The sequence below is a fragment of the Pygocentrus nattereri genome, chromosome 4 (assembly GCF_015220715.1).
Source record: "Pygocentrus nattereri isolate fPygNat1 chromosome 4, fPygNat1.pri, whole genome shotgun sequence".
Classification (NCBI taxonomy): Eukaryota; Metazoa; Chordata; class Actinopteri; order Characiformes; family Serrasalmidae; genus Pygocentrus; species Pygocentrus nattereri.
In genome coordinates this window covers 11583596-11655684 of record NC_051214.1, presented here as the reverse complement: position 1 = coordinate 11655684, position 72089 = coordinate 11583596, and the positions used below count along the sequence as shown (strand labels likewise).

The following is a 72089-nucleotide window of genomic DNA, read 5'->3' as shown; positions in this document are numbered from 1 at the left end:
TACCAGAATAGAGTACCATAATAGACTGTGACCTGAAGGTCGCCAGTTCGATCCCCAGTGCCGACAGTCCATGACTGAGGTGTCCTTGAACAAGACACCTAACCCCCAGTTGCTCCCTGGGCGCTGTGGACAGGGCTGCCCACTGCTCCGGGCAAGTGTGCTCACTCGCCCCCTAGTGTGTGTGTATTCACTAGTGTGTATGTGGTGTTTCACTTAACGGATGGGTTAAATGCAGAGGTGGAATTTCCCTGTTTGTGGGATAAAAAAAAAAAAAGTATAACTTAATAGCATATCATATAAGAGTACCAGAATAGAGAACCATAATAGAGTATAAAACACCATCATACAGTCCCACAATAGAACACCATAATAGACTATCACAGAGTACCATAACAGAATCATGATAGAGTACCACAATAAGATTAGAGTAGATCACCATAATAGATCATAATAGAGTATTTTAAGGGTGTGCCAAAATGGAGTCATAATAAACCATATTAGAAACCATAACTGAAACATAGAGCACAACAATAAAGTACTATAATGGAACCATAATGGAATCATAATAGGCTATAAAAGAGTACCATAATAGAGGGCCATGACTGAATAATAATAGATCATGATACAGTATTATCATAGAACACAATAGAATACCATTACATAAACTTAATATTCTATAAGGGTGTGCTATAACATATTATATAACAAAATTATAATAGATTATAATATAGAACTATAATGGAGTACCAAAGTAGATTCATAATAATATCATATTAAAGTACCACAATAGAGTACTACAACAGAATAATAATAAATCATAATAGAATCATGAGAGACCATAACAGAGTCACAAAAAGACTATTATAGAGTACCATAACTCACTAACAATAGACCATAACAAAGTGCCATAATAAAGTGGCTATTAAAACAATAATAGACCCTAATAGTGTACCATAATACTTTACCATAAAAGAACATAGAGTGCCCTAATAGAGTATCATAGTAGAATATCATAATAGACCAAAATAAAGTGCCATAATAGAATTAACATCTTAATATTATCATTTTATACATGTATCTGCAAATAATAACTGATAGCAATTGGTTTTATACTATTGAACAGTGTTTATCAAGACAGAAGGGGGCTACTTAGACAAATCTACAATATAACATAGTATGAAATGCAGTGAATGATTCCATGTGTGTGGTTATAGTTCACCTTTATAGTAAAAATAAGGAAAAATGCACGCTGCTCACTTGTTAGGTCTCCATCCATGTTTGAACAGGTGTAAATATCTAATGCAATGCTCACTCCGTTAATGCTTTGGTTTATCTTTCACTTGTTCACGAGCAATAAAGACACACACACACACACACACACACACACATTAGCCTGTGGAGAAGCCACTAGGTGGCAGAAGACAGACAACTGCCAGCTTCACAAGTCGTTCACTGTAAAATCATAACTGTTATCTCCCCATATGTCATCCCACATACGAATATTTCATTACCGTCACCAGTGCTGTAGATACATCTATTTCTGAGTGCTTTCAGGCTGTTGTCACGGCAACCCCAACGGAAAGCTGGCATTGGTCAGGTTCTCCAAGTGAAGGGATGGAGTGTGTGATCAGGGATAGATGTACACACACTATAATGTCTGTATCATAAAATCTATACATTTTCAAGCTCGCTATATGCAGAACTTTTACTTCTTAAACCCTCCTGTAGACCACAGAGCCATATATATTGTTGGAACAAAACCTTATATCTCCAAAATGATAACTTTACAGGACAAGGGAAAAAAAACAACTGTACTTCTAATGTAAGTCAATGTGTGTGTGTAATTCAATATGATGTTAAAATTCTGTTTGTTTCAAATAATATAAGGTAACATAAGAGATGTTTGATGATGAAGAGCTGTAGATAATTCCATAATAATTAAGAAAGCTGTATAACTTCAAAAATGAGCTAATAATGAAATTACTATCCAGCGTGCTTCGTACTCGAAAAGCAACCAAATCTCACTGATAGCTATTCATAGTAATTTCATGACTAGAAATTACTTCAAAACATAAAATTGTATATTATTTAAAAACATTTACTATTAACTATTTAACTTCATTCCCAAAATACTTTATATTGTGAACAAACTATCAGTTTATGTATTGTGTCCAGTGTATAAACATTGTAATATACATTGTATTGCATAACTATTTGTAAATAATGATCATTGATATGACAAGTATATATACATATATATATATATATATATATATATATATATATATATATATATACACACATCAGGTGCTGCTGATGGAATTCAACAAATCCAAGTAACTGGAGCGCAGCAAGTCAAAGGAACCAAAGCTTTGCTCTAATAACTTTACTAAAAAAGTTAATCTTGTATGATTTTATATATATATATATTGATATTTATCCTAATGTTTTATGGTGTTTTCACTGCTGCTGATATAAAAAGCTTAAAAAAAACTAACAATTACATTCTTGTTGATTTTGTACAATGAATTGAACTGAATTCAACATATTTGGGGGAAAAAATAAACATAAAATGTAGGCTGTGCAGATATTATGGCATATTTTACATTACATTTTATCACTGACCAAAGCAAAACAAATATCCAAAATAATATCTTTTTTAGGGAAAGGAAAAAAACTCTCTTATCTTTCATTGCAAGTTTGTATAAAGAGATTTTATTCCAAGTGATTTTAGAGACTTTTGATTGAGCCATTCATCATGAATTTTACAGACAGCGTAAAGGACAGATTTACATGTTGAAATGATGTAGAAAAATAAAAATGGAGATCCATGGTTTTCTTTGGACAGCAATGATATGGTTTTTTTTCCAACATATTATCAAATAAATAGAATTTGTACACTAAAATGTGCAGAAAATGTCATGATTCAGTTCTGTGTATTGTAGGTGTTCACTTATTTACACTTAGAAAATGAACAAAACATGTAATGTGACTAGGGTGTTCACACATTTGCGTACAATTGTATAGATGTTCATGTACATGCCATATAACATATCGTTGCTGTGTTTTTTCTGTAATTTGAAAATTCCAGTTGTCCTTTACATTGGGTGAAAATTCCTGAAAATTCATGATAACAAAATGCCTTTGAATATGATGTTACACCAAAATGAAGAACTTTTTTCCTTCTGCCACACTGGAGGTTTTGTCTCAACAGTGACAAAACAAACCATGAAAAAACGATTTAGTCCAATGTTCACGTTTCACTTTTCTCAAGCATGAACATCACTACTTTGTGGCTAAAGAGAGGGTTAAAACCTAAAAAGAAGATGATTTTGAATTTTGTATTCTTATTTCTTACAATATTGGGGTCTCTGAGACTCCGAACTATGAGGAAGTAAAGCCCATCTCACCTAAACATGACGTTTATGAACAAGTTTCATGTAACTACTTTAATAGTCTACACATAAAAGTCCACAGTTTGGAGAAAATGCTAGATGGGCTCACAAAGATTCAGATGCACCTGACTAGAACAGTGATTAATAGAGAAATAGAGAGGAGAGAGAGAGAGAGAGAGCATGGATATGACAGAACAATTGAACAAACCTGTGGCTTTAGGAAGGATAAAAGAAGGGGGAGCATGACTGAGAGAGAGAGAGAGAGAGAAAGAGAGCTGGGGGTAGAGAGGGATTTACATGGGAGAGGAGGGGGCAGTGACACAGTCCGTTACAAAGTGGCACACGCACGCTCAGATGCTCACAGTCTGACACACACTTGCTCCTACACACACTCTCTTTCTCACACACACACACACACACACACACACACACACATACTCACACACACACTCACACACACACACATACACACACACACTCATGCACACACACTCATGCACACACACTCATGCACACACAGCGGGCATCGTTCAGCCAGTCCGGCCAGTAAAGAGGGATGAAACAGATCAGAGGAAACCCTACAAGTCTCGCTTCGTATGACCCACGGTAAGAGAAAAGTCAAATTCTTGTCTTTTTACCCTCTTAACCTCTAGGCTTTTTCTTCAATTATTAAACCTCATTATTCAGTAATTGATATGAATTATTTTGTGACTGCTGAAAGTTAATAATAAGTTCATGGACTGTGAGTGAGGAACTGAAGTGTGGGCCCACATACAGGCTTTTAGGGTTTAAAGGGATACTCATTCTAATCTCAATCTACACATTACAGTGAGAATAAAATTTAGCATCTCCAAATGAACAAGTAACCTCCAATGTATGTTAATGTGACAAGAGTTTATCATGGTTTTGGACCATATCTATTGGTCCATTCACTGTAAATTGTTTGTGCAATATAAGTGAGAGCTGGCATTTCCAAACAAGTCATATGCTGCAATATTATGTGACAACATGGTGACAAACATTTCAAAGAATAGTAAACAACAATAACTGAAAAAACAGGGGGCATCTGCTCATTGACTTCCATTAGAAGTCTATTTCGAGTTTACTTTTTTGGTGCATTTACTAACTACAGTCAAACATGTCAAAATAATGATCTGTGGTAATCAACACAAGGCAGATAGAGATTAGCTTTAAAAATGCTTAAGTGGTCCTTTAACAGTTTAACCCTGTGAGCCCTTAACATCTCCCAGGACCATCTCTTTCAACTTTTTTTTGTTGTCTTTCCTGATTTTGGCTTTAAATCTGCATTTCTCTCTCTCCCTTTGAGGCTGGCTAGCTTTTAGGCCTTTTCTTTAGGCCTGTGAAGGCCTGTCCACTGAAACACTTCGGTTTTTAGGCAACAGGAGGCTATTAATTCACTGAGCAGTGATCTGGAATGATGCCTTCAATGTTGGCCACAAAGGCTACAGTAGAACAGTTTGATGACTTTACTGAACCCTGACCCGTGAAATGTACCATGCGCTGATGGCAAATCCTTTGCAAATGAGGCTTGAAATTCACGAGAGGCCAGAACCATTTTCATATCTTGTTTGACGGATTGTTTTTCACCTAGGGCTGCGTCCAATTATGGAATTTACAACAGAGTAATGAGGATTTGTGTACGGGGCTCATAAACAATGCAGATTCCATTATTGTGCAGCTCAGGATCATAAAACTGCGAGGTGAATTTCTTTATTGAGATCAAATTGTTATGGATTGGAAAAGCTCCTTACTACTTACATTATAGTTTCATTATGATAATAGGAAAAGATCAAGGAGGCAATGAAGCCTTGGGGCATCATATATTTGTACAATAACAAATTTTGGAATTAGATATTTGGATCTGTTTCTTAGGGAAGAATGAAAACCAGAGGAAAGCATGATTCTGTGTGCAGGATGTTGGGGCAGTTTTGTGAACTCTACCATTCCTCTTGATGTTCATATTTATTTATGCGTTACCACAGAGGTGGGTCCATATGGCAAAAAATGCAGCACGATACATTTTCCTGATACATAATATAAAGCACAATATTTCATTTTCCTGAGGTTTGAATGCACCACTAGCATGAGACTATAAACTATAGTATAAAACTATAAAACTATAAATCCACTATTTTTTATTCAATATTTCACATATGGTGCAGCACTAAATTAAGTTAAACTAGACTAATTATGCTCCTTTTTAAACATCCTTGCAAAAAACATACTTAAGTTCATCAGTGGCATACTAAAAAAGTATACTTTTTATGTTGCGTTTTATTGAAATACACCAAAAATATACTTTTCTGCTTTTTTTTAATAGCACATTTTAAATTATATTTTAGTATGCTGTGGGGAAATACACTTAACAAGTGTAAAGGATAAATACATAAATGTATTCTTTTAAACCATGCTTTAGTACTTTTTACATGCATTGTAACTCAAACTTGCCTAATTCCTAGCTATTCCCAATGATATATTTAAATGTATACTTAATTATCTTTTACAAAAGCACCCTTCAATACATGTTTTATGTGATGAATGTTGAATTCTTTTAGTTAAAGTGAAATATAGCTTAACGTGCATTTAAGTGCATTGTAGTTACAGCATAACTCAATCCTGAACGTGTGTTTAACAGTTATGTCTACTTGTCAGATACTTAAGTTTACTTAAGTCATTCAAAAAACAAACACTCAAAAGCACTAAATGCTTTTTATATATACTTATTCATAGCTTAATTACACACTTAAGTTGCCACTTAAGTTGTCATATGTGTGTGCCAAAAAGTATCCATGCATTCAATATGCATTAAAACGGGTTACAAGTGCAAACATTAAAAGTATAAACTTTTCACATTAAATACACGTTTGAAAAGTGGATGAACTATAAACTATAACAACTATATAGCTATAAATACAATGTTTTTGTTCAATATTTATATTTTTAATAATGTCCACAATGTACTCCGAAAAGCACACTGTGAAGTAATATGATGTAATTTATCCCAATAGCAATAACATCATCATACTGCCCACCCCTGCTTTACCGCCAGAGCATGTTATATCAGCATATTCATATGATGTTATTCTGAATTCTGACATTTTTTCCACTTTGTCTCAGAGTGAGCGGTGTCTGGATTAAGATTATAGCTGGTCCCTGGGATTGGACTTAAACCTTTCCTCCCAGTAATCTGAATCAGATTTGTCGGCCCACTTTATTCCTTCTGACATGGATAGGAATAGCAGCTGATATTGTAATTGGCTTATAGTTAGGCACAGTCATGTTGAGTTTCATGTTAAATATATCTGCAGGCTCCAGCATTCCTCAGTGTGAACCTTCCTTTGCTGAGCACATGCCATCACACTGTTATTCCACGGCTGCTCACTTAAACTTTCTGCTTTAAACTTTATGGCAGGTGAAGCTATATGACTCTACAAAACATTTGCAGCCATTGACATACCTCACATGAGTGCCACAAACATTATTTTGATACGTTTTCAACTACTGTCTCTTGAAAAGCCATTGACATTAGACATTTAAATGTAGTATTATACGACTCACACTTTAATACGTGAAGCAAAAACAGTGATTCATCTGCAGAATTAATTATTTAGTGCTGAGTAAAAGGTCCTTATACATTCTCAACCCCTACATTTCTAACCCACAGCATATCACCGTTTGTGCTACTTTTGGTCCAATCTTACATCATTTAGCATTAGCATGATTAGCATGTCGCAAATGAGTTCATCATTTAGTGCATTACCCCGTGCCGTGCCATTCTCCTTTGGTTAAAAGGGGGTTTAGAATGAATAGAGCACCTGGCGCAGTGTGCCTATGCAGGGGATGGGCCGTCACTCTCATGCTGTTTTTGACCTCTCAACCCTGGGCTCAGTGATGTTATCTTGACTTCAGTTCCTGCTAGGCCAATCCCAGTCATATTCCTGCAATAACATTAGAAGGACGTTACAACAGCTTTCAGAGAAAACATTGTCTGGTTTGAGACAACAGCTAGAGCGTGCTTTTCAGCAGTTTGCAGAATAGAAACTTCAGTAAGAAAAAGTTACTTAGTTTAAACTTCCCAGGATAGAACTAGGATGTCCCTGGTCAGATTATCAACACAAGTAGGTACACATGCTTGAAAATGCAGTCATTTAAAAAATGGGTCAAAATCCATAATGTTATACAAGCATTACTTTACAACAACCAATTTGATGAGCTTGGTACTCTTTTATTCATACTACTACTACTGCAACTGCTATCTTACAACTACAACTGCAACGCGTAGATTTACAAATTTACATGGGGTTGTTTTTCTCTAAAAATACTGCAGACCCTGCTAGTTACTGAAATATTTTGTACAATCCTTCTTTCTTCCCACTCAACCTCAAACTATTTGCAGATTATCTCATCTGTACCATTTCTATTTCTGTCTGTTTTTTTCTCTGGCAGGATCAGGAGGTAACACAAAAAGTCCTCCGTACAAAGAAGCGCTGGACACAGAGACACACTGTTAAAGGTTTTGGCCAATCAGGGATATCATCGATCCTGTCCAATCAGGGCACTGGGGTGGCAAACCGTGTCTCCTTGCAAAGAGTGAAGCCCATCTCTGTGCGCTTGCAGGGTCAAGAGAGTAGCAGCTCAAGGGTCCTTCTCTCCTACACCTTAGGAACCCGCTGATCTGTTACTCTCCAGGTTCTCCAAACGGTGGCTATGTCGTCGCCCTCCCTTCCTCTCCCCTCGCTGCCCCCCAGCCCCCTAGCCATGGAGTACCTCAATGATTTTGACTTGCTCAAGTTTGAGGTGAAGCCTGACACTCCCCCACCTCCTCAGCAACCATGTTCCTACTCCAAAGTAGGCCTCCAGCAGCAGCGGGACACCTCTGGCTCCCCCTATGTGGTGCGCCCCCCTCCAGACTCCAGCCTCAGCTCCAGCCCCTACACTTCCCTGCCACCTTCCCCGACTCTTAGTGATGCCCATCCACCTCCGTCGGCCTCATCCTCCTCCTCCTCTTCGCTCTCCTTCCCCCTCTCAGTGTCCACTGGCTATGTCTCTGGACTCAGTCAGGCCTCTCAGGGCAATCAGGATGGCAGCCCTGCCCCAAGTGCTCTGCCACAGTGCCCCAATCCTGCCTCTTTGGAAGACCTCATCTGGTTGGCCGCTCTGCAGCAACAGTTTGGGGGAGAGGCAGGAGGTGCTGCTTCTCTCTTGGGGGCCCTTGGGGGGGCACCAGAGAGAGGGGACAGGGATAGGGGTCCCATCGGGGGGTTCCTGGGATGTGAAGATGCCGTGGAGGCGCTGCTCAACTCAGCTGCTGCGGCTGTAAGTTCACAGGTACTATACGTAAATCTATTTGTTAGCATAATGGTTTCCTAACACTGGCCCTGGGGTACCCTTGCCCTGCACATTTTAATAGTTTCCCTGCTCTACTACACCTTACCCAACTAATCCACTAATTAACAAGCCCTTCCTTAGTTTAATTGGGTATGTTAGAGCAGGAATAACACTAAAATATACAGGGAAGGGGTAATCAGTGACTGGGAACTGTATTAACAAGTACCAGTAGGTTTGTGTAAAAGCCAACTGTTCTAAGAGTGAGGCAACTATCTACATCCTAAAACAGTAGTTTCCAATCCCTGGAGTGTCTACTGTCTCCCCTGTTCTATGATACCTGCTTGAGCTCAGAAAGAAGTTGTCGACCACTTGAATGGCTAGGATGTACCAGTGGGTCCAAACTTTTATTGCACCCTTGTACAACTCTGTAATGTAATAAACCTGTGATTTTAAGAGGCTGATTAACTAATCAAGTATGTTAAAGTAGGCATTCTCAACTCCATTCCTGGGGTCCCCATGCCCTACAAAGCTTCAGGTACTCCCTGCCCAATCACACCCAAACCAAATTATCGACTAATTATAAAGACCTTCAGTAGTTGGATCAGGCATGATTAGGGCAGGGAATATTTGAAACTTTGCAGGGTAGAGAGCCTCCAAGATTGGAGTTAAGAACCACTATGCCAGAGCACTAAAAACAAAATGCAGGGTGCCCAAGGTTGGAAACCACTGGTTAAGAATCAGCAAATGTCTATGTATAAGGGTGTATGTTTGGTGTTGAACTCTAGCTTGCACCAAAATCTCAAACTTTCTTGTTACATTTCTGCATTTTGATGTATCTCTCCCTCTTTTAGTTTCCTGTCCTGTCACAGAGCTCTGGAAGCAGTAACTTGGGAGATTCCAGTAGCGAGAGTGGAGGTGATGTAGCCGTCAGCAAAGCCTCAGAGCTGTGTCACCGTCCTCTCCTTTTCGTCTCCTCCGCCCCTCCCTCTCTCCACAGCGCAAACCCAACCACTGCCCCGTACCCCCAGCCCCCCAGCCCACAGGGCCGTCTTCATCACTCGCAGCACCACCATCATCACCCCCATCATCCCATGCATGGCAATCACAGTCACCATCATCACCATCAGCTCCAAGTTAGTCAGGTAAAGAGGAAGATGGGCTGCAGTACTATGATGAACTCTAAGCAACTACATGGACTTCACTGCAAACTGGTGGAGCCATTCTTAGAGTACAAAACATTGGGCCTGCTAGTGAGCCTGGCCATTTAACAGGTTGAAAGCCTTTTATTTCCTGATTGTTTAGAGGAAGAGGATACTGTCAAAAGTCAAGATCCACCACACAGAGCTATAACATCTGTGAGCAGAGCAATGGTTCACAAACATGGTCCTGAAGTACACAGTGCCCTGCACATTTTGATGTTTCCTCCGCTCCCAACACACCTAGACCATGTATTGGAAGCCAAGAAGTATTAAAATGTGCAGGACAGTCGGTACTCCAGGACCAGGGGAGGGAACCAGTGGTTTAGAGGATTGTACAAGTATCTCACATCACTGGAGGGAATTGGGTTACTGCATTGAAACCTGAGGAATGAACACTAGTCTGAGTAAATTGTGTTAATCCCTGTTACAAAACCAATTGGATCCCATTACACTCAAGCCAATACCGAGGCTGCATGATTCCATATTTTGCTGTTGAGCACAGAATGACTAGAATCCAGACACTGGATGCAGACACTGGAAGATCATGGAAGCAATGTTCAGCTGTGAAAGTAACTTTATGCACACTGAATTTAACATCTTTTACAACCCGTTCACATACTGGTAGAACAGTATTTTTGTCTGGAGGTTGATGCCACTTGCCACATTTTTCGCTTGCAGTAATGGCACAGTTTGATGGGTTTTGTTTCAGTTTGATGGCAGTGCGTATCAGGACACCAGCTGGAAAACTATGGGGTTGAATGTGGAACAGGTCTATGAGATTAGCATAATATCTGCTATTATTGTTGTGTAATCCCGATCACTGTCACTCACACTCAGTCAGATTACACTATAGATTATGAACATGTGCAGCCGAAATGTGCAGCCCATCACACACACACACAAGCATACACAAGCAATGCTGATCACAATCATCATAGTCATGCACAAGCCACATACACGTGCATGCATCATAAACAATCACATTCTAATTTGTCACCAAAGACCTACCATCTTTATCATCAGTCACCACCACCTTCCTCATAATCTCTCCGTGCAGGTCTGTATTCAACAAAATGAATAAGTGAAATTCAATTCAGTTTAATTCAGGATGTTTTATTATCATGAGTGCATTTAGTAACTGTGTTGAAAGAATTGAAATAAAATAGATTTAGATATTTTAGAAGTCTTTGTTTTCATTACAGAAATGTTAAGTTTTAAATGACCAAAAACATACAATTGCATGTAAGTGTTCTCTCCCCGGTCAAATAAGGTTTTAATTTAACTTCATACATCCTCTACAGAAAAAAACACTTCTGCACAATTTCCCATATTAAATAATATTTAATATGCCATATTGTGTTCTTTCTTAAGCTTATTAAATTATATTTTGTCTAGAGCATGTGTTAACTTTTTTCACGTAGAAAATCATCAATTCATTTGACTTTTCAAACCATATTTAGAGAATGGAGTTGCCTACATAAATATATTTACAAACAGAGAAATCGAAGGAATTGGAAAATTGAAAGGAAAAATCAGCCCACCCTCAGTTTTTCCAAGGTTCCTCCCACCTTCAAGATAATAATCATAATGGGGATTTCCTACTCTTTAAAATTTTACTCTCTAGACTGTTGTGGCACCACTGTGGAATGAATAAGCATGCTGCTGTCTTATTACACAATCTAAATGAATAATTCACTGCAATTTGACTGCTAACTATGCTACTGTCTACCTCCTGTGGTCATGTTTTGCGATGTGCTCGATGAATTCTGAAATAACCTCTTTCTTTCTGTTATCTCTCTCTACTTCTCTCTGTCTCTCTCTCTCACTTCATCAGTGCGCAGTGGATGAGCGTTTCTCGGACGAGCAGCTGGTCAGTCTGTCTGTGCGGGAACTGAACAGGCACTTGCGTGGTGTGAGTAAGGATGAAGTGGTTCGCCTGAAGCAGAAACGCCGGACACTGAAGAACCGTGGCTATGCCCAGTCCTGCCGGTACAAACGGCTGCAGCATCGGCACGCACTTGAGTCTGAGAAACACCTCCTCACGCAGCAGGTACACAACACACAAAGCAATGAACCCTTCAACTCTAATTTACAGTTATCAGATTACGTCATTAAGAACACCCCACTGCCATTTTGGTAGGTGAGCTGAAGCTCTGACTGTGCTCTGGTAGAGCTCGTCTCATCACCATTGTTGCAGCTACAACCCTTTAGGTGGATGTACACGAAAAACATGAAAAGATGTGTCAACACTTTAGATATAGTCTCTAGTAAATGCTTCAAGCTGAATATCTGCCAGATTGATGAACTGCATGCATATAGCCTACATATGTCTAGAATTCAGAAAAGTACAAAGTATGACATTTTACAAAAGCTAGTAAAAGTTACATACATATAAAGCTGAAGTTGGCTTCTTATTCGCCAGCTTTTTCCTCAAATTTTCCATTCCAAAGAAAAAACTGCCGAACACAAAGCTAAAAGTGTGCTAACCTCAATAGATGGATTAATTAGATTAGATTAATTAGATTAAGAGACCCTTATTAGTCCCACAACGGGGAAATTTCACCTCCACTGTTAACCCATCCGTGAAGTGACACACAACATACACACTAGTGAGCACACACACTATTGGGCAGTGAGCACACTGGCCCAGAGTGGTGGGCAGCCCTATCTGCAGTGCCCGGAGAGCAGTTGGGGGTTAGGTGTCTCAAGGACACCTCAGTCACGTACTGGCAGCTCTGGGGGTCAAACCTTCTGGTCACAAGGCCGGTTCCCTAACCTCCTGCCCATGACTGCCCAAAACACAAGGACGAGCCAGCCAGGAGTAGAACTTAGAATCTTCTGATCCATAGTCAGAAGCGTTATCCATTAACCTCAACTAATGGATCCTGAATCAACAAATACTTTAAACGTTTGCTTGGAAGTGTTTAATGAGCAGCTAACACACTGCAGGGCTCTAATCAGCCACTGGAGTTTCTGGACTGTTGACCGCATCTTACTGGCATCCTAAAGCATACAGTTCTATACTTCACATGCCATATTAATGACTGCACTTTGGCACATGTGCTATTATGTGTCTAGTGTGGTAGTATGCATTTTGGGATGTGTCAATGCAATAGCATGTAATAAAGGTGCCACCTTGAAGATACCATAGAACAGTGGTTACCAACCTTTGTCTTTGAGACCTACTTTCCTGTGGACTGTAGTTCAAGTCACAATCTGCCACACCTGCTACAGCTAATTGACCTCTTTTGAAATCCTTGATTGGCTGGATCAGATGCATTAGTGTTAGGTAAGGTGAGGACAGCATGTTAGAATCAGGTTGAAACTAAACACTGCAGGAAAGTAAATCTCCATTAGATTTATGACACTGCCATAATAGAACCATTTTTGGTTACCTAAAGGACCTTTTGGTGGATGTTTTTTTTTGTTAGTAAATGAGTGTGAATGGGAAGAACCTGTTAAAACTTCAAAGATCCTCCACATAAAGTCTGGGTCTGTAGAATGTCTAAAAAATTTTTATTTTATTGAGGCTTTAAAATTTCTGTACAAGATCTGTACCCCACGACCCGAACCCTGGAGAAGCGGAAATTGATGGAAGGATCTTATATAAGATATACTATCTCCAACAGAATTCGGTCATCTGCCTTCACACGCATATGAACTTGAGTGACATCCCATTCTTAATCCATAGGGTTTAATATGATGTTGGACCGACCTTTGCAGCTATAAAAGCTTCATCTCCTGGGAAGGCTTTCCATAAGGTTTAGGAGCGTGTCTAAGGGAATTTTTGACCATTCTTCCAGAAGCACATTTGTGAGGTTAGACATTGATGTTGGATGAGAAAGCCTGGCTCACAGTTTCCGCTCTGATTTATCTCAGAGATGTTCTATCGGGTTGAGGTCAGGACTCTGTGCAAGCCAGTCAAGTTCTTACACACCCAACTCGCTCATCCATGTCTTTATGGACCTTGTTTTGTGCACTGGTACGCAGTCATGTTGGAACAGGAAGGGGCCCAGACTTGTCCATCGGATTGCCAGATGGAGAAGCATGATTGGTCACTCTAGAGAACACATCTCCACTGCTCTAGAGTCCAGTTGCGGCACTTTACACCACTGCATTTGATGCTTTGCATTGCGCTTTGTGATGTAAGGCTTGGATGCAGCTGCTTGGCCATTGAAACCCATTCCATGAAGCTCTCTATGCTGTTCTTGAGCTAATCTGAAGGCCACATGAAGTTTGGAGGTCTGTAGCGATTGACTCTGCAGAAAGTTGGCGACCTCTGCGCACTATGCACCTCAGCATGCGCTAACCCCGCTCTGTCATTTTATGTGGCCTGAGTTGCTGTCGTTCCCAATTGCTTCCACTTTGTTATAATACCACTGACAGTTGACTGTGGAACATTTTTGTAGTGAGGAAATGTCACGACTGGACTTGTACACGGGGCATCCTATCGCGGTACCACGCTGGAATTGACTGAGCTCCTGAGAGCAACTCATTCTTTCACAAATGTTTGTAGAAGCAGTCTGCATGCCTATGTGCTTGGTTTTGTACACCTGAGGCCACGGAAGTGATTGGAACACCTGAATTCAATCATTTGGATAATCCCTGTTGTCAGAACAAAACCTTGTATTTCCAAAAGCTAAAACCTTTTAATGTAAGTCAATGGAACCACACTTTTTTCCAAGTCATTCTGGGCCATTTCTTTTGGTCAATTCATCACGAATCTTACACACAACTTAAAGGCAAGTTATGTCAAAAATTGAAAACTATATATATTAATAGTCAGCTTTCAATGACACGCAAAGCCATGAAGCGCTCCATATTTTATGGGGGGCAGTCGTGGCCTGAAGGTTAACGAACCAGACTTGCAACCAGAAGGTTGCCGGTTTGATCCCCTGAGTTTGACAATATGTGACTAAGCTTCCCTTGAGCAAGACACCTAACCCCCAAATGCTTCCTGGGCGCTTTGGATAGGGTTCCCCCCCTAGTGTAGTGTATACTTACTAGTGCGTATGTGGTGTTTCACTTCATGGATGAGTGAGATTGCAGAGGTCAAATTTCCCCATTGTGGACTAATAAGGATATCTGAGTTGTTTAATAAAACAATGTCTCAGTAGTAGAGTGACCATGTAATAACTTTGTGATTTAGCTCTTAGGCCACTTCAAACGTCTGGTTCACATCACCACCATCATTCAGAATTCTGACTCTGTCTGATTCTCTAGAACACTAGAGCAGCTTGCACCAAACCACTCTGTGAGACCTGGTTTCCTTCTTAATGACTTAATTATGCAGAAATTTAGAAAGAAATCAGTGGGATTCCATTTTAGGCATCAGCAAGCATGCATCAAAGCCAAGAACCACAAATAGAAGTGGGAAGGTACTGTCAGAGAGGAGGCAGGATTCTTCTCATTTGATACCAATATTGAAACCTTGATTGTCCAGTATCCAGCATTTTTGACTGATATCAGCCCAATGAGGACACCGTTTGACACTGATATGCCATCTGTAACCACAAGTCATTTTTTAAGGGTCTGCTTATTGAGTAATAAGTTCAAGGGGTTAAATCATTCCCCAAGCCACAAACTCAAACACAACAAAAGCATAACCTCATACATGTTACACACTGAAGCACACTACGTTGATTTGAGGAAGGATGAAGTGTGTTTTGAGTGTTTTCAGTACATGGGGAGGAGACACTCAGTGTCAGTGACGTTTCTATTGAGCATGCAAATCTGTATGCAGTGAAACATAATGCGTCTTTATTAGAGTGCAGCTGGCAGCTGAAGACGCTTGAGAACGCCAAGAATTTCACTATTACATAAGAATTACACATGAACTCTTTACCATCGCTCTTATTTCTCTCACTCACTGCATCCTCTCTCTCCTCTGTCTGTCTCTCTCACTCTATCCTATCTCTCTGTGTCTCTCACTCACATCTTTCTCTCTTTGTCTTTCACTCCCATGTTTTCTATCTCCTTATCTTTCACTGTCCCCCTGTCCTTTAATCCCCCACCTCTCTTCTTTCCTTTCTCCTACCTCTCTGTCTCTCCTCTTTCTTTCTCTTTCACTCACTCCATACTATCTTTTTCTCTCTCTCTCTCTCTCTCTCTCTCTCTCTCTCTGTCTCTCTCTCTCTCTTCGTGTTTTTCCATTGTTTCCTCACTTAATCCCTTCATTCTCTTTCTCTCTCTCTCCAGCTGGAGCAGCTGCAGTGTGAGCTGTCCCGTGTGTTGAGGGAGCGGGACGCCTACAAAGCTCGTTACGAGAAACTCGTTAATTCTGGTGAAGCCCCACCCACTCAAGCCAACAACCCGCCTTCCCCGCCCCCAGACTACTTCCTATGATGCTCTTTGCGGAAAGGAAAGGACTGGAGAGCAGTGAGATGACAGAAGAAGCAAACTGCCCCATCCCAGCGAGCTAGCCAGTCTCTCAGATGATGTTGCGGGAGGTGAGAGGGGAGCAGGAGGGGGGGCCTCAACAGTGAAATAAGCTACTTAACCAAAGCGGGTTCAATTTGACTGTCAAATTTGGGCTCAACCTGAAGCCCTAGAATCCAACTCCATAAAGACTGTGCTCTCTGCTGCTGGCCAACGTTTCACTGTGAGGTTTTGTAGTAGCACAATAAAAAAAAGGCTTTTCTACTTTTGAATGCATTCTCATCTTTTCAGCACACATGCCCTGTCCATGTTGAAAGAGACTGACCACAGAAAGGACAATTAGAGAGAGCCGTCTGGTAACACCAGACATCAGAGTGCTAGCAAGGCTCTCACGTAGAGCCGTCGGACTTCACATACTCCTTGTGCTCTCATAGGATGGTTTTCACCATGTGCCACAGCTCCAAACTGACCTGTTGGATCAGGACGTTGTCAAAGATGAGTCTAACTGCTGCTCTATAACCTTTTGATCAAGACTGTATGAATCATAAGGTTAATCTTTTTTGTGTTTGAGTGATCAGATTCCCAAAGGTCAATGCAAATCTCACATTATATAAAGCATATAGGTCTGAAAGGGGAACCTTGAGTTCATGTAAAATTGTAAACGGCAAGTGTTTCTTTTAATCAGAGACGCTGAGGTTGAATACATTAAAAAGCAAGCTCTACAAGCTTTCAAGGACATTGCTGTGTAGTGTTGCATTCTGACACCTCATTCGTTCCGGAGGAGAAGACAGTACAATTTAGCATAACACACATTATTGCAATAAATATGCTGGTTTTGAAAGACTTGCTGGTTTGGGAATGGACATATGCACTCAACAGGAGAATGTGTTGAGCTTTTTGCAAGTGATTGGAATGCAAGGCATCCTGTGTTGTGGCTTTAGGATGGGCCTACGATTAGCATGGCTGAGTGAATTAAATGGTTTTGAGTGATTGTGTCTTTCACTATGTCTTAATATGTAGTGAGCTGTTTATGTAGGCAACATTTTAGGTCATCGAATGCACCTCCTCGACGTGGAGGCTGTCTCAAGGCAGTGAACAGAAGATGTGGCGAGTGATGACTTTGCTAAATTGTTCTCTAGCTAGGTCTGTTGCCTTCGGCTATTGTTTCAATAATCAACAAGCTTTTGCTTACCTAGCTAGCAAGGTTGTTACAATCTTGTTGAAAGTTGTCAGAAAGGTGACATTAGCAATTGGGAATAATTTGTGATGTATAGCCTAAATACTGTATGTTGCCTACTAATCTGATTTTAGTCAAAATCTAAGGCACTCACGTATCCTAAATGGATAAGGCAACCTCACAGTGCAATCCAACAAGTTTTAATTCATGATGAGGCTAATTTTAAAATGTAAGCCTTTTTCAACCCCTTTATGGAGAATTTGAGGACTAGTCTCGACACATTTATAGACACTAGCTAGTTCTGTTGCCTCAAGCTGTTGTTTCAAATAGCCAACTAGCTAGTAAACTTTAGATTAGCTAGCTAGTGCTGGGTCGTTACAATCTTGTTGAAAGTTGTCAGCTACGTAACTTTAACAATTGGGAATAATTAGTGATGTATATGCTAAATACGTTGCCTACCTATCTGATTGTAGTCAAAATCTAAGGCAGTGTCTCATGTATCCTATATGGTTAAGGCAACCTCACAGTGCAATGCGACAACATGTTTTCTTAAAATGAATTAATTCAAGGTGGCAGGTAGTGGCTAATTTTCCAACGTAAGCCTTTTTCAATCACTTTAAGGAGAATTTGTACTTATTGTCCACACATTTAAAGACACTTGCTAGCTCTGTTGCCTCAAGCCATTGTTTCAAATACCAAACTAGCTAGCTAATTTTTGCTAGCTAGCTGTCATCTAGGTGACATTAGCATTCGAGATATCTGATTAAATTTTATGCGAGTATCTTAAATATACTTAACGAATAAAGCAATACTACAGTGCAAAAACTCGGTTAGGCCTAATTGCAATTGTCAGTTTTTACCATCAAATATATGGACAATTTTTCGGTTATTCTCCAAACATTTAGATATGATAGATAGCTGTGTTGACTAAGGCTATGGTTTCAAATCGCTAACTTGATAAGTAACTTTGCATAGCTAGCTAGGATTTTGCAAAGTTGTCAGCTATGTTACATTAGCCATTGGGAACGATTGGTGATATCTAGGTTCCCTTTTGGTTAAAATGCTGCCTATTTAGACAGCTCGCTAAATACTGAGACACACCTATTGAAGCAAACTGAGAAAAAAACAAAAGGATTTGTTACAGAGTGACACTCATGAACCAGTTTCAAAGAGACTAACAACCGATTCACCTCCAAATTCACAGAGCTGGACACTGTGGGTTATTGTTATTATTCTTTTTTAATGCCTGAGTGAAATGCAGGGACATATAGTGAGATTTCATTAGTACATTTCCAATTATTCCTTATGCATCGCTACTACAGGGTCACCCGAGTAGCTTAGAACTTTTTTCTCTTTTTTCTTTCTTTCTTTTTTTAGCTGACCGTAGGTCTGTGGATAAGGCTTGTCTGTTTAATTTATTTCCCTTATTTATTTACAGTATTTATTTATTGTTTGTTTATGTAATGATCATTTTCATTTGATCATTTGCTGGTTTACTGTTTTATTGACATGCTTAGTGTGTATTTTATTTATTTTGTAGCTTGATTACATATTTTGCCAGGATTACGATGATACTGACCGTGACTCTAATCGCTATTACCATCGTTTTTTGGGTTATGCTCTATTGTAGTGGTTTCCTATGAAATAAAGATATTTTTATCATTCGTTGATCATTATTCTTCATAACCTCACCATGTAGCTGGTTAGAGAGAAAGGTTCATTTGAGGACATTTAGGCCTTTGTGTTGACTGCCTGGCTTAATCACAAGTCATTTACTTGTTTCAATTCGATTCGAGTGTGTTTCAGTTCCTGCAGGTCGGCTCGGTTGCTGCCTCTTTCTTTAACAGTTCACGTTTTCCTAACATCCCCTCTGCCCCCCTTTCTCTCTCTCATTCTCTGTATCCCTCGCTCTCGCTATAGAAAGACAGTGACCCTGGCTAAGAGCTGTTTAGGATGACCTCACCCTTGCCCCTCCCTCCCTCTCTCTGTCTCTCGCTCTCTCTCTCCCGGGCCTGGTACAATGGGCTGGGGATTAGGGGGATAATAGGCCTGGGCCAGCTCACTGCCGGAGCGCTTTGGAAAAGGCAGGAGGCCATTGTCGACAGGACGTACACAGAGTTACATGCACGCTCACCCCGCTTCTATGCCACGCTGATGCTTCGCGCACACACACACACACACACACACACACACACACACACCCCAATTGTAGTAGGAAGCATGGACAGATTCATGTTCTAACTCTTTTGCAATGAGCTCATGTGTAACACTGGAACACATGGCTATAAATAACATCACAGCACATGTAATATTACACATAGTGTCTATAAGATGTCTATAAGAAGATCTGTCATTGTCCATCCCTGAAACATGAACACACAAACACACAGAAGTTTGTATATCTGTCTTTTTGAAGTACTTCCATTGACGTTTGTGTTACTGTGGCTAATTACAGCTCTGTATATACATAAACCCTAAACTCTACAAATAATTCCACCATTTCTTTCAAAATTTCTGAATAATTCAGTCTTTGAGACGTGAACAGGGTCAATCAGAGTGGTTTGATGTGACGTGCTTCCCTGTAAAACAACTTACTAATTGAGTTCTTTACACTGGTGGTGATAGGAACCAAGGGTTGCCATGTCTACAACACAAATATGGCCATTTTATTTACTTTCCAAAATCACCAGTCAACGTACATGGGCCTTCTGATTTTTATGTGTAATATTGATGATGGAAAAATGATGGACTATTTTAGCTTACAAAGCCCTGCATGTACTCCTCCGCAATGAATGGATTACGATGCATATATTATAATACATTTTAAGTCTGAACTTTATCACCAAACTATCATAAAACCAATGTGTCAGACATCATTTCATGTAAAAGATTTCAATGAGGGAGCTTTCAGAGGCATTCAACTCTTCAGATGTCTGGTTCCCATCACCACCACTGTAACACCACAATTCTCACTCGACAAGCTTCTCTAGAACCAACCATTTCACACCAAACCGGTCAGAATGACTGTTTCTTAACTGTTTCATTTTGGTACATTTTTGAAAAATTGGTGCAGTTTTCCTTTTAACCTTAGTAAGCAAATTTACTTTTTCAAATAAAAACTGCATTTTAAAATCTAAAAAAGTGTTTTTAACTTATGGAGAGCAGTGAAATGTCTAAACAATCTGCCACTCATCCTTTGGGTATCAGGTCACCACACACACACACACAAGTTTGTATTCTAGTCTTTTTGGGATATTTCTATTGCCTCTTGTAAAACTGCGGCTAAACCTAAACTGCTAACCAGGTCCGTTTCTGAATTGTAGCCCTAAGTGTCCCCCCTCCACACATACACACATTTTCTTTTCTTGTAAATAAAAATCAAAAAATGTATGAAGATCTCTGGACTCAATGCTTAATGTTTTTATATTTTTTTTAATAAATAATAAAACATACACACTCATGGCCCCAAAAGTTGCAAATTGTGGTATAACTACACTCGAGCCAATGTCCCCACAACTTTTTCAAATAAAAATGGATTCTATTTGATGTCCACATTTTCCTTGCCTAGAGACATTTTGTCCCCACAAACACGGGAACGCTAATGTGTGTTTGTGGGGACAAAATGTCTCTAGGCAAGGAAAATGTGGACATCAAATAGAATCCATTTTTGTTTCCATCGCCACCTGTAATATTGTAACCAAAACCAGTCCTGCTACACCTAATCCATCTCTGACTTCAACCTCATCAACCAAAAGCAAATCTCTTGGCACCTTTTTCTTTTTCTTGTACACTTTCGTGTAAAAATTCTTTTTTTGTCCTAGCGATGACCAGTCAAATATCCCTGCAATGTCATAGAATCCACAATTTCCTAGCCTGAATTGTTTGGTTCCCAAAAACAGCTCAACACACAAATTTGTGTTCGTATTCCTATCTTCATGGGTATTGCCATTGCCATCTGTAATATTAGAGCCAAATGCTACCATGCCACACCTAATCCATCTCTAACTATAACTCAATCAACCCAATGAGAAATAGCCAAATGTCCCCACTGTCCATAATCAAAATGTCCCCAACAAACAATTAAATACACAAACCCAATTATATGTAATCCCAAATTTTTGGTATTTCTATCATTGTCACATGTGGCTAAATGTTACCACAAATTCTGCAATGCTTATTCAGTCCTGACTTCAATCTCATGAACCAAAAGCAAATGTTGTTCTTTTTCTTTAAAAGAATATAATTCATTCAGTGAGGGCCAACCAAAAAGTCCCCACAAGCAGCTAAATACACACCCGTCCATATACACAGAAGATAATACACATGGCTTTTGCTTTTACTTTAGCTCAGGCCCGCCTAAAAGTTATTTAGCCCTCTGTTTTCTTAAGAGAATCATCTACAGTTGATTCTCATTCACAGTATACTGTAACAGCAGGCCTGTGGAAGACGCTGCTGCTCTAATGCAGCGCTGCCTCTGCTGGACTGCCAGACACTGACTAAGGGAACGATTGGCCAATCATATCAGACCACATATTCTATAGGCCAATCATATCAGACCACATATTCTGTAGGCCAATCATATCAGACCACATATTCTGTAGGCCAATCATATCAGACCACATATTCTGTAGGCCAATCATATCAGACCTCATATTCTGTAGGCCAATCATATCAGACCACATATTCTGTAGGCCAATCATATCAGACCTCATATTCTGTAGGCCAATCATATCAGACCTCATATTCTGTAGGCCAATCATATCAGACCACATATTCTGTAGGCCAATCATATCAGACCACATATTCTGTAGGCCAATCATATCAGACCTCATATTCTGTAGGCCAATCTTATCAGACCACATATTCTGTAGGCCAATCATTTCAGACCTCATATTCTGTAGGCCAATCATATCAGACCACATATTCTGTAGGCCAATCATATCAGACCTTATATTTTGTAAGCCAATCATATTAGACCTGAAGGAGGGGCTCTGGTTATACACCGCAATGCAATAAGCAGAAGGATGTATTTCCTTTTTTTCTACAGCAAACGGGTTTTGGGCAGCAGGAGGCGGACTTTACTGCTAGAGCGTGATGATTGATCGGCAAGCGGAGCAGCTCATTGGCTGTTCTCGCTCACTGACGTTATGGACGTACATGAGGTGCCCTTTTAAACTCCTATAGCTCGAGTTTAAAAGTTCTTTAAAATATAACAGCGGTGTTAAAGTGTTTTGTGCTGTTCTGTGAATTTATTCATTATATTAAAAATGTTTAAGCATTTATAAACCTATGATTTTGCTCAAGTGATCCATATCAACCCACTCATTTTGGACTCGCTCGGGAGCGCCCTCTAGCGTTTGAGAAACCGAGGAGACAGTGCAGTGGTAATTCTCCTCTCTACAAGTTATCTGGTAGCCTAATATGTAACCAAAGACAGGATTTTGGCTAAAAGCTCACTAATATAAACGTTAGACATTACTTAAAATCTCTAATGTAGAGTCAAGCAGAGTGAATGTATCCACAGTGTGGATTTGTGGCAATTTATGGCCAGTATAGTTGGATATCTGTTTTTACTTGGTTGTTTGTGAACTCTCCCGCGACCCTGAGGGAGAAGCGGCTTAGAAAATGGATGGATGGATGGATGTTTGTGAACTCTAGCTAGCCTAGCTAACGCTAACTTTCGTTAAGTTTGGGTTTGAGTGAGGTGGTTAGCTTAGTTAGCTTAGCTTAGGTTAGTTAAAGAAAATAGGCTAGGCTAACATTAACAGTAGCTAACTTGCTGACAAGCGAACTAGTTTAACCCACAGAGTCTCTGGTTTAATCTCACTTCACAGTGAGTCCGAGAGTCTCTTCTTTTTTCTCGTATTTGTGGACAACGACACCATATTTTCCATATATTGTTGTAAGCTCATGTCGGTGGAAAGGCCGAGGCTGAAGTCGTTTCCTGTTCGCAGGATTCTTGTTGAATGTCCGCTGCGAGGCGCCAGAACGAAACTGCTGCAGCATTTGAGGAGGAAAATTCAAACGAGAAGTTTGACCAAATGAATTTATTACTCAACACAGGAACAGAGGGAGAGAAAGATGAAGCTGACAGGACTGAAGGAGCAGAGCTGATGGAGGTCAGTGATGAAGAAAGCGAGGGGGAGACGTATAAACTTTCGGTTCAAATTAAAAATGAATTGAATTTACTGAACAAATATCATATTTGTCGCCATGGCCATGATATTTTGTCATCTAGCTTATTAAACAGGCTTACAGAGCAAAATCTCGCTATTTCTGATAGCACTGCCTGACGATGAGCTGTAACCTGTGTGTTTGAATAATAGTGGCTATAGCTGTATAGAGGCAGATCTACTGTGGCCAGAATGTGGTCAAATGTGTCTGAAGTGATTGTGAATGCGGTTTAAATTAGAGTTCAGGGCTGGATGTCATTTTTCTGCAGTTTAAAATGATCACATTAGACATGTACAGGGGGAGAAATGAACTGCCCGACTAAACGTCGCTGCGATGGGTCTTTTCATTTGTTTTCTGCTGCCCCCTGTTGACTCTCCACGCACTGTCAGCTGCACCGAGTTGTGTTTAGACTCGCTGCACTGAGGGAAGCAGTAATCAACGATAAGAGCAAAACGGGTCTCCAAAACGGGTCTGTCTCTCTATTTGCACTAATTTCACACATACATGAGTCACTAGGGCAGAGAGAGAGATGGAGAGAGAGATAGAGATGAAATGCACACGAGAAACACACACATACATATAAATATGTGTGTATGTGTGTATATATGTATGTAAATTGTCTTTATAACCATTGCTCTAATTTCTGCCATCATCTTGAAAATCAAATAAAGATATTGATCAAAAAAATAAATAAATAAATAAATATATATATATATATATATATATGTATGTATGTATGTATGTATGTATGTACATTCATACATGTATACATACATACATAAAAAGAGAGAGTTGGGTGAAAAAGAGAGAAAGAACCCACAAAGAAAACCATACAAAAACAGAGGCAAGAATATAAAAAAGAAACACACAGAGAGAGAGAGAGAGAGAGAGAGAGAGAGAGAGAGAGAGAGAGAGAGAGAAAGAATAAAAAGTGTGAGAAATACAGAGAAACAGAGGCACATGTACAAAGAAAAACACACAAAACAGAGAGAAAAGAGACAGAGAGGCATCTTCCTCTATAGGTGCCTGTAGTGCTGTATCAGGTGAGTGAGAGAGTGAGAGTGAGTGAGCGAGTGAGTGAGTGAGTGGAGAGCCGCGCGCGCCTCTGAGTGGGAGAGCGGGAGGCGGAGCGCGAGGCGCCGTTACCGAGCAGCACAAACCGGAGTAACGGACACACCGCGCTGAGAGAGGATCTCTAATGGGCGAGAGAGGTAGGAGATGGGAGAGAAAACCGCCACGAACTAGCACTCGCTGCACTTTCACACCTGGAGCCGCCTCACGCGACCAGCTGTGACCAAACTAACTTTGGCCATTTGAAGGCTGATTTGGGGCGGTTGCTTGTTACCTTAGCTAATGTGGAGAGTTCTGGAAACACTGAGTAGTTGTTATTTTTTTTTCTTTCGTAAGTAAACTTAACGGTTTCTTTTCCATTCCTTAGTTATATTTCCGTGTTTCTTTCTCTCTCTCTCTCTCTCTCTCTCTCTCTCTCTGTCTCTCTCTCTCTCAGCTGAGCACTTTTTAGTTAGTCTAAGGAGTGTAGAAGTCCTGATACAGGCGGTTTGGTGAGATGTTCACGGGCATGGTGTTTGTGTTTTGGGGCTGAAATGTGTATTTTGGCTACGAGGCTAGGCAAATTTTGCTATGTGGCTAACGAGAGGTACGGCAATAGAAGGTAGTGGGGATCAACGAACCCTGAACAAATGCTAAAAACAGGTCACTTACGGGGTGAGAACTGAATATGACTCAGATTCAGATATAGAGCGAGCATTTAGCTGCCCTGCACACTTAAAAAAAACATGGTTGTACAAGGGTTCTTTAGTAAAGGGAATGGTTCTGTGTAGAACTATGAGTTCCAAGTTACATAGGTTTGCATGCCTAAAGGTTCAGATTTATGGAGAATGTGTTGTATTTAGTTCTATATGGAACCCTTTTAAATATGGTTCTTTAGAGCCCCAATAAGGATTCTGCTGTTGTCAGTATAGACAAAATTTGTGCTTTATAGAACCATTTTTAAAAATGGTTCCATATAGACCCGTATACAACACATTCTCCATCAGTCTGGACAACCATTTCACCAGGCAAGCAAACATTTAAGCATGCAAATGGAAACCATTAGAACCATTCCCTTTACTAAAGAACCCTTGAACAACCATCTTTTTAGTATATAGACCGTGAGGAGGCTCTGGTATTATACAATATAGAATATAATATGAGGTTTATGCTAGAAAAGATAGACTTATGGTTAATATTGGGTTACTTACTTTTGACTGGCGTTTTCTAATGAAATAAAGGTTATAGTCTATTAAGTCTGTCTGTGCTCTCTTGCTCTCAGAATGTTCAGTTTAAGCCTGTTAGGTAACAGTGAGTAGGGCTGGGTGTATTATAGTAATAGTCTTTTCTTCTAGCTGCAACTTCACACGATTTCATCTGATATAAACCACAGAACAAGATAGATAGATAGATAGATAGATAGATAGATAGATAGATTCAACTTTATTGTCATTACTCAGTACAAGTACATGGCAACGAAATGCAGTGAAGTTGATATGATATAATGACTAATACACTAATTGTGTTATAGGACCAGTGACTAATATAGTGAATAATATTTGTGGAAATCATGGCAAAAATATAACGTGTTGATACTTCAGCATTTACCCAATACACTACAGGTGTTGTGATATTCAGTTTTTCAGTCAGAACAGACAAAAAGCCCCAGTAGTGCCACACATAAAGAATTGCACCCGAAACTATGAAAACAGTTGGTTTAATTCCAGTTTCATGTCTTTCGCTGCAGTAAATCCGATTACACAGACCAAATGATGTCGTCTTTGTAATTAAGCGTGCAGTTTATTAGGACATGACGATAACCCCTGTGTGCTCAGAACAGCATGTTATGATGTAATGTGAAATAATTTATGACAATAACAATAAATAACGTTATATAGTCCCTTAAAATGCAGCGGCCACTGTTTGAAGCAACATGAGGCTGTTAGGTCCTAATATTTAATTACTTTAATCAGTTTTTAACTTCTTAATGTATTCCTGGTCTGTATTCAGGCTAAATGTGTGTAAAATGGCAAAACGTAACATCACAACACATTTCATAGTATCACGATATTTGTTTTTCTGATTTTTTTTGTGGACAAAATGCATCTGGAGAAAAAAATAAGATGAAGGCATAATGGTATGACATCTAGCTTATATAGTTGCTGCATACTGACGTAATCTTAAATGGATCTAAATCTGTCTTTCATGATACGTGAGGTTTTTCAGCATTTTCAAAACACTGCTGAAGTCCATTTACAAAATGAATAGCAGGATAACAGTAACATTTCGTCATATTGCCCAGCCCAAATTCAGCCCATTTGACTTTCGTTTCCAGTTCTCTAGATGACTAATCTGGTCTTTTAATTTCTGTAGCATGACTTTGTCCAGTGCCCCACCACTCCGTAGAGGAAGCACCCCTGTTCCAATCAAACATCAGCTCAGAAGAGAAGAAGCAGTCAACGATGACTGTGATTGGACACCAGGACTTGGCGGAACGTCCCCTCCTCCGATAAGCTTCATCCCGGCACAGGATGAGGTCATTAGTGCAAACGTGGATGAGAGGCAGGGTGGCCCTCTGAGGATTGCGCTACTTGGCCAGAATGGGGTGGGCAAAACATCACTCGCTATCGCCCTCGCAGGGGAGATGGACAGAACTGCGTCCGTGGATTCTGATGGTACAGTGATTTACTAAAGATATGCATCCACTTTATAATGAGTTTTATATCTTGTATTTCCACTTTGAGGTTCACCTACTGTTATTGTATAGACCCATGTAATGGGTGTACAGTTACGTGCTGTAGCCCATCTCTGCAGATTTGATCAGCTGGCCTCTACCTTGCCCATCATTGCTAAGTTTCTAAAAACCGGACCTTTGCAGTGACATTGACATGGGCTCACAAGTAATCTAACTGTACACCAGCATGGTAGAGTTTCCAGATAGGTGTTTCTGATAAAGTGGCTTGTGAGTATAATTTTGTATAAATTGAAGAGACAAGTGTTGTTCTGTTGTTGATTATGATTATGATGATGATTATGATGATGATGATGATGATAGTGATCTTTCAGTGACTATTCACAGACATTTAACTGAGCTGTGGGTGTTTAATTGCTGCAGCATTTCTTTGACCCTGTACAAATACACTCACTGGTTAATGCATACAGATTATGACCTGACTGACATAAAAATTTTAAGAGAAATACCAATAAGTTCTGAAAACTGATAATATTAACAGTTTATTAATATATCATTTAATATCTTTAAGATTAAAACCCCTAATAGCTTTAGTTATTTTAGTTGACTAGTTTAGTTAACTAGGGCTCTTCTGACTAATATACTTGCCAGTTCTTAATTGGTATATTTCTTAAACTCAAATTAACAGTAAACTCTGGCAAAGTCTGAAATGCCTATATTCTGCATCTTCCTTATATCTCCCCTCTTATGGAATTGGTATGGGGTTAAGAATGAGTTTTTGTGATACATTTTACATGTTTGTCATTTTAACAACGATGATGTGTTTGAATTTACTATTTCTGATTGTAGAGCTATAGTAGCAGAGAGAAGTGATGGTGAGTGCTAACTTAGAAGTTTATAAAGTTAAGCATTTACAGCAAAGATGCTATAGTATAAAGTAAACCAATAAATATCAGTGGGGATACTGATAAATCAGCAGACCTCAAAAATATAATTGACCAAACAATATCCCAGTTAGGCCCTAATACATATACACATACTGGTTGAATTATACTGGATAGAAAGGCAGACTATGCTATATTAAGTGCCAGTGAAATATCAATCTGACAGCAAATGGCCTCTCGGGCTAGACAGCTGGCTTGTTAAATGGAGACCAGGAGCATGACCTTATGATAGCTAATGTGGTGCAGTGGACGACATTGCTCAGTCAAATATAAGTTGTTTTTCTGCAGTGTGTGGTGGTCTGTGCTCCGAAGGGAGCTTATTGCTGTTACACAAGCCCTAGGAGAGGGAGGAGAAAACACAGCAGTCCCTCAGGACCCTTTTATTCTCTCAGGTCACAGCTGTTTGTGTGTGTGTGTGTGTGTGTGTGTGTGTGTGTGTGTGTCTTGTAGGAGAGGGCTATGTTCGAACTGTCACCGTGGATGACGAGGAGAGCACCATCTTTATATTTGATAATTGGAGACAGGTGAGTTTTTAAGCTCTGTGTGTGTTTATGTGTGTGTATGTTTGTATGTTAGGTTGATCTCTGCACTGAAAGCAGAAACGTGAGCATGGTTTTCCTTTGTCTTAAATAGAATGAGAATGTAACTAGTTACAAAAATAGTATGATATTCTGACATTATCTTGTTAAAAATCCACCAAGTACTCTATTAGAAACATCTGTACACCTACACATTAATGCAGTTCTCATCCACATGCAGCTAATCAGCCACACATATGGCAGTTACATAGGACAACAATTCATCCAGAAACAGCTGCTTCAGGTAATGTTCACATTAATATTCACAAAAAAATGTGATCTTAGTGATTTTGACCGTGGCATGTTTGTTGGTGTCAGACCAAGTATTTCTGTAACTGCTCATCTCCTGGGAATTTCACGCACAACAGTCTCTGGTGTTTACTCAGAATGGTGCAATAAAGAAGAACATGTAGTGAGTGGCAGTTCTATCGATGGAAACAGAATGGCCAAACTAGTTCGAGCTGACAGAAAGGCTGCTGTAACTCAGACAACCACTCTGTATAATTGTGGTTGAAGAGCGTGTCAGAATGCGTAACATGTCAGACCTTGAGGTGGATGGGCTACAACAGCAGAGCACCATGTTGGGTTCCATTTCTGTCAGCCAAGAACAGAAAGCTGAGACTGCACTGGGCACAAGCTCATCAAAACTAGACATTTAAATGGAAAAACATAGCCTATTCTGAAGAATCTTGGTTTCTGCTGATACACACAGATGGTAGGGTCAGAATTTGGCGCCAACAGCATAAATCAATGGACCCAAACTTCCTTGTCATTAGTCCAGGTAGTGGTGTGGGGAATGTTTTCTTGGCACACTTTGAGTCTGTTCAAACCAGTCAATCATTGCTTGAGTTCCCCAGCATCTTTGAGTATTGTTGCTGAGAATGTGCATCTCTTCATAAAATGTATCATGTTACAAAGCAAAAGTCGCTCAGTTTCACGAACATGACGATGAGTTTATGTTCTTCAGTGGCCTGTCCAGTAGGTGTCTACTGATTATCGGCTTGACTGATAAGGTAAAAACATTGCGGTTCAACAATGTAGTTTATTGAATTTCACTGACTCTAGCCAAACAACCATGACTCGTGCATGCAGCTTGAGCCCTGTCCGAAACACTCTGTGCTGATAGTGAGGTTCCTGTGTGTGGGAGCAGACACGCTGTTCTGTAGGAGTTTGAACGCATTCAGAATGTGTACGCCTGCAGCAAAGCCTTAGTGGACCAGCTATGAAGACGAGCCTCTAGCAAGCAGTAAATTATTTGTAAAATCTCATTTTATCATTTTTACATTTAACAAAAAAAATTATACATAATTTCTGGTCAATTTAATTTCTGTTTTTGTTTGGTAAACATGTAGACAGCTGTGGATAGCTACTTTCAAAGATTCCACCACTCTGCTTAGACTAAACAGTTTCCTCAGAATCATGCAGATGCCAAAGACATCTGATATACTCAGCACACTCAACCACTACTTGTTATGGCATAAAGTATTTCTTCATTGTTGTTGCTTTTTAAAAAGTAGCTTAGGTGCTTAGTGTAATATTTTTACTCTAATAAATTTACAGTTCTATGTGTTTGGTTACTGTAAGCTTTATACAATTTTTAGTCTATATCTAGGTTTTCTCATTCGCCTCCATATACTGAAAAGGCAAACGGTGCTCTTGATGCTTGCCCTAGTAGCCTGTCAGTGGCTTATACCATGCATCTGTTTTATATAAAGAATGTGTAAATGTAAGTATATACATTTTTGACTTTGAAAGTTTTGAGCCCCATTTTTTTGAGCTCCATTTTTCTTTCAAATGTCACTGACTAATAAACATCCTTGAGAGCTAGAGATATGTTTATCTTAAAGGCAACTTTAAAATGTTTGTTACCATTTTTGCTGTCTATACTGTCTAAAGCTCAAAGCAATTTATTTTATATAACATTCTAATGTTCATAATGTAAGTTGTAAGTAAGAGTTGCATCCTATTTAATTTATGGAAAATTAACATCAGCCTTGAATGTTGGTTCTCGATATTCTTCATTACTAATAATTGATATCGGTGTCAGCCCTGGAAATAAATATAAGTTAACCCCTACTTCCCAGTCACAGGATCTGAATCCAATCCCCAAACTCAAATCTGAATCCATTCCAGTCGCGAACACCTTTGGGATGTGGTACAACTGGAGATTCGCAGCATGAACGTGCACCTGAACAATCTGCAGGCAAATGATGCAATCATGTCAGCATAGAGCAAAGTCTCAACGGAATGTTTCTAACATCTTGTGGAATCCTTGCCACAAAGAATTGAGGCTGTTTTGAGATGAAAAGGCCCTACCCAGTATTACTATGTTTCTAACAATGTGCTTAGTGAGTGTATTAAATACAGTTAGACTTCATGTTAAAAATTGTGTGATAACAGGAATGGTTTCTATAGTTCTGTTTGGCACAATCCCAAATATTCCTAAAAGTAATAATCATCAAGCTAAAAATGTAAGAATTTAGCTTCTTGCCTTCTTATTTGCAAAACAAATCAGAATTTAGAATCCTGAATTCCTATGAGCTACTCTTTTTATAGAAACGCAAGGTCTGACTGTATACTGCTGTTAATAAACTTGTAAAGCTCAGTTCATTTAATGTTGAGATGTAGCCTTATAGTCCACACAATTTTTGTTTTTGTTATTATGAGCCATAATAACACTCATTTGCCAGACAAAAGTGCAACACAATATAAATCTTCCAGCTTTGTTTTTATTATTTTATACTTATTTTTGTGTCGTCCAGGAAAATGACTTTTGGGGGCAAAAACATTTTGGAATTACAAAAAAAATTAAATAAAGAAATGTGAGTTATGTTAGAATTTCTCCTTGAAGTATACACCATTACATAGATGGGATTTTGTACAGTTATGATGTCTCCTGATTTAATCTTTGCCACAGTGTTTTTCCATGCCATTACACAAATAATGGGAGCCTATTGTTTAACATATTGAAAGTTATCATTATAGTGGAGGTGCTCTGGAATTCAGACGTAGATGTCAGCAGAAATCATGAAGTATTCTCATAATTTTATTTTCATTTGTTGACTTAGTTCAATATCTGATCTGATTGTTCTAGAAATGTGGCTGTTGAGCTGCACTGGTTGAATGCAGAGGCAGATAACATACCTCTGCAAAACGTTCTCTATGTAACAATGTATGCTTTAGGTCATCTTCAGACCACAGCATCGGGTTACACAAATTAGACACTTGGAAGAAACAATGTTACGTCTCTTGTACATTTTGGCAAGAAAGGCAAAATGGCCTTGGACAAAAAACCTCAGACTAAGCTAAGCGCCTGTAGACACTATAACTAAGAAATGTCACTGCTTTTGAAATCACATATGTCCATTTTGAATTTGATGGAAGCACCACATTGCAAAAATTTTACTTTTAGTAACACACTAAGCATTTACGAACTGAGGAGACCAGTTGCTGTAGTTTTGAAAGTGAAATGTTTTGACATTCTTGCTTGATCTAGGATTTTAGCTGCACAGTTAATGGGTCTTTTTGTTGTATTTTTCGTTTCATAATGTGCTAAATGATTTTTATGGATGACAGATCTGGACTGCAGGCAGGCCAGTTAAACACCCAGACTCTTTTATTACAGAATCATTCTGCTGTAATTCATACAGAATGTGGTTTGGCATCGTCTTGGGGAAATCAGCAAGCCCTTCCCCTGAGAAAGATGTCATCTGGATAGCAGCAGATGTCACCCATGCCCTGTTTGCTAGTGCACCCCCATACCATCACTTATGCTGGCTTTTGAGCTGTGTGCTGATAATTAGCTCTCTGGTCCCTCTCCTCTTCAGCCTGGAAGACACAGTGTTCATGATTTCCTAAAAGAATATCAAATCAGACCACCATACACTTTACACTTCGCCTCAGTCCATCTAAAATAAGCTTGGCAGCAGCATTTTTGGATCCTGTTAATATATTGTTTTTCTTTGCATGGTAGAGTTGTAACTTGAAATTTTGGATGCAACAGTTAACTGTGTTTACAGACAGTAGTTTTCGGAGGCGTTCCTGAGCCCATGCAGAAATTGTGTCTGTTTTTAATGCAATGCTGCCTGAGGACCCGAAGATCACAGCCAGCCAGTACTGGTTTTCAGCCGTGACCCTTGCATACAGAGATTATTCCAGATTCTTTGAATCTTTTAATGACATTTTGTACCGTAGATGATACTTTCCCCCAAGTTCAATTTTAAGGTAAGAAACATTATTCTTAAGTTGTTTCACTGCTTGCCCACACAGTCTTTCAGAGTGGCAAACCCATCCTCATCTTTACTTCTGAAAGATTCAGCCTCTCTGGGAAGCTCTTTTTATGCCCAGTCATGTTACTGACCTGTTGCCAGTCTAGTTGTGAGATGTTCCATCAGCTTTTTTTTTTAGCAATACAAAACTTTAACCGGCTTTTATTGCTCCTGTCCCCACTTGTTTGAAATGTGTTGCTGGCGTCATGTTGGGCATAGGTGTTCCAAACTATAACATTTCCTGGTTTTAATATGTTGTCTTTGTATTGTTTTCTTTTAAATATAGGTTTTAAGTCATTTGCACACCACTGCAGCCTGTTTGTATGTATGATTTGCACAGCATGGCAAGTTTTTTTGAAAAGATGTTGTATTTAGAAAGAAAAAAATTAATTACCCAAACTTTTATGAGGTTTTTATTTTGCCTGTAGACAAATAAACTTTTCATTCACAGAAAATGACAGCATGACTGACTAGGCCTGGTTTCTGTCTTTAGTGTATGAAATCAAGGGGAAGAAAAACATTAAAAAGTGTTTCTTAGCTCTGACAACCTGTAGGTGCTTTGCCTTAGCTATTTGAAATAATTACAGGTAGCTAGAGAGGGTGTCTGTGTCAGTTTCTGTGATGTTTCATAGAGTTCGTGAATTACTTGTGTGTGGGAGGGGACATTTTAAAGGCCACAACAACCCAGACATGCTGCGTTGTGTAACACAGCGCCACACAGCAGAGCAGTGCTATGTATATGTTGATGTATAGTAATAGCCAGGTTCACGTTTTTACACTTTCATTGTATAAATTCAGTCGAATAAAGCGATCAGCATCATTTACCATTCTTTGCATCAGTTTACTGCCTCTTCACAAACTGTTTTCAAGCTGAAAGAGGCTAGGATAGTAGACTGGCCGGAAGAGTCGCTGAACACCACTGCACTTCAAATGGAGTATCAGCACTGGTGTTTGTACCTTTATTAGAAATAATTGGATGCAGCGCTTCTGGTGTGCAGTGGCCTTAACTTCTCTGTGTCACTAGCACCGCATTGTAACATTGGAACTGGGGAATTATTTGTTTTTAGTTCCTTTTCTCTTCTTTAGTTTGTATTTTCATACAGGTCCTGGGGAAAATCTGATAAGCCCAGCAGAAATTCTGATAGGCTCCAAAGATATTCTGTGGATCTGAATGTACAACTGGTGTATAGTCTGCAGCGCACTAAGCAAGTTTTGCAAATTATAGGAAAATTACAGCCGTATAGTAATAATGCAATTCATGTATCCATAGTAACCCATAGGGGCGTATTGAACGGTGCAACAGGATACCATGTACCAGTGCATCCTAATAGCTTATTATTCCCTTGTAAAAATGCATTATTTTGAATTTAAAAGGGAATGAGTCATTATATGTACATAGTAATTTAGTAATAATATAATTTAGTAAGCTTTTTGTCAGTTTTCTTTCCCAACGTGGCGATTATCACTTTTAAAGCATCGTCTTCGGGTTACTTTTCAGTCAGCGCTGATTTCAGATTACATTACCCAACAGGATGAAGTGTCTCAATTTTAGCATGGTTATTGAAGCTATTTGTACAAACCATGCAATGCAATGAAATGGGTCACTGTTGCCATCTAGTTTGAACTCTCCAGAAGTAACTAAAGCATTAGTCATTTAGACAGACTTGGGTAAGAAATGTCTCTTTGAAACATATGGGAAGGCCTTTAGACCTAACTATCACCAGATCTAAATTATAACCCATTCACTCATGTGCTTGATTCATTTGCGTGCGAGTTCGGAAGTGTTCCAGTTTCACAGTCTCCAGTGATTTTATGCAGATTAATAGACCTTTTTGAGGAATTATACCAACGAATGGGTGGAAATGAATAAAAGAAAAACTCAGTTGCAGAAGGAACTAACATTTCAAAAGGAAATTGCAGCTGGCAATGCATAAATATAAAATGCATTAATCTAATTAGCTCAAGATATTCAAGTTTTAAAGCTTTGTGAACTTGTGACCTACTAAAATGTAAACAAAGATGAGACAACAAAATGGTACACTTTATCTGTATGCCTTATATTTTAGTACTGACCTGAACATTTTTTTTCACTGCATATTATATTGAAGAATGACCATAAAGACCTCTAGACTTGACTTGATTTTGTATACTTAGAGGTAGATGATATTTACTCCAGGAAAGGTTTCTGATTTTGCAGGTACTGTCTGCTGACTGGCTGAACTGCCTGGTGTCCAGTGCACCTTTGTGATTTGTGCCTATTAGGGCAGGGTAATTGCTGTGGATGTGTTGAAGACAGATAGTGATTCGACTGTGCTCCACAGGGTGTTGCTACACTAATGAAGAGTTGAGGAAAGCAGCTCTTGGGGAGACTATCTGACTCTGTGGGCCTCTTGTAGATTTTCTCTGCAGGCAGAAGAGAGTGTTCCTGAAAAAAATGCTTTAAAGAAAACGAATTCCAACCGTGTAATGACAATACAGGAAGGACAAGGTTGGGTAATGATCAGTGAGTTTCACAGTTTTTTCTGTGATATTATGCAGATTATAAGTAACATGGGGTGGAACAGGCCAAGTTAAGGCCAAAATGGGAAAAAAAAACACTGATTTTCTACAGAATAGGTAGCACAGAGTAAAAATTAATGCCACATTCTTGTCTGATAAAAACACGCAGGAATAAAACAGTACGACAAGTTCGCCACTGCAGCAGTAGAGCCACTAAATAAAGCTGTTTTCACACCTGGTTAATTTGCTAAAGTCTGCAACAGTTTGGGTTTCTGTGAAATTTGGTTTTGCCAAATTTCACAGTTTAGTGCACTAAACAATACATATGTGCTCATTGTCTGGTTAGAATTTTGACAAGAGGGATTCAAGTGCTCTGTTATTATCTGATATTTGCCTCCATTGGTACCAATAACTGACCTTTCTAAATGTTCTCCAGCTCATCATTTGGTAAAATCCAAATTTGTCATATCCATTACACATGTGTGTTATTGATTAAAATGTTTTTTCTCACCAATTTTGTAACGTGGAAATTGAGCAGTGGTGGACGAAGTACACACATCATGTACTTTAGACACAGAGATACACACAGTAAAATATTACTCCAGTAAATGTAGACGTCCTCCCTTTAGACCTCCACTTGAGTAGAAGTACAAACGTATTTGCCTTTAAATGTACTTAAGTATCAAAAGTGAAAGTATTAAAAGATTAATTTTAATGTCCTATTATCATTTTTGTAACAAGACTCTTGCTTCTTATTTTAGATGAAAATACTCGTGTCTCTCTTGGTAAACTTGCTTTAATCACAGGTTCATAAATGAGTTTTCCTTTACTGGATTGATCTGTAGGCCTCTGTTCATAAACATGAACTAGCCAAAACAAATTTACTTTAAAATGAAAGTGTTTGTATAAATTCAGAAAAAAGACACGTCAGTCACGACTGCATGTGTGTACATAATCCTATATTGTGGTCTATTTACAGAAAGTTTGGTTAGTTCATCATTTATGTTGAATAGACTCTCCCAGAATTTTACGCTGCTGCACTGATGTAACCGTGTGCTTGCACTGGGTCGGTTTGTCCTACAGGTCAACAGGCTCAAAACAAAGTGTGCGCTGTGCCCTAATTGGTGTTCTTGCTTCGTGCTTCTTTCGTTTTGACATGTTATGTTTTTATACACACATAAACCAAAAGGAATGACAGATTTCTCAAAATGTAGTGGAGGAAAAAGTCAGATATTTGACTTTGAAATGTAGTGGAGTGGAAGTAAAAAGTCACCCAAAATTTAAATAAAGTACAGATACATGAAAAACTACTTAAGTACAGTAACCAATTACATTTACTTAGTTACTGTCCACTAAAATTGAGAATCTTAACTGTGTATGTCACAGTCCAAGCCATAACTGTACTTGATCTCTACTTCTTTATGATTTGGGTTGTCAGGTTGAATTTAACCAATGAGTCAATCAGTCAGATCCCTAATGCTTGGCCCAAAATACTTTCTGTGCTTCATGTGTCAAAATCAAATACATTTCTGTAATATTATCTTATTGCTTGTCTACTGTTATTGGAGCTTGGGGTGCAAGAAAGACATGGGCATCTGTCAAGAGTTAAATATTTAAACGGAGAGCTTCTGAGGACAGTCCAGTGCAGACTTGCTAGGAAAAACTAAAGAATGCTCTGATGTTGAATTCCCTTGTTTGGTGCAGACCATGATAAAAATGTATTTCCTCCAGCATTAAACTAAACCAGTGTTTACTTGGAAGTGGACTGAGACCTGGGTTTTTGTGGGTTGTGCATGAGATTCAGATGTTTGGTTTGATGTTCACTGTTCAATTGTGAAAACAAACTGTACTAAATAAAACATTTAATTTGCACCACATTTAACACCCCAACCCCCCCCCCCCCCCCCCCCCCCCCCAAGATAAATGAATGCAAACAATTGATCATTTTAAACTGAAAGTGAGGGAGGCATAGCAAAAGTGGTCTTATTCAGAAATACCAAGTACTGTTATTATTTTTCTTCAAAATTACTGACATTGCTTTGTCCTTTTGTTTGCAATTGCTGGAGGGCTGCATGCAGTTATGCTGTTTGTTTTAGTTGTTAATGGTTTTTGTTGTGGTGCTATCAAATGAGGTGTCGAGAATGTAATTTCACTGTTATTGGTATTGACTACCAGAATATCTGTGGCTAATATAAGAAGATGTATAGACATGGCACATCCAGCCACTTCCTGACACTCAGATCTTGGCACGTTGATATGTGTATTCAACCACTTCGTGTAAGAGTCTAATTAACACCACGGCTCCAGCAACTAATTTGCTTGGGCAGAAAATAAATTACAGCTCCTTTCCTGTTTTCCAGACTATCGTACTACTAATGAAGATGTTTCAAATAGAACACAGACTTTCATTTGCATTTTGGGTTGCACTTCTACCCTGTTCTTTTGGAAAGCAACAGGGAAATGATATTTTATCTTTCAAAAATATCATAGTTGAAAGTTCCTTACAAGTGTGTTGGAATAATTGGCAAAAACTGCACTGAAGTTAAGATCAATATGAAGTGCACTATTTTTTGGTACATCCAGTTACATAGTTTCCCCACACCCTTATTTTAGTTGTTATCATTATTCATTTCTTAAAACATTGATACCCTTTGTGAAGACGGCAGCTTTCATTATTAAGTTGGAATCATTATTTAAGACTGACTGAGCAAAATGTATCTCTATGGCTCTTTCTAATAAAATGTGCTTTTCTGGTTCTTAATGCTTCTTGTGAAATTTTAATGTTTAATCCAGGATTCTAGGGTCTAGAATCTGATTTCATCTCTTCAGTAGTTCCACCATGTCAGATTCATGAAAATATCGCAAACATGGAATCAGTAAAAAGGCAGTTTAGACATGACAGTAGATATGATGTTATGATCATCATGACAGCTATGCCCCAAAAGGTTTAGGGAGTTTTTCACACCCTTCTATAGAGAAGCCTGTCAGGAAGATGAACATGCCGGCAATTACATTTCAGTCACGTCTCCCATAATGGACTATTCGATGGTTAACACTTATTTTCCAGCACAGGTGTTTCAGACTACAGTGCTGGAGGGCCACGGGACTGCATAATTGCTTTAAACACATGATTGAACTCATCAGCTAATTATGAAGTCTTGTCACTATAACAGTTCAGCTCCATGAAGAGTGTAAAGGGGGGCTTTGAGTTACATAGTTTTCATATTCAGTTCAAAGGACTTATTCCAAAAAATATATGTGACTTCAAAGCCACCCATTAATGAATTCACCTGCTGTTTTGGCTGCTTCTGCCTGCTGTATAATTCCCACAAGAGCACCCAGAATGCCATGTGAATTCAAGCACTCACACAAAAATCCATTACTCCAACACCCAGTTTATAAGAGAGTTAGTAGATCATCTGCTCTCATCTACTTCACACGTATTGAAGCACCAGCAGCAGTTTAGCAAATCAGCATGGTTCATGCGTATGTTTCAGATGAATCATGTGTTTACACTGACAGTAACACATTGGATGTCTCTCTCTCTCTCTCTCTCTCTCTCTCTCTGACTCATTTTCTTTCTCTGTCTCTGTCTCTGTCTCACACGCTCTCACGCTGACAGGATCTGTCCACGCTGGTGTGCGAAGTGTGTGTGTTGGTGTTTTCGGTGACAGACAGACGCAGTTTCCACCGCACGGCTCAGCTCCGCCTCCTCCTCAGGGAAAACCAGCCCCAAACGCCTATCATTCTTGTGGGCAACAAGAGCGATCTGGTCCGCTCCCGAGAGGTCACCACAGAAGGTATGTTCTGTTTGACCTGCTCACTATTCATTTTTAAATGAGGAGCTGGGAACGTTAAGGGAATTGTCAATGTCCAGTGTTTCCGCTACCATAGACATTAGTGAGTGTTTCATCAATCTCAGGAATCTCCACTTTAACATCTGACCACTAATCCCAGAAAAAAAGCACAAGGCAGTGGAACCTACATATCAAGTCCGATGCGATTTTTTTAAGACACTGGGAACACAGAAAGAAGAGTAAGGAAAAGTCTTTAATAGCAATGATTAGTGTGTTATTTTGCCTTCACACATTGCATCTAAAAGGTGAATATATTGGTCACACCCTAATCTACTAAGAAGACCAGGCTTGAACAGACTAGGTGTAACCTAGCCTAGATAAACTTGAACTGCATCCATGACGATGGAGCTCTTATTTGTTAGCCTGGTTTTAATGCTTCTGTACAATGCAGAAAACCGAACTAGCTCTGTATAAAAATTTGACCCGGTCAGAAACTGAAAAAACATATTAAATAAATATTGCAGCACTCTGCAGTTTTGTTTTTGTTTGCGTCTTTTTGTTTCATAACATGTTAGTCTCAGGCTGAAGCTTAGATAGAATTTAGTTGTTAGGAAATTGAAACAGATCAGATGCTCGCAGATTAAAAAACAAGGTCGTAGTTTGGGAGAATCACAAGGGTAGTCATAGTAGTCCAAGATCAAAAGCAGAGAGCTTAATAAATATAACCATAGGGACATCAGGGCAGTGAAACCAGATACCAGTCCAAGTTCAAAAACCAGGAGATCAGAGTAATCACAGCAAACAAACTGATAAGGGCAAACACAGAAAGATTAGATCAAAATGCACACAAACGTCCTACACAAAAAGGCTTAACAAAGACAGAATGCTCAGTTCCTGCAACAAGGAAGGGTTGCAATACTTCGCAATGTGCTAGTCCAAAGCCCAGGCTTAAATACTGACTTACTAATGACTAGATGATAAACAAATGTGTGTCATCAGAATTCTGGTGAGGAGGAACAAAAGAATGAACGTTCATTGGTAGACGGTGAAATGAGGGGAGTCTCATGGAGCTCATTGGAGTTGGAGTCCTCTAAATAGTCCATGGATGTAAACTGATCCCACAGGAGAAAGAGAACAGACAAAGGAGGCGTCCTCGGCATTAGTCAATCGATATCCAGCTCACTTCCCCTGGTACTGATAAAACCACAGGTCATAAATATTAGCTGATTGTTGTCATGGCACTCTTGCACAGCTTGCTATATGCTATTATGTTTGCTTTTATACCAGAAAAACAATGCACACAGAAGCAACGCAGAACATATTTATGCATCAGGCCACTTGTTATCAGTGACATAATAGTGCTTACTAACTAGGGACACTAAAATGTCCAGTATTAATACTGTATTATATCATCTAGACCCATAATCAAGACATTTTAACAACCAATTAGGCACACTACAAATAAATGATCAAAGAAACACTGATATTCTTCATGTGCTGATATATTGTTCTTTTTTCATAATGAAGAGAATCCAATAAACGTCTTCCTCTATGACAGATCATTTCTATGCAGTTTTAGAATTTAAAAGAGCTTTTTTAAGCACACAAATGTAATAATGACAGAACATTATGAATAGCACAGCTACTTAAGAACTCTGTGTATTCTCCTGTAAATAAATCCATGTCAGTTGGCTGACAGCAGCTTACTTCACCAATTTTCAAGTAGAGCACGTTCAGATTGGGATGTGCTGCCTGAGCCTGTGGCCTAGAGCCAAATCGTTCGAATGTAGATTCAACTCAGAGTCAAATTCTAAAAATGTCTGGGTGCAGTTGTGCAAGCAGTTAGCTTGAATATAGATTTTTGTGCAGCGTGACCTTTAAATTTGTGCACCGTGCTTCCATCCCAAATGTTTTTCTCTGTATATGGGTGGTAAGCAGTTCTTGCTCTCTTTCCACCACTGCCTCCATTTTCCTCTCTCTCTCTCTCTCTCTCTCTCTCTCTCTCTCTCTCTCTCTGTGGCTCTGCTGTCTGCCAGTGAATCTCTCACTCTGCCTTTCAGACTCTCTAAATCTTGCTCTCTGCTTTGACAGACAGTGTGTGTGCGTGAGTGAGTGAGTGTATGCAGGCGGTTGTTTGAGCATGTGCATTTTCCTTTTAGTGTGTATGTGTGTGTCCTATGTGGGTCCCAGCTGGAGGAATGGGATGTTGGCAGATTTATGAAAGCAGACATGCACACTGGCAGAGAACAGCAGCATCCACTCTGTGTGGGAGGAGAGGAGGATGGGCTTTAACATGAAACTACACACTCGCGCTCACACAGTTTTAGATTGCTCTCACTGCTTGCATTTTTATGCATCTTTATCCATCTTTAAAGACAAAAGCCAAACAAAACGACTTGCAAAAATTGGCACACACACACACACACACACACACACACACACACACACACACACACACACACACACACACACACACATACCCACTTTCTTTTAGGTCCTGTGAGTTTGTGGATGTTGTGTAATCTCAGCTCTCGCTGTGTGCGTGCCTGTGGCGTGTTACATGGCATTTGGGGTTAATTGCATTCAGAGGCGTTGGATGGAAAACGCAGTGCTCTCTATTCAGACTCTAGCTCATTTAGAACTGTCCAGAAAGTTCTTTTAAGCCCTATTCAGAGGGGATAAGTATATCATGCCAGTAATGAAACAAGATTGACTCTGAAGTAGCGCTTAGTCAAACATATGTGTTGGGGTGAGAAAAATGATAGATTTTTAGATGCATCGTGATTCTCTCTTAAAAGACTTTAAATCAGTTCGCAAAACGATCAATGCTCAATGTAACATTGAAAACCTTCAGTTGTTAAACTGCAAATAAATGGTAGCAATTGTGTAACAGTGTTATTTAGATAAAAAATGATTTTTATAACGTAAAGGTTTCTAAATTAAACACTGCTATATATGCACATAGTTATATTATTGAAAAATATAGAAATGATAAATTAGATTTAATTAGCTTTTTAAATGGCTGGGGTATCCCATTTTTGTAGTTTTACATTGCTTTGTTCTGTGCCTACAAGGGCTACAATCAAATTTAACATTTTCAGGCTATCATTTTGTTCCACTTTAATTTACTTCAAAACACTGGGAACTCCAGTCATTGTCTTGGACTCACAAGTGGACTTGGAACACACATTAGACTCATGTTTAGCTGACTCGTCACTTGACAGAAACTTGTGCCTAACTGATTTGTGGCTCGACTATGACTCGATACTTGATACTTGAGCTTTCAGCCAGAAAAAAAAATCACAAACAAAATTGACTTAACCCTCTACTACATGAATTATTACTTAAACATGATAATGTTTTTGTTTTAATAAAATGTGTTTTTGTTATTTGAAATTTCTTAAATAATGGAAATTTTTTGAAAAAAAAATTATTTAAATAAAAAATAGTGGGCTACTTTGTGAATTGTTTGTCATTTGGCAACAATGCGCAATCGTACCATAAAAAAAAAAACAAGGACCATTTTTTTTATCTCTAAGAACATCCTTTTATTGAAAACAATAACAAACAAATCCAACTTATCCTTTGCGAAATGTATGTCCAAATATTGGAAATGAATACAGTTTCAATTGGTATTTGGAATGTATGGTAATAACATCGCTATTATAAAAATTCCTGGTCATGTGATGTCACGAAAAAGGACCCTTTTTCCACAATTAAATAAGAAAGCACAGATTTTATATCACTGCTTTTTAGTAGAAGTGAGATGAAAATAATTGTTGACGTATGGCAACACCGTGCAGTAGAGGGTTATTAGGACCATCATCATTGTGGAAATAAAACCCTGTTTTTAACCTTTACTATGGTCATGTTCAGTGTTGGGGTATGAGGGCATTGCACTCAGTGAATTTTCATTATTACCTTGGCAGCTGTAGTCACTGCAGTGAACAATACTTTTTCTCATTTGCGCTCTCTTCTTTTGTTTTAGTTTAATAAAGAACTGTCTGCAATAAATGTGACATAGGTCACAGTTGTTTAAAAACTTAAATTATAAAATTGCAAGATGATTCACAACTTGCACTATATTTCCAAACATATAGACAGCCTTTTTAGTAGTTTTTAGTAGTTTAGTAGTTTCAGCTTGTTTAATGTACACTAATGTGCACTGTTTGTGGTCCAGGTCTGATCATCCAATCTGACCTCATGCTCATTCAACATTAGTATCTGACCTAAATCTCTAGAGGTTAAATGCAATCAAATTCTCATTGCAGTGTTCCAAAGTCTTGTATAAAGTCTTGTCAGAAGAGTTCAGAGGTGGACGAAGTACACAAATCATGTACTTGAGTTAAAGTAGAGACACCCAAGGTAAAATACTACTCCAGTAAAAGTAGAAGGCCTTACTCTAGACCTCAACTTGAGTAAAAGTACAAAAGTATTTGCCTTCAAATGTACTTAATTATCAAAAGTAAAAGTACTAAAAGAGTAATTCTGGTTTGATGTCCTGTTATCATTTTTATAACAAGACTCACTTCATGAACTCATTTCAGGTGAAAATCCTCCAGCGTCTCTCTTGGTAAACCAGTCTTTTAATAGAACGTCATTAATTAGTGATGCTGACGTCTATTAAAATGATCATAAGCACAAAACACTGAAGGTAAACAGTTTCCATCAGGGAGAACCGAGTGGCTCTAAAATCACTTTTACATACAAGCAAAGTTTCAGTTTAAGATTACTTTGTAAATTAGTTACAAGTTGAGTAAAAACTGGCTTTAAACTCAGGATCACAAATAAGTTTTCCTTTACTGTATTGATCTGTAGGTCTCTGTTCATAAACATAAACTAACCGAAGCTAATTTACTATAAAATGAAAGTGTTTGTATGAAGTCAGAAGAAAAGAAACAGGCCAGTCACGACTGCATATGTGGACATATATCTGTATTGTGGTCTATTTACATAAAGTTACATTAGTTCCATCATTTAGGGACGTATGTGCTCCCAAATTGGCGGCACGGTGGCGTGGTGGGTAGCGCTGTCGCCTCACAGCGAGGAGGGCCTGGGTTCGATTCCCCGGCCGGGCGGCCAGGGTCCTCTCTGTGTGGAGTTTGCATGTTCTCCCCGTGTCTGCGTGGGTTTCCTCCGGGTTCTCCGGTTTCCTCCCACAGTCCAAAGACATGCAGTCAGGCCAATTGGACATGCTAAATTGCCCCTAGGTGTGAGTGTGTGAGTGACTGTCTGCCCTGCGATGGACTGGCGACCTGTCCAGGGTGTATCCTGCCTTTCGCCCGAAGACTGCTGGGATAGGCTCCAGCATCCCCCCGCGACCCTGACGGAGAAGCGGCTTAGAGGATGGATGGATGGATGGATGTGCTCCCAAATTTTTGTGCTGCTGCACTGATGTTGAACCGTGTGCTGTAATGGGTCGGGATGATGCTTTGTGGTTCTTTTGTTTTGACATGTTACATTTTTATACACACAAAAACCAAAAGGAACGACAGATTTAAAAGTCAGATATTTGACTTTGAAATGTAGTGGAGTGAAAGTAAAAAGTCACCCAAAATGGAAAAACATCAGTACAGATACACGAAAAAACTACTTAAGTATAGTAACTAATTTATTAGTTTATTTAAAATTTATTAGTTTATTTAAAGTTAAAAGAACACAAAGATGAGTTTGGATATCTGTAAAAATAGGAATACCATCCCCACTCCTTCCCCTGAAACTCTCCAAGTTTATTTTAGAATTGTGGAAAACACTGTTGTTAATTAGAAATACAGGGAAAAATAATCGTAGTGTAGGCTGTAGAAACAAAAAAATGGAATGCATCATGAATCATTTTATAATTGCCCCTTGGCACCCCGAATCAAAATCAGAATTAAATCGTAAGGTGTCTAGAGTGCAACAGTCAAAAATGTTTTCCCACAAAATGAGGTGACATCTGTCTGGAAAATCATGGACATGTGTATCAGGACAGAACTAGTTTGGTGAAAAATGGTAGGTCATTTTCTCAGAGGAGTAGAAAACGGCGCCGACATGGCCGTACTGGATGGAAATATCACACAGTAGCACTTTTACAAGAGGAAATTACACTGGAGAGACTTCAACCGTTCAATTTCTCTTTGAATTTACCACCGGGGACGTATCACACTTTAATTAATGGATGAGATTTTAATTGCTGCCAATTAGAGAAATTACCATTTTTTTGGTTAATCTGTTCCCATTAGATTAGCAGCTCTGCACTGCCATCTCTTTCCCTCCCTCTCCCTCCCTCTTGTTCTCTTTCTCTCGGCTTTTGAGACTTTTCCAGAGATGTCTTGAGAAGTGTGTGTGTGTGTGTGTGTGTGTGTGTGTGTGTGTGTGTGTGCGCGCACGTGTGAGTTCAGGTGTAGGTGAAGTTCTATAATGAGATTTTTCAACTGGAGAGGCAGGTATCTGTTACACTGTTCTCTGTGTAATGTTTACAGACCAGGGTGAGGATGACTCAGAGACTGAGAAGGTGGGAGAAAGAGAGGGAGAGAGGGAGAGAGAGAGAGAGGGGGAAAGCAGAACTGCAGACATTGCACTCCATGACCCACCTTGAACCACAGTAATGAATCGGCTGATTTTCTCCTCCGTCCTTCCTCCCCTTTCTCTTCTGGCTATGTTTATCACTGGGTCTGTGATTTGTTATTTTCACTCTTCCAGTTTTTAACACTACTACAATGCTATTTACAGAAGCTGCCGAAGCACAGACAAATTCTTTTTTGCTGCGTTAAGACAGTTTTCTTAATAATCAAACTGTGACTATGAAGCACGAGTATACAGTGTTACATGTTATTTATTTTGGGTATTTTTGCATTTTATCATTTAGGACAGAGTTGTTTCATATCATTTTAAAAAAGCTCAAAATTGTCAAAATTTTATGATGTATGGACCAAATAAAAAAGTCCATATTACTATTATTACTACTACTAATACTACTAATAATAACAGTAATGTTACTGATGTCATATTAAAAGTCAGGGATACTTTTTCCTTAAAGTTACCATTTTAGAGATAATGTTTTCGTACAACCTGTCCAGGGTGTATTCTACCTTCCGCCCAATGACCACTGGGATAGGCTCCAGGGCCGTGAACATGGAATTTAATATGTTTTAATGTTCGTAGTTCCTTCCGCCAAATTATAGTTCCTTAACAAGAAGCTTGTTGCTACATCAGAGTAACGAACTCCGTTCGCTCGCTGCACAGTCTGCTGTAAGCCTCGCCTTTCGAAGTACAGACTGAGCCATAAAACTACCACAATATCAAGTTTAGCTCAATTTTGTCAATTTTTGCTTGAGTAATGTTGTTTTGTTCCAGCCAGTCTGTAAAGCATTTTTCAGCCCATTTTGTTTGGCGAATGGTACTTGATTCATTTCTGGCTGATTGCAGGTTATTTAGGTGGTGTACTATCACAACTGCTGAATGAAAAGCTTACAATGTTAATGACGGTTTCAGAATTTAGTGTAGTCTCATCTTAGGGTCTGACCAAAATCGGCTGTTGGTCAAATGTAAGGATGTACAGTGTTTGTGAAAAAGTCGTGCTGTTATGGTGAAATAACAGCGCAGTTAAAATGCTTTTCAACCAATCAGCTTGCATGGCCCGGAACTGTTGTGAAATATTATTAATTTTTTGTGAAGGGAGTGCACCTAAAACTAACTGAATAAAGGCAAACTGAATTAAAAATGATTAAATTATACCATAGTATTTGGTTGTGAACATCTCTGACATGACTGTCTTCTAATAGTCTTCTGGATGCTTTTGACAAACTTGTATGAGTACTTTTTAATTCTTGTTTATTTCGAGGGGATAAAAGGAAATTCCACACATTTTTTACTGACTATCTTAGATTTCTTTGACGTGGAGGTGAAAGAAACCAGGGGTCGCAGTGCATACAGCCATTTTATTTACTATGCAAAACAATCAGTGAACCTATATGTGTCTTCTGGGTTTTATATGTAATATTGAAAATAATAAAATAACATTTAAATCCGAAAAGATTTTTCCTTAGTGTGCCTTCTAACACCATCCATGTACCTTTCTACCATGAATGGATTTAAAAATATATTTTAGCCCAAAAGATTGTGTGAAAACTATTGTAGAACAGTGTCTCAGGTGTATTCATGATCATTTGTGTAATAACTTTCTGGGAGGCGGCTTCATATGTCCGGTTCCTATTACCACCACTGTGAACATTTCTGACTAGTTTCTTTAAAATGGAGCATGAATTTTTTTTTTTAATAAATTAATTACAGACAGTTTGAAAATTGGTTTAATTCCCCTTTTAATGCATGGATTTGGACCAGAACAGGTCACTGGTCCCATCCAAAACTTCCACTTCTTTCCTCTGCTTGGTTCCTTTGGTAGTTTTGGTACTGTTGCATAAGAAGTCATCAGAAAATGATATTGAAGGCAATTTAATTCAAACTGGCATTAGTGCTTCTGCACACTGCTTTGTATGGCTTTCAGAGTTTGAATTATCTGTAGTTTGAGTCTTTATGTGTGGTTTATGGATAGGTACTCCAAAGAGAGATACAAAAAAGCTCAACATTATAGTTCATAGTTTTTGCCCCATGCAGAAGTTACTCCGTACAATATTTTTTTTACTTGTTCCTTCTTGCCTTTAACTAAAGACACAAGGAAGTCTTAGAATAAACATTCAATATAGCACAATCAACATATACAGTATTATGCACTTGGCACAAAAAATGCTGTTATTCTATAATAAAAAAGACACGTATTACAAATAAGATCCCAAAAGGAAAGTGATAATCTGTAGTGTTTCCTCCGAAGAGAAATTGCGCAGTAAAAATAACTATAATAAAAATAATTCTGATTAAAACTGTCTTAATTTCAGTGAAGGCCGCTGTAAGCTCTCTCCTTCTCTTTTTCTCAGAGGCTCATTCCAGCGCTGCTCTGTATGAATCTCCATATCTGGAACTGTCCGCCTCTCTGGACCATGGCACCACGGAGCTCCTGGAACTGGCAGTGCGGGCAGCGCGTGGCGAGAGCATTGGGCCGCTAGGGGCTGGCGGGGGAGAAGGGGCATCTGGAGGCCGCCGCGAGAGCCTGACCACGCGAGCCAAACGCTTCCTTGCCAGCCTGGTGCCACGCTACCCGCGCGAAAAGGAGCGCGAAAGTGGCAAGTTCTTCAGGCAGAAGTCCCGCTCCTGTCATGATCTTGGAGCTCTGTGAACGAGAGACCGAAAGAGAGGGAAGAGAGATGTACAGGGAGAAGGAGAAGGAGCAGAGAGATAGAGATGAGTAATCAATAATCTAATGAGGAGCAGTGGAGAACTGGAAGGAAAAGAGATTGATTGGAATTTTGATTGTTGTGGAGGAAGCAAGATTGTCAGAGAAGTGTAGGGGAACTGATGAAATACAATGTGAAATAACAAGGGAACAAAATGGTTTTGTGACTACATCTAGAATGTATGTAATAGCATTGTAGAGCTATAGCAAGTGTTCATCACTGTAAACTACTTCTGTACATACGTCCCTATTGGTCCTGTCACACACCATCACTGCTGAGGGCCAATCATAGCATTTAGTACATGCAAAACTGTAGCGCTGTGACTGAACTACTGTATTTTGCATGCTCCGCTATAAAAAGTAAGAAGTTCAGTTCACGCAGATGGTTTGAGGAAACTACTTTGAGTAATTTGTGGTGTGCTACTACATTAATTAGTATGAGTTGTAGAAGTAAAGTTAGAACAGATCCATTCTCTCTGGGAAATTGATTTTCTCAGATTTTGTGATTGAACTTTTCCCATTGCAGTATCCCGCCATTGGCTGTACCACTGAAGATGTACGTGCGAAGAATTTTACGTGTACTAAAGACTTTGATTAACTAAGCCCTAAGGTTTCATCCTCCATTACTGAGAGGTAAATTAAACGTATTAAACAAAATCAGTTTTCTTTTTTCTCTTTTCTTTTTCTGGAAGTACAAACTTTCTGCTACAAACTTTCTTTCAGCTCGAAATCTTTAACACCAAGCTAAGGGAAAAGAACACCTAAGGACTGCATCGGATTTTGTACAGTTAACACCCAGACAAGTCATGAGGAACGGATGCTAGAACCTGCTGCTTTTCAGTATCATGTCCTGGCAGTAGCCATATGTGCTCGCAACATGCCTGAATTTAACATTAAGACTGCAGCTTATCACACAAACTGAATAGTCCTGCCCACTATCTGATCGCTCATGAGGTGTAGGGCTTTAAAAGAGCTGTGAACAAGCTCAAGACAAAACAGAAAATGAAATTTTACATCATTTCAGTAAATCATGTAATATCTCCACCCATTTTTTTACACAGTCCTCCCATGTTTTGTGCAGACTTTCTCTCAAATACATATCTGTTGCATTTTTACATGTACACGATCCAAAACTGCACCAGTTTCATACATAATATACGTCCGATTTGTTCCTGCAACTTATGCAAAAGGTTTAGCATGTTGGGCCCAGAGTTTTAGAACAGGTAAAAGCCATATGCTGAGCTGTAGAACCTAGTTTGAAATCCCTGGTCTAAAACATATTCTCTGTACATATTAGCTCATATATTAACCCAGAGTTTTAGAACAGGTAAAAGCCATATGCTGAGCTGTAGAACCTAGTTTGAAATCCCTGGTCTAAAACATATTCTCTGTACATATTAACTCATATATTAACCCAGAGTTTTAGAACAGGTAAAAGCCATATGCTGAGCTGTAGAACCTAGTTTGAAAGGTCTAAAAATATACCCTGGTCTAAAATATACTCAAAATATACATGTTTATTTTCCAGTCAAAACAGCCATAATCATATTTTGTCATCAGAACAAAAAGGAAAATGCACAGAAGCTTCAACAACTAATAATATTACATTTTTCAGAATCAAGCTTTGTTGGCCAGGTATGCTACGCACACAAGGAATTTGGTTTTGGTTACAGGAGCTCACAGTGTGTAGTATCAGATAGACATTCACATATAAGGAATGAGATAAAAATAAATACCAAATAAAACCTGCATTCCTACCTCACTCACTCAAACACACACACACACACACAGTCATACCTGTAAACCTTACATTGTGCAAAGTATGAGTCTAAAGTTAAAATGCTGAGTGCAGCAGCAGTTAAAGGGTGTATAGTGGCAGAGAAAGGGATCAATGAGGTGACAGTCAGATCAGTGGGGTAAAATGGCAGGTGAGTAAGATACTAGGGACGAATACTGGTTTGAGCGGCAGTTCCAGAGGATGGAGTTGAACTTGATACTATATGCCAGTGTGTGTAGAAGTGCAGTTGAAGCTGGAATTGTTTTGTGTGATATTTTAACTCTTCAAGAGAGTGATGGCTTGTGGGAAGAAGCTCCTTTGTAGCCTGGATGTCCTGATCCTCATCTGGCTGAAGCGCCGGCCTGAGGGAAGGAGCTAGAACAGGTGGTGTCCGGGGTGAGAAGGGTCTGTGGAAATCTCTGCATGCTTCCTGGTTCTAGAGGCATGCAGTTCCAGCAGTGTAGGCAACTTGACCGCAGTTGTCCTCTATGCAAACCTGATGATGCGCTGCGGTCTGTGGAGGTCATGCTTGGTAGCTGAGCTGCCCCACACTGTGATGGACGTGGTGATGACAGACTCTATGATGGCTGTGTAGAACCGCATCCTCAGCTCCTGGGGCAGGTTGTGCTTCCTCAGCTGACACAGGAAGTACATCCTCTGCTGGACTCTCTTGATGATGGAGCTGATGTTGCTGTCCCACTTCAGGTCCCTGGTAATTGTTGTGTCCAGGAACTTGCAGGACTCCACTGCCACCACAGTTCTGTCCAGGATGGTGAGTGCTGGCAGGGCTGGAGGGCTCTTGCTGAAGTCCGCTGTCATCTCCACTGTTTTGCTGTGTTCAGCACCAGATTATTGTGGCTGCTCCAAAGGAACACGTAATCAACCACCCATCTGTAAGTAGACTCATCACCATCTCAGACCAATGACTGTAGTGTCATCTACATACTTCAAGATTTTGACAGGGTTTCCGTGGAGGTACAGTCATTCGTGTACAGAGAGAAGAGCAATGGTGAGAGGACACAACTCTCAGGTGTGAAATTTTGTACTGTACTGTACTGATTATCTGGGTGTTTGAGGTGAACTTTCCCAACCTCACCTGCTGCTCTCTGCCAGTGAGGAAGTTGCTGATCCACTGGCAGGTGGTGCTTGGCACGCTGAGTTGGAGTAGTTTGTTGTGTAGTTGTCCTGGGGTGATTGTATTAAAGGCTGAGCTGAAGTCCAAGAATAAAATTCTTGCATATGTTCCTGAGTGTTCAAGCTGTTGAAGAATAAACTGGAGGCCCATGTTCACTGTGTCATTCACTGACCTGTTTGCCCGGTATGCAAATTGCAGGGGGTCTAGCAGAGGATCTGTGATGTTCTTCAGATGGGAGAGCACCCGTCTCTCAAAGGATTTCATGACTACAGAGGTCAATGCAGCGGGTCTATAGTCATTCAATCCTGTGATGGTTGCTTTCTTGGGAACTGGTACTATGGTGGAACGTTTGAAGCAGGAAGGTATGACACACAGCTCCAGTGGTTTATTAAAGTGCTGTAAAGACTGGTGCGAGCTGGTCAGACAGGAGGGTGAAACACCATCTGGTCCTGGTGCTTTCCTCACTTTTTGTCTCCTAAAGAGTCATTGCACGTCCTTTTCACCGATCTTCAGAGCAGGCTGAATGGATGGCTGAGTGACAGATAGGTGTGAATCTGTGCTGAATAGGTGTGTGGAGCTGGGCTTTTCAAACCTGCAGTAAAAGGTATTAAGCTCATCAGCCAGCTGATGGTCGCCCATTGTCTGGCAGGGTGTCCTTTTGTAGCTTGTTCTGCAGGTACTTCCAGACGGTTGATGGCTCATTTGTGGACACCATACTACTCAGCTTGTTTGAGTAGTTCTTTTTTGCAGCTCTGATTTCTTTTTTGCAGCTCTGATTTCTTTATTGAGTGTGTTCCTAGCCTGATTGTACAGAGCCCGATCTCCACTCCTGTACGCTGCTTCTTTAGACCGGCGCAACTGTTTCAGTCTGTTGTTGTTATATTTTATGCGAGCCTCGTTGGTCCACCTCTGCACAGAGCTGACTACAGGATTGGCACATTTGAGCTTCTGCCTATAGGTTGGAAGGAGGTGGATTAGCGAGTGATCAGAGAGGCCCAGAGCAGCACAGTGAACAGAGCGATAGGCCCCCTTTAACACAGTGTAGCAGTGATCTAAAATGTTACTCTCCCTGATGGGGCAGTATTTACTTACTTTACCTCCCCGTCTTTACTTCTGAAAGACTCCGCCTCCCCGTCTTTACTTCTGAAAGACTCAGCCTCCCCGTCTTTACTTCTGAAAGACTCCGCCTCCCCGCCTTTACTTCTGAAAGACTCCGCCTCCCCGTCTTTACTTCCGAAAGACTCCGGCTCCCCGCCTTTACTTCTGAAAGACTCCGCCTCCCTGTCTTTATTACTGAAAGACTCCGCCTCCCCGTCTTTACTTCTGAAAGACTCCGCCTCCCCGTCTTTACTTCTGAAAGACTCCGCCTCCCCGTCTTTACTACTGAAAGACTCAGCCTCCCCGTCTTTACTTCTGAGAGACTCAGCCTCCCCGTCTTTACTTCTGAGAGACTCAGCCTCCCCGTCTTTACTTCTGAGAGACTCAGCCTCCCCGTCTTTACTACTGAAAGACTCAGCCTCCCCGTCTTTACTTCTGAAAGACTCAGCCTCCCCGTCTTTACTTCTGAGAGACTCAGCCTCCCTGCAATACCCTTTTTATAGTTTTGTAAACTGGATTATTTTACCTCTAATCTACTCAGAGGTATCTCACTAATGGCTGTTTTAAATGGAAATAAAAGAAATAAAGTGTGATTTCCAGCATTTGTGCAGTAACATTAATAACTATTTACAAATATTTGATCTCTTCTCCCAAGATGCCGCTGTCTTGTACCATATGTGTACTGAGCTGACCTCACCTCATAGGTGGCACGGAAGATGACTGGCGCTTTGTGAAATGAATGCTCTTCTGGAGACGAAAGGTTGCTCTCTCAGTCAGAAGTAGAACTGTCTGGACAATGTCAATATTTTTTGATAAATGTCAAAAATATTTCTCCAAACCAGAATTGCCTAATCCACATGTAAGACATTGAAGTTAATAAAGAGACCAGACTTAGTGGAAAAGAGAGGAGACAAAGATAACTTCAAAACAGTAGATCACTGTTGTCGGAACAAAACCTTGTATCTCAGTTTTTGTCATTTTTCAGTTTTTGACCTGATTTAAAGGTACCTGTTGCTCTTTACATTGTGTACATTTCATGATGAATGGACCAAAAGAGGGGGGGAAAAAGTCTGGTTCCATTTACTAGCATTGAAAGTAAAGTAGGTTTTTTTTTCTGTAAAGTTACCATTTTGGAGATATATAGCGACAATAGTGATATACATTAGTATTTGCCATCTCCAGTCCTCAACACGCTGCGCTGCTTGATCTAGTATGATGCTCTAACACACTTGTTTTCGGTTGGTGAAGGACTTCTCATGAGTTGAGTCAGGAGTTTTAGTACAGGGAACACATTAAGCTGCAGAGGTTGGGCACTTCAACACTGGAGTAGAGAGAACCTAGGAATATACACTGTCCTTCAGAAGCAGTAGTACACATGGGAATGATAAATATGAAAAAGGTTTAGTAGAAAAACATCCTTATATATGGGCTTATTTTATATATTTTGACCTCAAAAAGGTTAGATGTCTCACAAATGTTCAGTATAAAAGCAAGACAATAAACAACAAAGACATTTTTCATAAAATTTTTGTTCATCTTTAGCAGAGATGCCAGTAATTCTCCAGTAGTAAACATAGTAATATGTCTTTTATGTTGAATCAACAGTGCAGGTCGTATACAAAGCTGATTCCCAGCTGCCCGGGCTGTCGTTAAATGACACAGCAGTCGTTTGGACATCTCTGTGTCAGCACTGACTGTTTTAGCGCTCTCTTCCACATGTGCAGAGGCGTTTGCCAGTATAAGCGTTGTTTAAATGGCACTTTTCTAAACTGATGCTCCTCATTTTACAATAGAACTCTAAAATGAAAGAAGATACATGCAAATTAAATCACAGTCACTAAATATACACCGAAATCAAGTAAAAACCTTAAAATGTCTGAAAAATGACCAAAAAGAACATGCATATCAACCATACTAGATACAGTAAAAACTATTAGGAGTCCAAAAAAAGTGGTAAACTCTTTTAAAAGGGGTGGTTGAATCTAAAACAAAGGGGAAGCGTGAGCTGCACAAGCAAAGAAGTAAATAAGTAAAACTACTATTTCAAATATGTGTCGCTATATCTCACGTCACCAGTATGTGTGTGTGTTTTCTCACTTTTCTCGCCAAGAGCCTGGAAACTCTAAGCTGATCCTTTTTCCATTGTATTCAGTAGTCATTTTGCAACTTACTGCATCTTTCAGAATGAACACCTACAATGTTGAATGAACTCCTACATTGTTCATTTGAGTGCAGCAGTGCTTGAACACTAGACGTTTTGCTGTGTGTGGAGGAGCCCTCACCTATGAAGTGCACCTTTCACACAATGCCAGACATGAGGGAATGAGAGTTTTATTGTCGCAGGTTATTAAGTTAATACTGCTGTAGATTTACCTGTGGGTTGGGTAATGCTTGTTGTATATAACAAACTCAGCCAAGCAGGATAGAAAACAGACACGGAGAACTGCCGTTCTGGTTTGTGTTCAAACGAGATGGTGCACTGTATATGGATGGATCGTTGCCTGGCGACAGTAGCCATAGAAACTGAGAATCTTTGTGACATGGACATTCTTGTACATTTTTACCTGTGTTCTGCTGCTGTATTACATGGTCAGACCCAATGTGTTCTAGAGCAGTAGATCACAAGTAAAAACAGAACCAAAGAAGACTGACTGAAAGATGTGGTGGTGACTGGGGAGGGAGAGTTTTCGAAATATAATATAATTTAATTTTAAAGGCACTTTTAGGACGTAAATACAGGGAGTTTGGAAACTAACAAAGCTTAGAGTTGCCAGGAAACATGCACTTATGAATCACAATGCTCCCTCTTATATAATACTGTAGATAATAGCATCAGATCAAAGCCTGGACCGACCCTCTAGATGGAGACACATCCTTACCAATAAACCACAGCAAATTTGTTTCCTCAGATGTGCCTTGAATCTCAGCAGCAATGCACAACTCAAAGAAAATGAGAAGAATGGAGAGCATCGTCCTCTTTAGCACCTAATAAAGCACGTTTTGTACAATATCACTGCAGGTTTTAATGTGTGTCGTGACAGCCTTCTCACAGTCCTTTACAAAGAGAGTGGGTCCTTCAGAACAACTTTGCTAATCTAGAAATGTCCCTCATAGAATGATTTATGGATGTTTTTTATGTGCTATTTAGTTGAGAGTAGAGCTCCAGTAATGGACTGATCTGTTTTCTTTCCTTGAGTTGTTTTGTGGTTAGAGGCAGTGCAGTTGCCGGTTTTAGGCTAATGCAGTCAGTCAATATGCTCTCCACTGTGAATCAGTAGAGACCAATGAGAGTCCAGTGGGACACATTAACTGTTCTCAGCCTCCTGTTTCTTTTTGAATTGGAAGGAAAACTGAAGTTTACAATCACCTCGTTTGGTTTGCCACTTTATTTGCAGCATCGTGTTGCATCTAAAATTGATTGTATCTCTGTGTTTTTCTCATGTTGGTGAAGCATAGCTGTGGTTTTGCAGTAGCATGTGTTAGTGCATTATCTGTATGTGCTAATTTTTCTTAAAGGGATCCTCTGGCCAAAATGAAGAGGCTAGTAAGCTACTCCCAACAATAGGTTGGTGAGGGATAATCATCGCCTTTTTCTCAAGGTCTTCAACAAAACGTCAATAGGCCTCACTCCCCAATATCTCCCTAAGTTTTTTTTCTTAAGGCCCTAAGAAAAAGTCTATATCAGATTCATGACGTGTTCTTAAACCATGGAATTGTTTGCACCTCTGTGCTCTTGCATATGGGTAGACTCTGTACTTACTGAATAATTAATCCTAAATAAGAAAACACTGGTGAATGTCAGAATCTTTGTGAAAACATCACAAGGGGCTTTTAAGAAGACATGACTTCTTAAGAACACTTGGTGAATGAGGCCCACTGATGTCAATGTAAAGGATGGTTCATGTGAATTACTATATAGGATCATCTTCTTCTTTCGGCTGCTCCCTTTAGGGGTCGCCACAGCGGATCATCTGCCTCCATCTTGCCCTATCCATTGCCTCCTCTACTTTCACACCAACCATCTCCATGTCCACCTTCACTACATCCATAAACCTTCTCTGAGGTCTACCTCTTCTCCTTCTACCCGGCAGCTCCATCTCCAACATTCTTTGCCCAATATATCCACTATTCCTCCTCAACACATGTCCAAACCATCTCAACCTGGCCTCTCTGGCTTTATCTCCAAACTGCTCCACCTTCACTGTCCCTCTGATCTGCTCATTTCTAATCTTGTCCAGCCTTGTGACTCCCAACGAAAATCTCAGCATCTTCATCTCCGCTACCTCCAGCTCAGCCTCCTGTCTTTTAGACAGAGCCACAGTCTCCAAACCATACATCATAGCAGGACGCACTACTGTCTTGTAAACCTTCCCTTTCACTCTTGCTGCTATCCTTCCGTCACACATCAGCCCTGACACCCGTCTCCACCCACTCCATCCTGCCTGCACTCTCTTCTTCATCTCTTTTCTACACTGTCCATTACTCTAGATGGTTGACCCAAGATATTTGAAGTCATCCACCTTTACGACCTCTACTCCTTGCATCTTCACCTTTCCACCTGCCTCCCTCTCATTCACACACATGATTCCGTCTTATCTCTACTGACCTTCATTCCTCTCCTCTCCACTGCAAACCTCCACCTCTCCAGATTCTCTTCCACCTGCCCTCTACTCTCACCACAGATTACAATGTCATCTGCAAACATCATGGTCCATGGGGCCTCCTGCCTGCCCTCATCTGTCAACCTGTCCATCACCATTGCAAACAAGAAGGGGCTCAAAGCTGATCCCTGATGTAACCCTACCTTCACCTTGAAACCATTTGTCACTCCAACTGCACACCTCACCACTGTCTCACTATCCTCATACATGTCCTGCACCACCCTAACATACTTTTCAGCTACACCTGACTTCCTCATACAGTACCACAGTTCCTGTCTTGACACCCTATCATATGCCTTCTCTAGATCCACAAAGATACAATGTAGCTCCTTCTGACCTTCTCTGTACTTCTCTACCAACACTCTCAATGCAAAAATTGCATCTGTGGTACTCTTTCTGGGCATGAAACCAAACTGCTTCTCACTGATCTGAACCTCTCGCCTTAGCCTTGCTTCAAGAACTCTTTCCCATACCTTCATGGTGTGGCTCGTCAACTTTATACCTCTGTAGTTACTGCAGCTCTGCACATCACCCTTGTTCTTAAAAATGGGGACCAGTACACTGCTTCTCCACTCATCAGGCATCCTCTCACTCTCTAGGATTTTGTTAAACAACCTGGTTAAAAAGTCCACTGCCTTCTCTCCTAAACGTCTCCATACCTCCACAGGTATGTCATCTGGACCAACTGCCTTTCCATTCTTCATCCTTTTTAAAGCTCCCCTCACTTCCACCTTACCAATTCTCTGCACTTCCTGATCCACTATCTCTCCCCCCCGTTGTCCTCCTCTCTCTCTCGTTTTCCTCAATCATTAGTTCTTCAAAGTACTCCTTCCATCTACTCAACACTCTCTGTTCACTCACTGGTACATTTCCCTCTCTATCCTTTATCAGCCTAACCTGCTGTACATCCTTTCCAGCTCTGTCTCTCTGTTTAGCTAAACGATACAAGTCCTTTCCTCCTTCTTTACTGTCCAGCCTCTCATACAGCTCATCATAGGCCTGAGTCTTTGCCTTTGCCACCATTCTTTTCGCTATGCGACTAGCCTCACAGTACTCCTGCCTACTTCCTTCATCTCTCTGGTTATCCCACTTTTTCTTAGCTGCCTTCTTTTCCCTGAACTGCCTGCAACCATCCTCCTCCTTCAGCTTCCACCATCTAATCTTTGGCTCTGTCTTCACTCTCTTCCTCTTCTTTGTTTCTAATCTCATTCTACAGACAACCACCCTATGCTGCCTTGCTACACTTTCCCCTGGCACCACTTAACAATCTCCAAGCTCCTTTAGGTGGCATCTCCTGCTAAGGATATAATCCACCTGTGTGCACCTCCCTCCACTCTTGTATGTAACCCTGTGTTCTTCCCTCTTCTGAAAATAGGTGTTCACCACAGCCATTTCCATTCTCTTTGCAAAATCTACAACCATCTGACCTTCCGCATTTCTGTCTTTCACACCTTTGAAATACTATATAGGATATAATGGTGTTTTAAGCAGAATACGCTCCACCATACACAGCCTTGGAGGGCTGCTACATTGAAATTTTAGTCAATTTTGAGTGTTCATCAAAAAAATAGAAAAATCACATTCAAACGTAGAAAATGCTCAAATTTTGAATGTTTAGAGCTGTCACTGCAGTTCCAGGACAATTTGTAACTTTCCACAAGTGACGACTTTCAAACCAAGGGAAGAACATGCCAATGAAATACAATACAAAATTATAACAATCTGTTTTTGTTTTATAGTTTTTAATTGTTTGAAAGTATTTACACACACCGGAGAGCTTTTTAGCAGCTCAGTCATTGTAAAAGAAACAATGTGGTTATAAGCTAAAAAATTTAATATGGCAGAAATATGGCCTTGCATGAGGTCATGAATGATGTGCTTCAGAGGCCACTTTTACAATTTGTAGCATAGTTAAAGCTAATAGTCATGTAATTTTGCAAGGTAAGCTGCTAGTTAAGCTGCTACACAGCTTCTGCATCCAACCACAGCAGTTAGTCTTACCAAGTTACTACACTCTGCATCCTCGCTTTTTCAGCTCTTTCACTCTCTAGCTTATGACAGCAGTAGATCACTGCTATGGGAATTTTATGGGTGTCACTCTCAAAGATGTGTCAGTTGGCTTATCTACCATCTAAACGGCCCTCTCACAAGTCTTGATACCCAGGTTGAGAACCACTGGTTAAAACACAGAGTGCCCCCTTGTGAATATAACACAAAGTATGTTTAATCACAATGGTGCTTGAAGTTTGTAAACCCTTTAGAATTTTCTATATTTCTGCATAAATTTGACCTAAAACTTAAGTCCTAATAGTAGATAAAGAGAACCAAAAATATTACTTAGTCATTTATTTATTGTGAAAAAAAGGAACCAATAATAAATATCAGTAAGTGGCAAAAGTATGTCATCCTTTGCTGTCAGTATGTGCTTATGCAGCAATAACTGTCAAGTTAAAGTTAATTTATATAGCACTTTTTACAACAGGCGTTCCTCCGTACAAAACAACTTTAACTCTTATGTTGGTGGGTTTCCTCCCATGAGCTCACCATTCCAAAACAACTTTATTCTTCTTTAACTGTTCTTTGGTTGAGTGACTTGTGTGGTTTGGGTCATTGTCTTGCTGCATGACCCACGTTCTCTTGAGTTTCAGCTCATGGACAGATGTCCTGACATTTTCCTTTAGAATTAGCTGTGATAATTCTATTGAGTTCATTGGTCCATCAATGATACAGCAAAACAGGCCCAAACCATGATGCTGCCACCACCATGTTTTACAGATGGGATAAGGTTTTTATGTTGGAATGCACTGTTTTCCTTTCTCCAAATATAGGGGAACCAAAAACATGTATTTTGGTCTCATCCATCCACAAAATATCATTACAGTAGCCTTCTGGCTTGTCCATGTGATCTTTGCAACCCTTCCATACACAGTGTTCTCCTGATGGTGGACCCATAAACCTCAGCACTAGCCACGGTGATACAAGCCTTTGGTTGCTTAAAGGTTACCCAGAGTTCTTTTGTGACCTCACAGACTATTACACGCCGTGGTCTTGGTGTGATCTCTGTTGGCTGACCACTCCTGAGGAGCATTTTTTCCATGTGTAAACGGTCTGTCTGACTGTGATTGATGGAGTTCAAACTCTTTAGAGATGGTTTTGTAACCTTTTCCAGCCTGATGAGCATCAACAACTTTTCTTCCGAGATCCTCAGAAAGCTCCTTTGTGTCACAAATGTTCAAGCATGACTGTAAGCCTATATATCTGGTGAATCTTACTGCAGTTGTTTCCTATTTATTTTTGCATTTTTAAGTAAAGTATTTCAAATTTGACTGCATTTAAATAGTTCACAAACAAAGTGTTTAACACAAAGTGTTAATTTTGAACTTTATTTCTGACAGCCATAGTTCTTATTGCCCGTGCAGCTTGTCCAGCTCCCTCCTTAGAAGTTGAGGAACCATCAGTGAATTTGCGTTTATGAGTTTCTCTGACAGTTGATCAGTTTTCAGAATACTCACAACTTTCTTACACTCAAGTTTATCAGTCTGTCCGTTACTCATTTCCCTGCACCAACATAGCATTGTAAAGCTTTATAGGCAAACAAATGACTTCCTTTTGGCGTCTGTTCCCTTTGCTGACTTTGTAGACTTTGATCTCAGTATTCATTCAGATCGTTCCATGTTCTTCAGTAATTTTTTACTAGGTCAGATGAATTGCTGCTTTAGTCTAGGGAAGATAGTCAAGTGAGCGTGACAGAACTCCAGGACTCAGTGAAAGAAGGACAATAGGGGTGGAGCTTTTTCAGTTATTAAATAGTAACGTGCAGATGGCAGGCAGCTCTAGAGCTACTGCAAACAGAGCTTTTACTCTCAAGTCTCAGCCTAAGTCAACATTGTGGAAATTGGCAACACCTGATTTTGCTCCAGGCAAAATCTATTGTTTGTTCTGTGCTCCCTCTCCTGCAGGAGTGTAAAAAGTACAGAGATATTATAAGATAATAAAAGTGCCACCTACTTAAACATTGTTGTCTAGCAGTTACACCCCTTCATGGCAATGGTACGATGTCAGTGACCCGATGTCAGTGGCCTCTTTTAGCAATACTTGCGTTGTTTGGGAATGGTTGAGGAACATGGTGAAGAGTTTGGCCTGGCCTCCAAATTTGCCAAATCTCAGTCCAGTTGAGGTATCTGTGGGATGCTGGAACAACAAGTCCGAACCACAGGGACTGCACCTGGAAATTTAAAGGACTTAAACGATCTACTGCTAGTGCTTTCGTGCCGAATAAAAAAGGGCATCTTCAGAGAGTCCATGCCTCAGTGGATTGAAGCTGTTTTGCTGGCACAAGGTGGCTGGTGGACATAATGTTTTGGCACATTGGTGTGAAGAAGAGTTTTGCTGGATGTTTTAATGAAAAAAATTCAGGAAAACCACTGAAAGAAAAAAAGAGACTTTCCTGACCCTTGAAATTTGTAATGAGTGTTTTGAAAGTATAAGTGAAAACGTAAGGAGTAAAAAAATTGTTTTCTCTTGGAAATCTAACAGTTGAAATATTCCGACTTAAGGAGATATTCTGTTTACCTTAAATATGCTTTTGGTTACGTAGATGGACCTGCCCTGACCAAGCACATACACTACCATTCAAAAGTGGGATCAACTTTCTCAATGATATAAAACCAATTTGTTTGTAGATGAAGGTGTAAAAGATTCTGATATTTGTCCTCACAGCTTTGGAGTATTTAGTAGGACACCAGGAATCTGTAAATAAAATAACGATTGAAGCTCTTGAAGATTCTTGAATAAAAAGCTCTGTGAAGTTACTGTCCACAATTCATCATATTTTAGAAGTGGAAATAGTAGTCAGTAGGTCTATACCTCCCTTCCTCAGCCTGATAAATACATACCTTACATGTCAGTGTAAGCTTGAGTATAAATAACAGACTAGTTTTAGAGGTTAACTCAACAAAATAGAAACAGTCAAAAAAGTCATGCGTTGGCACTCATTCACAGTAATTACCACACCACAAAATAAAACGGAATGCTAATTTAATCTTACACCAATACTATGCCATGAGCTTGGATAAGAAATTGCATTAGTACAGCTGTTGCTTTTAGACATTAATACAACATAATGTATTCACAAATTGCTTTGAGCAACTACACATAACCACAACATGTACCATGACATATAAACTCTAAATATCTTACAGGAGACCTCCACACACTTCAAATCACATGGGAATCACACTAACAATGAAGTGAGCAGTGTTTTATGGACGTAGAAGATATTCAGGAACTTGGTATCCAAATATTTGTAGTCTCTCTCAAACAGTTTGAACAGTTTCCATCTCCAGTCAACAGCGATGGTGGGAAACCAGGTCTTTACCCAGTTTTCATCTGTGATGCTACTTTTGATCTTTGGGAACTGGACGATATTATCGACACGGAGCATTCGCAGCAGGTGAGCTGCGTCTTCTTCCATGGTCTCCATCTTCCCTATAAAGTCATAATGGATCTGGCATGGATGGCACAGATGAGCCGTCTGTCTCCAGTGCTCATCCAGCAGTTCATAACTGTCTGCTGGTAGGCTCAGTATATACTGAATGAAGTTGGAGAAAGATGGTGCAATACCAGCAGCATGTGCTTCCTTTACAGATGCTGGTGGATTAGGGATTTTGCCAAATCTCTTCAGTATAGGGATGGCGTACCGCTTGTAAAATGGCTGATTTTCATTTTGAAACTTGTCTCTGTAGGCTGAGCAATATATTATTGCATGCCGGTCATCTACAAGCAGGTTTGCTAGTACCCAGTTAGAAATGTCATCAATTGTCTGCCATTTCCCATTGAAGCCTAAGGTGCCATTTTTGTCACACAGGTCATGAATGAGCTTCTTTCGGGCACACTGTCTGTGTTTGAGCTCCAGAGGAATCGGGCTTGAGTGGATCTTCCAATCACGTCTCCTGTTGTCCAGCTCTGGGTCTTCAAAGAGGTCATTCTCTTCATCTGTCTCCTTATCAGAGGTTGCAAATTCTTTCATGACTAGGTTGTAGTAGTGATGCAGGTTTGACCAGAAGTAGCTGCTACTGACAGTTTCCAAATTTGGTTTAGAATATCCGTGTTCTGGGTTGAATAAAGTGGTGTTAGGTGAAGGTCTGATAAACTCTTCTGCCTCACTTCTGTTTGTCCAGTATCTATTGGCAAAAACATCTGCTTTTGGAAGATGATGTGGTCCTCTTGGCGCCATCAGGCCGGGATCTCCACCTCTCCCTGGACCAGTTTGCAGCTGAGTGTGAAGCGGCTGCGATGAAAATCAGCACCTCTAAATGTGAGACCATGAAATGGACGAAATGAGCTTTCTCCACAGGGTCGCCGGGCTCTCCCTTAGAGATAGGGTGAGAAGCTCTGCGATTTGGGAGAGGCTTGGAGTAGAGCCACTGCTCCTCCACGTTGAGAGAAGCCAGTTGAGGTGGTTCGGGCATCTGGTAAGGATAGCCTCTGGACGCCTCCCTAGGGTGTCTGGCGGGGAGGAGACCCTGGGGAAGACCCAGGACACGTTGGAGGGATTATATCTCTCGACTGTCTTGGGAACGCCTTGGCATCCCACCGGAAGAGCTGGAGGAGGTGGTGGAGGAGATTTTTCTTCTCTGAAATGGACAACAAATTTTTTTCTTGAAAAAGGACTATGAATTATGAAAAAATGAAATGTTTTACATATTTATTTACCATACTCAGGCTTCTTAAACACACTCAGGGTTGCTGATGTCATTACATAACTTGTAAGGTTTACTGCTTTTTGTTTACATTTTGTAGTACCACAAGTAACTACGAGCTGCACTATATTGCCAAAAGTATTGGATACTTAGGCATCACACTTACATGAGCTTGTAGGACATCCCAACCATGGGCATTAAAATATAGTTTCCTTCCAACCCCACCCCAGTTATAACCACCTCCACTCTCTAAGATTTTCTATTCAGTCAAAAGAGCATTTGTGAGGTCAGGGCCTGATTTTGGATGAGAAGGCCTGGCGTGCAGTAAACATTCCAGTTCAAATGGTCAGTGTGAGTTCCTCCACACTAAACTCAGCAAACCATGTCTTTATAGGGCTCACTTTGTGCAGTGAGGCACAGTCATGCTGGAACAGGAAAGAGCCTTTCTCAAACAGTGGCCACAAAATTGGAAACATATTTGTGTAAAATGTCTTTCCATGGTGTAGTGTTAACGTTATCCCTCACTGGAACTAAGAGGCCAAACCCTGAAAAACAGACCCAGATCATTATCCCTCCATCACCAAACTTTACTGTTGGCACTACGCATTTCAGTGGAGTTCTCCTGGGATCTACGTACCAAATTCAGATTCATCCAACAGACCACCAGAGAGTGAAGCACAGTTAATCACTCAAATAGAGACATTTACAGTGCTACAGTAATTATTCACTTTCACTGCTTTTTAGCATGGAATCTGAAGTGTGTTGATTTCAAATGGGTGTGTATATTTCTGAATATTATATTTGTATTAATGTGAGTATTTAATAAATTATAAACACAACTTTACTTTAAACTGCATTAGTGCATATAATCATGCATATTATGTTAACGTCCTGGTTGTAGGAGCAGGAACAGACAGATAAACTTCATCACAGTTCACAAATGTATTTGTAGTCCCTTGTAAAAGCTGGAGTCGTTGACTTTAAATAACTAATCATGAGTTTTGTGGTGGCATGCTTTACACTACTCCAGCCAATGATTGGTGTTGCACATAGTGGTCTAAAAATTCTGTGCATCTGCTTGGCCATGGAAACGAATTCTGTGAAGTTCCTGATGCACAAGCCAGGAGCAAAGAATAGGCCATTTAGATGCACTTCAGCACTCGGACACGCTGTGTCTGTGTGGATTGCTGCTTTGTGGCCAAGTTATTGTTATTCCTAGATGTTTACCTTAATACTACATAATACATAGCAGTAACAGTTGACTGGGGCAGAAATTTCACTAACAATGATGGCATCCTATGTTTATATTTAAAGCCACTGAGCTCTTCAGTACAAACCATTGTACTGCCAGTGTTTGTCTATGGAAATTTCATGGCGGTTTGTTTAATTTCATACACCTGTTAGCAAAGGGTGTGGCTGACACACCTGAACTCAATAATTATGTCCATATTTGTTTAGTCACGTAATGTATTTCAGACTAGATTTGTCACAGAACTGGATTGAATTAAATCATTTTTTTGCATCTGATAGCCAGTCCAGCATTTTCTGCTGATATTGGCTTCATATCAATATCCACGCAGTGCCATCTCTAGCAGTAAACAGTTTCAGATGCTGTTGTCATATCTCAAGGAAAAGGTGGTCAATGTGTAAAAAGTTGGAGTGGTAATCCAGTAGATCACTCACATCCTCTTGTCGGACAAAATGTTCTACACAGCCCTCATTGTGTAAACCGAAATAAAAAAAAGAATAAAAAGGTGAGTGAATCAAATAGGTCAGCACATCATTACTGCAATGCAGAGGAAAAGAATAATCACATTCATTTAGTAGGTCCAAGATAGCCACACTCTCCTAAAACATGACCACGCAAGACCGAAGTATAAACATAGGAATGGAAGTAATGAACAGTAGGTAATGAATGTAGGTAATGAAAGAGTTAACAATGTCACCCTTCAGCTCATCTGAAGAGCTGAACTCCACCCTTGTCTGCTTCACAGAATTATCTGGTACTCTCACACTTCTCGTACTCTCTCTGAAATGAAGAAGCTGAGATATTTTTATGTTCTTTCAACCACAGCAGGTGTTCTTCTGATGTTTTTTACCAACAGATACTGGACAAACAGAAGTGAGGCAGAAGAGTTTATCAGACCTTCACCTAACACCACTTTGTTCAACCCAGAACATGGATATTCTGAACCGAAAACTCTCAGTAGCAGCTACTTCTGGTCAAACCTGCATCACTACTACAACCTAGTCATGAAAGAATTTGCAACCTCTGATGAGGAGACAGATGAAGAGAATGACCTCTTTGAAGACCCAGAGCTGGAGAACAGGAGACGTGAGTGGAGAATCCACTCAAGCCCGATTCCACTGGAGCTCAAACACAGACAGTACGCCCGAAAGAAGCTCATTCATGACCTGTGTGACAGTAACGGCACCTTAGGCTTCAATGGGAAATGGCAGACAATTGATGACATTCCTAGCTGGGAACTTGCAAACCTGCTTGTAGATGACCGGCATGGAATAATCTATTGCTACGTCCCAAAAGTTGCATGCACTGAGTGGAAGCGGATCATGATTGTTCTGAGCGAGAGCCTTAAGGTGAACGGTGTGCCTTACAGAGACCCGTCAGATATTCCCGTGGAACTAATACATGGAAACAGCAATCAGTACCTTAACAGGTACAACAGGACGGTGATGAAACAGAAACTTCAACAATACAAGAAGTTCATGTTTATCAGAGAGCCTTTTATCAGACTGATCTCAGCCTACAGAGACAAGTTTCAAAAGGAAAATCAGCCATTTTACAAGCAGTACGGCATCCCTATACTGAAGAGATTCGGCAAAATCCCTAATCCACCAGCATCTGTAAAGGAAGCACTCGCTGCTGGTATTGCACCATCTTTCTCCAACTTCATTCAGTATTTACTGAGCCTACCAGCAGACAGTTATGAACTGCTGGATGAGCACTGGAGACAGACGGCTCATCTGTGCCATCCATGCCAGATCCATTATGACTTTATAGGGAAGATGGAGACCATGGAAGAAGACGCAGCTCACCTGCTGCGAATGCTCCGTGTCGATAATATCGTCCAGTTCCCAAAGATCAAAAGTAGCACAACAGATGAAAACTGGATAAAGACCTGGTTTCCCACCATCACTGCTGACTCGAGAAGGAAACTGTTCAAACTGTTTGAGACAGACTACAAATTATTTGGATACCAAGTTCCTGAATATCTTCTACGTCCATAAAACACTGCTCACTTCATTGTTGGTGTGATTCCCATGTGATTTGTATAGAACCATTTTTAAAAGAGCCCTTAAAAGAACCATATAGAACTGGGTTTTCATAATATATTCTTAAACATGATTCTTCAAGTGTTTTTTAATAAAGAAAATGGTTCTATACAGAATCTCGAACACTCAAAGAACCCTGTGCATGATTTGCAACCTGCTTTCAGTTTTTCAAAGAAATCTACAAGGATATATTTCCACACCTCCAAAGCATTTTCTTCTTCTCACAATTCAAGTAATCCCAAACATATTTAGTGATGATGACGTTTTGGACGTTTTGGCCGTGGTCAGTCCATTATACTGAGAACACCAACAGCTCCTTTGTTTGATTTGCAGTTTTCTTCTTTTTTTGTCTGTTTGCTTTTCTTTGTAAGGGCCTCTTGACAGCTACACATTCTTTCAGACTCATTGTTCTGATTTGTCTTCTTACAGTAGAAAGATAAACAGAACCACCTGTGGATGTTTTCAGATCTGAAGCAAGAGTGGTGCTTGATTTTCTCCTCTCTCTCTCAAAGATGAAAGCTTGAAGTGCTCTTTATCTGATGGGGACATTTTTAGTGATCTGTCAAGTCTAGCATCATTGTTAAGATTGCATGTTCTCTCCAGTTTGGAAACTCTTGATTTTTTGTTTTGTTTTGTTTTATGGACTAATTTTCCTTTTACTTTCCTCTTTCTTATGGAATTGCATTGTCCTATATCTAATCTTCTCAATTTCTTCTGAAAAATTACTAGCTGATTCTTAGTGGCTATTTGAGTGGGTGATAAAAGGTGGTCTCTAATTTTTGCAAAGTACTGTATGTGGGGCATATACTGTATGTTGAAGCATATATCAATGTCTGATGGATACAAAACATAAAAAACTTTATTGCATGCCATTAAGAGTCTGTGTTGCTGTATGGTGGAAATTGTATTATTTTTTTCATAAAAAAAGGTATTAAGGATTTTAAAATTGCTTGTAAAAGTTTTCACAAAATTTTCACAAAAGTTGTGACGCTATGCAAAATGTAAATAAAAACAGAATGCAATGATGTGGAAATAATTTAAAACCCTATATTTGAATTGAAAATGGTACAGCGACAACATATCAAATATTGAAACTGTAATGTTTTATTGTATTTTGAAAATAATGTGCTCTTTTAAAATTTGATGCTAGCAACACTTTTGAAAAAAGTCGGGACGGGCAACGAAAGACTGGTGAAGTAATATAATGCTAAAACAGTCACCTGGAGAATCATTTCACAACTAATTCACTGGCAACAGCTCAGTAACATGTTTGGGTATAAAAAGATGATCCCAGAGAGGCTGAGTCTTTCAGAAGTAAAGATGGGGTGGGGTTCACTACTCTGTGAAAGACTTTGTAGGCAAATAATGCAACAATTGAAAGATAATGTTTCTCAATGTAAAATAGCAAAGGACTTAGGGATTTCATCATTTATGGTACATAATTTCATTAAATGATTCCAGAGAAATCTCTGTATGCAAGGGACAAGGCCAAAAAACAAAATTTGCTGGCTGTGATCTTCAGTGCCTTAGGTGACACTGCATTAAAAATACACACGAATCTATAGTTTAAATCACTGCATGAGCTCTGGATCACTCCCGAAAAATGTCTGTCAACACAGTTTGTCGCTACATCCACAAATGCAAGTTAAAACTGTACCATGCAAAGAAAAAATACACACACATATATATATATGGAAACGTTCTGTGGTCTAAAAAAATAAAATGTTTTAATTCTTCTTGGAAATCATGCACGCTGCATCCTTTGGGCTAAAGAGGAGAGGTACCATCTGGCCTATTACCAGCGCGTAGTTCAAAAGCCAGCATCCGTGATGGTATGGTGCTGCACTAGTGCACATAGCATGGGTGGCTTGTATATCTGTGAAGGCACCATTAAAGCTGAATCATATATACCAGTTTTAGAACGACAAATGCTGCCATCTAGATGACGTCTTTTTCAGGGAAACTCTTATTTCAGCAAGAAAATGCCAAACTGTATTCAGCATGTATAACAACAGCATTACTCTGTAATGAAAGAGTTCAGGTGTTAAACTAGCCAGACTGCTCACCCATGGAAAACATTTGGTGTATTATAAAATGAAAAGTGCAACAAAGGAGACCTTGAACTGTTGATCAGCTGAAATCAGGTATCAAGCTGGAACGGTAAAACGTTTTACTTTCAAAACTACAGCAACTGGTCTCTTTAGTTGCCAAATGCCTCCAGAGTGTTGTTAAAAAAGCGGTGATGCGACAAACTGGTAAACATGCCATTTTTATCAACTTTTTAAAAATATGTTGCTGGCCTCAAATTTTAACTGGGCATATATTTTTTCACAAAACAATTACATTTCTCCATTTCAACATTTGATGTGTTGTCTTTGTACTAGATTCAATTAAATACAGGGTTTAATCTGTTTTTATTTATGTTTTGCTCAGTATCCTAATCTTTTACAAAATGGGTTATAAGTTAATGGAAAAATATTTTATTTTAATCTATTTAGGTCCATTTCTATTGAGCCATTCTCCATGAAACATAACATAAATGGCAATGGGTCATTTGAAATTACATGAAAAAAAAAATGCTAAAAATGAGACAAAATGTAGAAATTACACTAGATTTACAGAGAGTATGAAAGCAAATGTATAAACAAGTTCTCATTTGAGTGTAGTATAAGTATCTGAAAAGACTTTGCTTAATATCTAAATACTAAATACAGCTACAGTTCATAAATGGCCCCCTCCCCACTCCCTGCAGATGTCTGAACCCACCATCTCCTTCAATTGTTTTTTTTACGAATTGACTACTGGTTAAGATGATGGTACACACTGTCCTACAGTGCTAAAATGACATACTGCTCCCTGCAGGTGAGTCTTGGAGGGATGTTAGAGTTTTCCAGGCCCTGAAAAACTAAAAGTATTTTGCTACATATGAATCAGCTGGCTACATCCAGGCTGCTGTATAAATAAGGTTGGGATGTAACGATATATAAATATTGGGAATGCGTATTCGGAATACCAAAGTCCAAAGTACAATGGGTAAAAGAAGTATTAAGAATACAGTTCATTTTTAAATATGAGAGTACTTACCCACTAAAAAAATGTATATGTGTGTGTGTATATATGTATATATATATAAAACAAAACTTGTTTAATCAATGCTTGTTTATTACCTATGTTGAAAATAAGCACACAGCATGTGAAGACATACTCCGAAATGTCTTTGAGCGATGATGGAACTGAATTGTCTCCTCTGTAGCAGGTATGTTCACGAGTAATGAGTTAAGCACTGGTGTTGTGCTGGACTCCCATGCGTTTTATAACAATTTAAAGACATCATTAACTACAAATGACATAACTACCCAGTTGCTAGTCAAATTTGGGAGATATTATTAATAGGATGTAGTGAATTCTTTGCTTATTTCATGAGATGACAGTGGCATTATAGAAGCAGCAGTGAAGCAAAGTAGGAGATAATGTTCCAAGTTTTGTGATTTTTTAATGAAACGTAATAACAAAAGAATCACATGAATAAACTGCAAACCACTAACAGTGAGAAATAGCATTATTACTTGGGGCTTCTCTGCTGCTTGTGGTCAGCGCAATACTGGCACCTGTCCTGCTGTCTCTCTGTCTCAGTCTCTCTGTCTCTCTGTCTCTCTCTCTCATGTAATGGCAACAGGTGTTATAAAGTCACAGTACATGTTGATCCTCTAGGTGGAGACACATTCCTACCAATGAACCACAGCAGTTCCGTATCCTCGGGTGTACTTTGAGTGTTACACTTTAAGGGAACACATTTTGTGTTATTTGTGACACAACCAGTGTAAAATTGTGAATTTCTATCATTCATTATGAATTTAAATTCATTTTTATGTCATCTAGAATGACTGTTCACCGGTGTCTGTTGTGCCTTTAAAAAGTGTTAAAGAGAAAACACCTTTTTCTTTTAGGGGAATGGAAGCCTTAAATGTGCATGGAATCCATTTGTAACTGAACTACCCTGTTGTTGCTTTAATTCAGCATCGAGGTACAACACCTTTCTTTTGAAAGTCGTGTGCAAATCACGCAGAACATTCTGAAACGCTACTTTGGTTTGCTGTTATGAGACATGTATCAGTTCTTATACAGCTGTAACTGAAATGGTAGCGTTAGCTATTCCAGATAGCAAGAATATTCCACTGACTGTAATGCCACTGCTGATCCATCCCTGGACGACACAGATTATTGCCCTGCCAAGGTTTAACTAGATTTTAAATGCACACAGCCTTTTATTTTGGAAAATAAAAGAGAAAAGAGAATTATAACAAACAATTGAGAGGGAACAAAAGATAATAACAACTAATAATAATAACTAGGATTAATATGAAGTGATTTTGTTGAAAATGTTGTTGCTGACACTGTACTAGTTTAATTACAGCTGTATCACCAGCAGTATTTATGATATTACTGTTAAAATGATTTACCAAACTTACAAAGGAAAGAAAGAAATGAAGGAAAAGGAAGTAAATGTTCTGCTTGTCCACTGATGGGCTGCCCAGAAACTCTTAAACTAGCTGTCAAAGAATACATAGCAGAAGTAAAGAGAAGTGTCAGGATCAGTGGTATAGTTCAATCTGAGTGTGTCTAAAAACCCCATAATTTCATCAGAGGAAACGCAG

General features: G+C 39.6%; 3 protein-coding genes and 1 pseudogene across 6 annotated transcripts; 3 read left to right on the top strand and 1 right to left on the bottom strand.

Annotated features, from left to right (window-relative positions):
* Positions 1 to 3746: 3746 nt before the first annotated feature.
* On the top strand, positions 3747 to 18344 carry nrl (neural retina leucine zipper). Of its 2 annotated transcripts, none has more exons than XM_017697693.2 (5): positions 3747 to 4001; positions 7863 to 8732; positions 9596 to 9886; positions 11778 to 11993; positions 16142 to 18344. In XM_017697693.2, exons 2-5 carry the CDS (start codon positions 8124 to 8126, stop codon positions 16286 to 16288), a joined length of 1263 nt encoding a protein of 420 aa, XP_017553182.1. In that variant the 5' UTR covers positions 3747 to 4001; positions 7863 to 8123; the 3' UTR covers positions 16289 to 18344. The 2 variants fall into 2 exon arrangements, with proteins under 2 accessions (XP_017553182.1, XP_017553181.1); XM_017697692.2 differs by having other exon boundaries at positions 3748 to 4001; positions 7863 to 8744.
* A 6387-nt stretch (positions 18345 to 24731) lies between these two features.
* LOC108427476 (GTP-binding protein REM 2-like) lies at positions 24732 to 49428 on the top strand. Of its 2 annotated transcripts, none has more exons than XM_017697663.2 (5): positions 24732 to 24883; positions 27096 to 27397; positions 28809 to 28882; positions 39326 to 39503; positions 48413 to 49428. In XM_017697663.2, exons 2-5 carry the CDS (start codon positions 27097 to 27099, stop codon positions 48709 to 48711), a joined length of 852 nt encoding a protein of 283 aa, XP_017553152.1. In that variant the 5' UTR covers positions 24732 to 24883; position 27096; the 3' UTR covers positions 48712 to 49428. The 2 variants fall into 2 exon arrangements, with proteins under 2 accessions (XP_017553152.1, XP_017553153.1); XM_017697664.2 differs by lacking the exon at positions 24732 to 24883 and adding an exon at positions 24922 to 25074.
* A 13272-nt stretch (positions 49429 to 62700) lies between these two features.
* Positions 62701 to 63674, bottom strand: LOC108427465 (annotated as a pseudogene).
* LOC108427466 (carbohydrate sulfotransferase 12-like) lies at positions 63328 to 68421 on the top strand. Of its 2 annotated transcripts, XM_037537580.1 has the most exons (3): positions 63328 to 63419; positions 63619 to 63755; positions 66246 to 68421. In XM_037537580.1, the coding sequence occupies exon 3, from the start codon at positions 66394 to 66396 to the stop codon at positions 67387 to 67389; it is 996 nt and encodes a 331-aa protein (XP_037393477.1). In that variant the 5' UTR covers positions 63328 to 63419; positions 63619 to 63755; positions 66246 to 66393; the 3' UTR covers positions 67390 to 68421. The 2 variants fall into 2 exon arrangements, with proteins under 2 accessions (XP_037393477.1, XP_037393479.1); XM_037537582.1 differs by lacking the exon at positions 63619 to 63755 and having other exon boundaries at positions 63408 to 63419.
* Positions 68422 to 72089: the final 3668 nt, after the last annotated feature.

Excerpts from the sequence above, each read along its gene's own strand:
- LOC108427466 (XM_037537580.1), top strand. The coding sequence starts at position 66,394 with ATGAAAGAATTTGCAACCTCTGATGAGGAGACAGATGAAGAGAATGAC.
- nrl (XM_017697692.2), top strand. The coding sequence starts at position 8,124 with ATGTCGTCGCCCTCCCTTCCTCTCCCCTCGCTGCCCCCCAGCCCCCTA. Across the intron at positions 9,887-11,777 it reads ATCAGCTCCAAGTTAGTCAG|TGCGCAGTGGATGAGCGTTT; the intron begins GTAAAGAGGAAG and ends TCACTTCATCAG. Across the intron at positions 11,994-16,141 it reads AACACCTCCTCACGCAGCAG|CTGGAGCAGCTGCAGTGTGA; the intron begins GTACACAACACA and ends CTCTCTCTCCAG.
- LOC108427476 (XM_017697663.2), top strand. The coding sequence starts at position 27,097 with ATGACTTTGTCCAGTGCCCCACCACTCCGTAGAGGAAGCACCCCTGTT. Across the intron at positions 27,398-28,808 it reads TGCGTCCGTGGATTCTGATG|GAGAGGGCTATGTTCGAACT; the intron begins GTACAGTGATTT and ends TGTGTCTTGTAG. Across the intron at positions 39,504-48,412 it reads CCGAGAGGTCACCACAGAAG|AGGCTCATTCCAGCGCTGCT; the intron begins GTATGTTCTGTT and ends TCTTTTTCTCAG.